This window comes from Zalophus californianus, chromosome X (assembly GCF_009762305.2).
Source record: "Zalophus californianus isolate mZalCal1 chromosome X, mZalCal1.pri.v2, whole genome shotgun sequence".
NCBI classification, from domain to species: Eukaryota; Metazoa; Chordata; class Mammalia; order Carnivora; family Otariidae; genus Zalophus; species Zalophus californianus.
The window spans coordinates 103,146,951-103,203,330 of record NC_045612.1 but is presented as its reverse complement, the minus strand read 5'-3'; the positions used below and the strand labels follow the sequence as shown (position 1 = coordinate 103,203,330).

The following is a 56,380-nucleotide window of genomic DNA, read 5'->3' as shown; positions in this document are numbered from 1 at the left end:
GAGAGGGAGAAGCAGTCTCCGCACTGAGCAGGGAGCCCGACATGGGGCTCGATCCCAGGACCCGGGGATCATGACCTGAGCTAAAGGCAAGATGCTTAATCGACTGAGCCACCCAGGCGCCCCATTGGGAGAAGTCTTTTGCATTGTGATAATGGGGTAATCTACTAGCTTCATGAACTTGGATGTCCAGTTCTCGCCCTAGGTCTGGAAAGTTCTCAGCTACTATTTCTTTAAGCTTTCTACCCTCTTTTCTCCCTCTCTACTCCTAGAACTCTGACTAGTCTCACATATTCTTTTGGTGCAATCCTGCAGATTACATAGGCTTCCCCCCCCCCCTTTTTAAATTGTTTTCTCAGGGCGCGTGTGTGGCTCAGTCAGTTAAGCGTCTGCCTTAGGCTCAGGTTATGATCCCGGGGTCCTGGGATTGAGCCCCGCATCAGGCTCCCTGCTCAGCGGGGAGTCTGCTTCTCCCTCTGCCTGCCGCTCCCCCTGCTTGTGTTCCCTCTCTCTCTCTCTCTCTAGCTCAAATAATCTTTAAAAGAATAAAAAAATTGTTTCATTTCAAAATTCCTATTTTCTCAATTACTCTGGCTTGATTTTGCTATACTCTACTGCAGATGCTTTACGTTGTATCTCATTTCATTGAGTTTTTCAGCTCCAGAATTTTTGTTTGGTTTTTCCTTATGATTTCTCTCTGGTAAATACTTCATTGTGAACATGTTTATCTTTGTGATTTCATTGTCTTTCTGAGTTTTGTAGCATGAGTTTCTTCAAAAACAGCCAGTGCGTTCCTGATCATCTAGATCATTAAAATCCCTTGCCTTGGCTATTGAATTACCTTGTGGAGATGACTTATTTCCTTACTTTGTTCATGTTCCTTGTAGTTTTATATCCCTGCTGTCACATTTGCAGTAGCAAACACCTTACATCCTTGCTAGTTGCCTTTGGGTGAGTTATTCTGTTGGATGGTCCTGTTACCCGGCATTTTTCTGCTTTTATATGAATATGCCTGATCTATTCTTGCTCCTCCTTATAGCAGAATTGTTAAGTTTTCCTGTCTTGTGTTCTTAGAACTCACTAGGCTGGCTGTTGGTAATCTCCCTGGTTTCCCAGAAGGTGGCACTGTAGTTCAGGTTTGTGGTTTCTCCCTTACACATTGACCTGGACCTGTTCTCGGAGCACACTACCACTACTGCACTCAAGACTGCACACAAAGCCAGTTGCAGAGTGGGGGAAGGTGTGTGTTTGGCTCTCAGGACATTGGGGGTATCCTGACCTGGTAGGGAAACCCCCAGGTGTGATAATCACACAGGCTCAGGTGTGGACTTCTGATGAATGTAGTCCATAGAAACTGTCTCTTTCATGCTTTCAGATATTCTTACCTGCCTTTTTTTTTTTTAAGATTTTATTTGACAGATGGGGGGGAGAGCGGGAGGGGGCGCAGCAGGCAGAGGGAGAAGCAGACTCCCCGCAGAGCAGGGAACCCCACATGGGGCTCAATCCCAGGACCCTGGGACCATGACCTGAACCAAAGGCAGACGCTTAACCGGCTGAGCCACCCAGGCGCCCCTCTTACTTGCTTCTTTGCTATATTTACCTTGCTCTCAGTCAGGGAGCTTCTGCTTGCGGACCCTCAGTACTGCTGGAGAGCCCCCGATTTTCCATCTGCCTCCCGTGCCACTGGAACACCTGGGCCCTGCATCACCACTCTCCTCCCCCATGAGAGGTGGGGAGAGGAAGGTTTGCCTGATAGTTAAGCCTTGTGGAGTGTTGCCTGGGAGCAGTGGGAGGGCTAGGGGGAGGGAGGGCACTGGTGAAGCTCTTACTGGTTCCCCTGATCCAAACTGGTCTTGTTTGGTTTTTTTCCTCTCCAGTGGCATGCTGGAATCTCCACAAGTTCTCTCTTGTCTGTAGGAATCTGCCTGGGTCAGCATTCTGAACAGTTTTCTGGAACTGCAATGAGAGGAATTGTGGCAACTTGGCTGTTCCCCGTGTTCGACAGCCAGTACTAAGGTGTGTCTTCCTAGTCCCGGATGTGCAGGTGGGGGAGAGCTGTCCTCGGCTCCTTGGGGTGTGGTGCTGGATCGCGCAACTCGCACAACGGCACAGTGTGTTCATGGATGCACGTCGACTTCTTGGAAAAGGGCAACATCTTAGCTAGTCGTCAGGCTTTGAAATCTCTTATAAAAATTAGCCTTACTGGGGAGAACATAGAAATGCATTTGTCGGGGCGTCCAGGTGGCTCAGTCGTTAAGCATCTGCCTTCGGTTCAGGTCGTGATCCCAGGGTCCTGGGATCGAGCCCCACATTGGGCTCCCTGCTCCGCGGGAAGCCTGCTTCTCCCTCTCCCACTCCCCCTGCTTGTGTTCCCTCTCTCGCTGTGTCTCACTCTGTCTAATAAATAAATAAAATCTTTAAAAAATAAATAAAATCTAGAAATGCATTTGTCAGTCACCTGGCTGCCTCAGTCGGTAGAGCATGCGACTCTTGATCCAGAGGTTGTGAGTTCGAGCCCCACTCTGGGTGTAGAGATTGCTTAAAAATAAAATCTGAAGGGAAAAAAAAGGCATTTGTCTTCAGTTTGGAGATAGACACGTCTAGGTTAGGTTGCTATTTAGAAGACGATAATTCAAGTATAGGCTGTAAAGTCAGATAAGGCTGAAGGTGACCTATGCTACTATCAAATTCTGCAACACTGGGCCTTGTACTTAAGTACCTTACAGTTAGCCTATAGCTAGTTAACAGAAGGCCCAAAACAGTAGAGACTCAATACATTGAGCTACTGTTGTAATTAGGGCATTCATAAAGGAAGTTTTGGTCTTTGAAATTAAGTAACAAAGAAACCTCCTAGTCTACAAGAATATAGGTTAAGGTATTTCAGAGAAAAAGGTAGCTGCATTTCTCTGTGATTTATTTCCTTTGGAGTGAAATGACCGTGTATACCTCAGTAACGGACCCGCCTGAACCTAGGATAGCCGGTAAGGCGACACTTGGACTCAGTGTGAAAGCTTTCTGTTGTAAGCAACAGAAACTGGCTATGGCCCAAAGGAAAAAAATGTATTTATTGAGTGAACCTTAAGTTCTATCTTGGACCCCAAGGACTGGAAGGTATTTCAGCCTTAGGGTTATGTTGTTGCCAAAACTGGATCACCCTCAGCAGCTGGTGGCTCTTTCATACCTCTGTAGTCAAAGAACACTTGGTATCATGGCTTCGAATTCAGGGGTTATAAATGAGGACTACCAGCAATGCCCAGGTTTTATGTTACAGTGTCTACCACCAGCCATTAAATGAATCCCTCTTTTGCCCCTGCTGTAGTGTCTGTAGAACTAAGCGTCCTGAGGAAGCATCGCTCAGCCTCAGTAGAGGCTGGAAGTAAACTTGTGTTATGTTTAGCTGCTACCATGTGGGGCTTGTCAGCACATCATAACCTAAGCCATCCTGGCTAATAATACCTTTGCAAGTCACAGCCTTTGTAGATCCTCTCCTTAGCCTTTGATGATAGAAGCGCATGAGCAAGTTTGGAAAAGAGAACTTAGGTCAAAAAAAAATTAATGTCCTTTATATCAAAGCTTACTTTCTTATGATCTTGATCCTGTGAATAGCTAACTCAGAAGTAGAATTAGCTGAAAAGTGGTAAAAGGAAAAACGATCTCTTTTCAAAAATGAGTTTTCTTGTTGGTTATAGAACATTATTTCTAGAGCATTTTCTTGCCTATTTAAAAAACAGTGCAGGCAGGGGCGCCTAGGTGGCTCAGTTGTTAGGCGTCTGCCTTCGGCTCAGGTCATGGTCCCGGGGTCCTGGAATCAAACCCCACATTGGGCTCCCTGCTCAGCGGGAAGCCTTCCTCTCCCTCTCCCACTACCCCTGCTCGTGTTCCCTCTCTCGCTGTGTCTCTCTGTCAAATAAATAAATAAAATCTTAAAAAAAAAAGTTATTCTAATTTAAAAATAAGTTGATACTGTGTTCTAGTTAATACATGTAAAAGTACAAAGAAGGGGCGCCTGGGCAGCTCAGTCATTAGGCGTCCGCCTTCGGCTCGGGTCATGACCCCAGGGTCCTGGGATCGAGCCCCACATCGGGCTCCCTGCTCGGCGGGAAGCCTGCTTCTCCCTCTCCCACTCCCCCTGCTTGTGTTCCCTCTCTCGCTGTGTCTCTCTGTCAAATAAATAAATAAAATATTTTTTAAAAAAAACAGTAAAGGCAAACTTCAGATACTGTGGGTTTGTTTCCAAGACCTCTGCAATAAAGCAAATAATGGAAAAATGCTAGTTTGTTTTTTTTGGCTTCCCAGTGCATATGAAAGTTAAATTTATACTATATGGTCATCTGTTAAGTGTGTAATGGCATTAGGTCTAAAAAAAACCATGTGCATACTTAATTATTGCTAAACAATGCTGAACATTATCTGAACTTTGTAATCATTCAACATAGACTACCATTGAAAATGTGATAGTGGAAGTTAAAAATATTGCTACAAATACCAAACGTAATAGACACAAAGAGAAAAATGCTATTGGAAAAATCGCACTGATAAGCTTGATTGATGGAGGGTTGCCAAAAAAGTGCAAGTTGTAAAAGAAACAAAAACAAAATGCAATTTCTGCTAAACAAAATAAAGTGAAGCACAATAAAACAAGGTGTACCTGGGGTGCCTGGGTGGCTCAGTAGGTGGAGCATGAGACTCTTAATCTTGGAGTTGGGAGTTTGAGCCCTATGCTGGGCATAGAGGTTACTTAAAAAAAAAAAAAAAAAAGTGTGCCTGTATCTGAAAGTTCACACAAAAAGAAAAAAGTTTGATTTCATACATTTAAGATTTGAATAACTTAATTCAGGTGTTGCTTTAAATGGACTATAAATAACAAATTACCTGTATTTCAGTGGTTTCAGTTTACTTAAAAGGACTAAATGGATGGAAATGACCAGGTTTAGAAGCCACTCCAGGTCATGTATTTGACTAAACTCAAAGCAATACTCCACTCTAGCTCTAGTTTAGCAACTTGCTTCTCTGGATCTCCTTTCTCTTGAATTGAGATAAAATAGAAGGCTCCTCAAAAAATGGCAGGGAGAATGGGATTATAAGCAAGAATCATTAGAATATGAAAACCAAGCTCATAAATCTGTGGTCATATACCATGACCATAGATAAGAATAAGAAAATATCTTTTTACCACACATTTACCAAGGAGTCTTCTTTATTTCCTTTAGTAACTTATTCTTGATTTTGCTATTGTGTGTTAAAAAGAAAAAAAAATTTTTAAGATGTTATTTCTTGATTTAGAGAGATGGTGTGCTTGAGTGGCGGGGAGGGCGGGCATGAGGCAGACGGAGAGGGAGAGAGAGAATCCCAAGCTGACTGTGCACTGAGCGTGGAGCCCGACAAACTACCTTACTGTGGGGGGGGCGGGGGAGAGGTGGAGCAGAAATTCATCTCCTGTAACCAAGCAACAGTGGAGCTAGATTCACGGACACATAGACCTGAGTGAGGTGGGCCTTCCCACCCGCACACACGCATGTGCACATGCACCCTTATGTTGCTGCTCTCTTCCTGCTATGAGAACGAGTTCTTCACAAAAGGAACTACTGGACAGAGAAGTCCTAGCGACCCATCTGTACAGTGTTTTGACTAGCAGGGAGGGAAACTTCCTCTTCAATTGCCATCCAAAAAGTATGGAGAGGAACTTTACCCCAGCTGGGGCCGTTTGCCTCTCCGTCAGACTCCCAGGTGTGGACAAGGGGAAGGAGAGACTACAGTTAGCAGGTTTAGAAACACCTGGATTTACTGAGGGAGGAGCACCTCCCCAAAATGATCCTTGTTCTAGCAATATAGATTTGATCTGGAATACATTTATTATCTATGGTGTAGTTGTGAGCCAAGAGATCTAAACTCACAGAACAGAGTACAATGCAAAAAAACCCAAAAAACAAAACAAAAACACCTTTCCAAAGATTTAAGTGGGCTCCATGCCCTGTGTGGAGCTTGAACTCCTGACCTTGAAATTAAGAGTCACATGTTCTACCAACAGAGCCAGCCAGCTGTCCCCCAAAGGTTTTTTTTAAAATGATCTTTATAAGTTTTGGTATGCTAAGGAGTCATCACTATAATTTATATGCATTTATTAATAGAATCCAAATACATAAACCAAAAATTGACAGAAATAAGAGGCTCATAGCCAAATCCAAATGCATAGTGGGAGATATTATTCTAGTTTAATATATCAAGATAAAAATCACTAAGGATACAGACAATTTGGGGGCGCCTGGGTGGCTCAGTCGTTAAGCGTCTGCCTTCGGCTCAGGTCATGATCCCAGGATCCTGAGATTGAGCCCCACATCGGGCTCCCTGCTCCTCGGGAAGCCTGCTTCTCCCTCTCCCACTCCCCCTGCTTGTGTTCCCTCTCTAGCTGTCTCTCTGTCAAATAAATAAATAAAATCTTTAAGAAAAAAAAGGATACAGACAATTTGAACCATGCAATCACATTTGATCTAATAGAAATAGTACACTCAGTAGGGGTAAAGTACATATTCTTTTCAAATACAAAATTTGTAAAAATGGGTCCAAAAAACTGGTCCATAAAACAAATACCAACATAACCCAAAAATCGGAATCATGGAGGTCCTGGTTTTTGAGCAAGTATAGTTGAGCAGGAGTTCACATACCCTGTTGCTAAGTAGGCTCATCATAAAGTGATCCTTCAAAAGAGAACCAAAAACGCATGACAAAATAGGAGGGGGAAAACCTACCAAAAAGCTCCAGAGAATGAAACAAATCAGGTATATTTTGGATGGAATTAAAACTTGGAGGAAGGAAATAGCATATGGGTTTTCACTTCAAACTGGTTTTTAAAAACAACAATGCACAAAAGCTTTGGGGAATGTTCCTCGCTTCTTCACAGATCCCTTGATGGGGGAAATTGATTAACTTAAAGTCAAGATTTGGTGAGTATTTGGCAAATGTCTTTGTGTTATGGAAGTTTATGCCTAACTTTGCCCCATCCAAATAATACATATGGTGGCCACCCCCCACCCCAATTTTTTCTCCATGCTTTCTAAAATCAATCTGACTTACGATCCTACACGTTAGCCTGTCTGAACTCCTTGGACTCATTCTGTGATGATTATTACACTGAAATTGAGTAGTCTTCACTCACTGGCTTACTTTTGAGAATTGATAGCAAAAAGATGCTTATTGACATAGACGATATAGAGAGATGACCTGGAATCTCACAATACAAAGGTTAGAATTCACTTACTAGTCCTTCCTCCTCTTCTTTCATTAAATCTTCCCTTCCCGTAAGTAACAAATGTAATGCCTCTGCTATTGTCTTGTTAGATAAGTAGTGGGTCACTACCTCAATGATGGATTTGTAATTAAAGTTCTTTTTGCCCATAACACTTTTTTTTAACCATGTGGAAAGTTTCTGTAATGAAGTAGAAATCTGGTAAATTGAGACCATTTGAATTGGATTTGTGTGGCTCATGTGTATTTGTAGCAATTTTAAATGCAAAAGACCCCAAGGACAGACCGATGCACTTGGTAACAGTTCACTAAGAAAGTGCATTGGAAAGTGATCAGGACAACCAAGAGCTGAAATAGGTGCACTTGAAAAAACTAAAATTGCTGAAAGAATAGAATATAGCCTGTTGTTTTCTTTTTAATCTCTTATGAAAAGTGAAGCTGCTTTTCTCTCTTGAATGCAAGAGGTACTCTTGGCTAAAGGCCCTTGTAATGAGTCAAGTAAAGGAAATGTTTTTGATTATATGAGGAATTTTTTTTAAAGAAAGAAAATAGGGCATACTTATTTATAACTTGTCAGTAACTATGAGTTTTATGGCTATGACTTCTTGTTAGCTGCCAACCAAGTATGTTTTTTCTGTCTCCTGGTGATCTCTGTCACCATTCCTGGAGCCCTATTAACAAAAATTAAATGGTATGTCAGTAAGTTTGTTTTTATTTCAACACACAAATGTTTTTAATAAGTTTTTAAAGTGGGGAATAGTTAAATCCATTTGCTCTTGTTAGAAGACATTTTAACTTAAAAGCTGTTAACAAGATTGAAATCTATAGGAAAATATTCACAGAAAACAAGGTTGAACTGGAGTCTGAGATGTTGAGTGCTTCTTTCACAAATGGGATTTCAGCTAATTTTACTTTGCTCTTTATACTTACATTTTTCTACCATGAAGGTAAATTTCAAAATTAGAAGAAAAAGATGGTAAAATGGAAAATATCTTTGATAAAGGCCATATTTAAACCAGTCCATATCTCAGAGCAATCATTTCATTTATAAAAATAGATACTTAGGGGCGCCTGAGTGTGCTCAGTCAGTTAAGTGTCTGCCTTCGGCTCAGGTCATGATCCTGGGGTCCTGGGATCGAGCCCTGCATCGGGCTCCTGTTTAGTGGGAAGCCTGCTTCTCCCTCTCCCGCTCCCCCACTTCTGCTCTCTGTCTCTTTCTGACAAATAAATAAAATCTTTAAAGAAAAAACATATTTATTGACACCCTTTGTTTATATCCACCATAGGTCCTAATAAAGTAGCCTAAGAAAGTGTTTAAGTGTAAGGCACAGGAATAAAGCACTTCTAGAGAAAGAATTAATATGTAAATCCTGGTAAAGAATTGAACTATTCATATTTACAAGGACTTGGATATAGTTAATTTTTAAATTTTATTGGGGCACCTGGCTCACTCAGTTGAAAGGGCATGCAACTCTTGATCTCGGGGTTGTGAGTTCAAGACCCACATTGGGTGTAGAGATTACTTAAAAAAATTTTTTTAAGTTTATTTATTTTTTAACTTTTTTAAAAGTAAGCTCTACACCCAGCATGGGGCTGGACCTTTACCACCCCAAGTTCAAGAGTCACATGCTCCACCGACTGCGCCAGCCAGGCGTCCCCTGATAGAAATAGTACATGTATTTTAGTGATTAAAGAAACTCAGGTTCAGTGGGGTAAATGACTTGACTAATGTCACATAACCAGTTAAGTGGCTGGGCTAGATTGTTGGAGTATTGGCACCAAAAGAACATTATCTCCTTTGATCCACATTGACTCTAGGCCTTGTGAGTTGCTGGGCCCTATGGGACATAAGCAGAGAAACAATCAGAGGCTCGAAAGGCTTATCCTCTGCTGCTCTTTGGAACCATGAGTCTACCGTGGGAAGAAGCTTGGGCTAGCCTAGTGGTAGAGAAGCCAACATGGAGAGCAGGGCTGGGATTGCCCCGCTGATGCCTGTTACCCAAGCTACTCTGACAACAGCCAGACACGTACAGCCATCCTAGGCCCTCCCGTTGAACAGAACTTCTGGCTGATTGCAGACATCCAGTTGAGCCAGCCCCACCACAGCTATCCAGCAGCTCCACAGAATTGTGAGAAAAAATAGAAGCTCATCTTTTAAAAAACGATGAAGATTTGAGGATTGTTGGTTACACAACAAAAGCTGATAGAATGACTTGGGGTGCCAGGCTCAATCGGTAGAGCATGCGACTCTTGATCTCAGGGTTGTGAGTTCAAGCCCCACACCGGTGTGGATCTATACTTAAAAAAAAAAAAAAAAAAAAAGATACAGTGACCAAACATGGATTTGATACTTCTCCCTATGAAATGGTGATCTTTCCTATTATATATGACTGCCTATCAATATTCCTGCCAGTTTTCACACAGATGAAAGGAATATATATTATGTGCAATGGGGCCATAGGTAATTAATATTCAACTAAATCCACGTGGCAAAAAAGTGGGAAAATCCCTGGTGTGGACGATTGCTGTATACAGCTCAACATGTTCCCTCTGAAAAGAAAGACTGCTTTTTGGTCAGAGTCCACAGGAAGCTTGACCATGGGTTGGGGGTCAGAAGAGAAAGGGGGAGCAGGTTGCTTTGGAGCTAGCCTTTAGGTATGAGTAGAATGTTGACAGAGGAAGGTGGAGTAAAGAGATCAGATCATGAGGTGTGTTCACAGGGAAGGTGGTAGACGATGGTTGAGTTTAAGTCAGTCCACCTGGGGCTAAATCCTGTATTACCTGCATTACACTTGACAACACCGTAGATCCAGGTAGTGGGAACCGGAAGTGCGAAGGCCCTATGGGCAGCAGAGGATGGGCTTGGAGAGGTAGCCACGGCCTTGCCGATCATGACTGAATAGCTTTGATCAACAAACGTAACAAAATAAGAATGAGATTTTATGTAAAAAAAAAAAATTCTAAGCAAAAGTACAGTAAGACGGCTCAAGAAGCAATCAGAGGAAGGAAGAAAAAATAAGGGGTAATTGTAGCCATTTAGAGAAGAAGCAAGGCAGTGGCCACACTGATGGAAAAGATGCATCCGATTCAAAGCCTGCTGCAGAATCTGAATTGTCAGGACTTAATGACCGGGTAGATGAGGAGGGTGAAATCCAGGGAAGAAACATAGATGACTAATGCTTTGAAAGTGTATGGAAGAAGTAATTTTTTAAAGTAATCTCTATGCCCAACGTGGGGCTCAAACTCACGACCCTGAGATCAAGAGTTGCCTGCTCTACTGACTGAGCCAGCCAGGCGCCCAGGAGAAGTAATCTTTGATACCAGCTGTATGCCAAGCACTTTATACTCCATGTCTCCTTTAATTTTTTACTAATCCTAAATGGCATAAATATATCCTTCCCATGGTATAGAAGAGGAAACTGAAGCTACAGATAGTTCAAAAATGTGCCCAGTTTCAAGGGGTGGTAAAGTCAGAATGTGAGCTGAAGCTTGTGTAACCTCTGGTTGGCTGGGGGGATAATGATGTCATAAACACGGGGCAGAGTGGAGGGAGGGATGGATGGAGTGGCGGCCGAAACCTGCATCTCGGGCACTGGCAAGCATTTGTGGATGGATATTCAAGCATCAGGAGGAATGGGGACTTGCAAGGGTCTTGGAAGAGATCAGGAAGCAAATTGGGATCAGCTGCATTTGACTTCCCTCAGTTTACTTGCTTCACACAATCATACATGAGTAAATCTTTTTTTTTCCCCCTCGGCAAAGGACTTTATTAACCTTGTTTCAAACTTTATTCCCAGGCTTCTTCAGCTTAATTAGCTGCAACGAATGAATTGTGTATAAGCAAAAACTGAAAAGAGCTGCAGTGTCCAAAGGGCTTGGGCTTAAAAGTATTAGAGATCTAGATTTTATCAGATCCATGAACAAAATTTTAAAAAGCAGTCATAATATAAAATAGCAGCTCCCAGTAACTTCTTCAAGTTTTATCTTCTTCAGAAGTTGATTCAATTCAGTTTGCTTCATTCTTGGAAGCTTCATCAAAATTCTCCACAAGATCTGGAACTTCATCATCCTCCTCCTCTCCGGTGGCAAGTGGTGCTTTTCCAGCCACAGATTGGGCAGAGCTTCAGCCAGTCTTCTTAAACTAGTCAGACTGTCTGCACCAAGTTGGTTTTACTGGGTGGCATTTCTGTCAGCTGCTTTGTCTCAGCATGGCCTGGAATGGTGAAAGTGTTCGCTGCCAGCGATGCCTGAACTTTGGGTTGTTAAAGTGGATCACTGGTCCTTGGTTTGTGAACATATTCACTTCTTCAATACCAGAGATATTGTTTACCCCTAACTTCTTTCAGGAGAACTGAAGTTTTTTTATCATCTGCTGTAGCCATTCTCTGAACCACCACCTTCTTTTGGCGAGCAGTTCCTTTCCCACCAATGCGCACTTGTGCTTGCACTTTGGCGAGTTTCTCCTGGTTTGTGATAGTTTCTTTCATCTTGTTGGAGCGGAAATGGGACTGCACGGGGAAATAGGGTTGGCGCCCAGGGGGTCTCGGGCGGACCAGCTGAGATTAGGTGCACACACTCGGGGATGCAAGATGGCAGCTAGAGCGAGTAAATCCTTTTTTTAATAGGCTTGGCTTTTGCTTTTATTCTTTTGAAGATTTTATTAGAGCAAGGGAGCACACGAGTAGGGGGATGGGCTGGGGGAGAGGCCGACGCCCCACCAAGCAGGGAGCTCCACGTGGGGCTTGATCCCAGGACCCTGAGATCATGATCTGAGCGAAAGGCAAATGCCCAACCGACTGAGCCACCCAGGTGCCCCAAATCCTTTTTTTTTAATTTTAAAAGTTTATTTATTTTAGAGGGAGAGAGAGGTAGGAAGCGAGCATGAGCAGGAGGGGCAGAGGGAGATGCAGAAAGAACCCCAAGCTGACTCCGAGCTGAGCTTCATCTCAGACCCCCGAGATCACAACCCCAGGTGAAATGAAGAGTCAGATGCCCAACCGACTGAGCCACCCAAGTAGCCCATATGTGAGTAAATTCTATTGAAACAAATTAAAGTTTAATTCTAAATAAAACCTTGTGTGTCAGTTTGGATTCTCATCTATGTATGGAAGATCATCCCATGAATTTCATCTAAGCCAAGCAAGTCCAACCTTGATCACCTTGAACAGAATGAGTTAGTTATCTCTGAACCAAAAATAAACATCTGTTAGTTGAAGTATTCTTTTAATGTTTTCAAGGCAACAGTAACACAAGGGATCAAGGTCTTGAATTACTGATGTTGATTTACTGTCCACTGAATTTGTAGGAAGCCAAGAACCAGAGAGTCAAATGCAGGTAAAATATTTGGAGAACTTGATATAAATACCTGGTATTTAATATTTTATGTCCGTATTTTTTCTCCCTAGTATATGTGCCACCGAAGAGAACACAGTATTCATTCTCCTTGGATAACGGGTTGGGAAACGGTCCAGTAGTGAATATGCTAGACTTCGTAGGCTTAGACAGTTTCCATCGCAACTATTTAATTCTGTTACAACTACTCTGTCACTGTAATGGGAAAGCAGTCATAGAAGATATGTAAACAAAAGGGTATGGGTGTGTTCCAATAAAACTTCATTTGTCTCCAAACAGGGGGCTGGGTTTGGCCCACAGGCTGCTCTTTGCTAACCTCTGCCTTAGATAATTATATAAGCCAGTAGTGCTTTTTCTGATATACATGTATTTTGCAAACTTTAGCTTGGAATGGGGTACTGTAGTCCTTTTGTTTAGAAAATTATTTTGTGATTATGTTATCTGAGAATCTGGAATATTGGAGATCATTCAGATTTTGAAGGGAGTAACCATTTCTTGTTTATCTTTGTATATCCTGCACAGTGCTCAGTGCATGCAATATATATATTGCAGTTCCTGGCCATTGATACGTTGCTGAATTAATTGCATGTTATTAACTGCCTTGTCTAAGGCAAGGATATGGTACCTTTGAAGAAGCAGTGTGGCTAGTGGGGGATGCTCAGAACTGCACAATAAGAAGGTAAAGTTTCCAGATTCTGGCCATAACAGTGAAGTGGTACAAGTCAACATCCCTTCTCTAGACCCATTTTCATCATCTGTAGAACCAGGGAGTTGGATTTTGGCAGACTTCTGGCTGCCTAGCTGACTGCCATTCCCAACCTCCCCCTTCCTTGCCTATCCCCTTATAGAGGCTGAAAATGCCAAATCCTCACTTAATCCAGCTTCCTTTGCAGTCAGAATTGACCAGAATTGACCATATGACCCATTCTGGCCAATTGGGTAGAAGGGAAATGATAGGAGCCCTCTAGGAAAGATTGGCTTCCCCCACCCCAGCAACCCATGAAAGAAGCAGGCCATGTAAGGAGAGCTCCTTTTCCTTGTTCACTGTGGACACCCTGTCATGTGAGGACTTAATGCCAGAGCTGTGGCAGACATAGCCTATCATAAGGCCATAGGCCTTTAGGAAGCTTTGGTACAATTATTTTGCAGCCAAATGCATTTTAACCAATACGATGAACTTTAGGGTACCTTTTATCTTTTTTTTTTTTTTTAAGATTTTATTTATTTGACAGTGCGCGCGTGAACAAGCAGGGGGAGCAGCAAAGGGAGAGGGAGAAGCAGGCTCCCGGCTGAACAGGGAGCCCAGCACAGGGCTCAATCCCAGGAGCCTGGGATGATGACCTGGGCTGAAGGCAGATGCTTAACTGACTGAGCCACCCAGGCGCCCCTAGGGTACCTTCTAGATCTGTGACTAAAGGGCACCTGGATGGCTCAGATGGTTAAATGTCTGCCTTCGGCTCAGGTCATGATCCCAGAGTCTTGGGATCGAGCCCCGTGTTGGGCTCCCTGCTCAATGGGGAGCCTGCTTCTCCCTCTCCCTCTGCCTGTCCCCACTGCTTGTGTTCTCTCTCTCTCTCAAATAAATTTTTAAAAATCTGTGACTAAAGTACATGTGCAGCTAATCAAAGATCTCAGACTTGAACTTACTGATCTTAATTGGCTTTTACTGAAACTAGTGTACAAGGTAGTCATTCTCCTAAGGAGACATTGATACCCACATTTACATGGATGATCTCAAAAAGGACATGCACTCAACTGAGATATGCTTCAACAGAGGTTGAGGGCTGGGTGTTTTTTTTTTCCAGGTAAGTGATCAAATACAAAATAAAAAATTATTTTTAAGAAGTTGGAAAATGTTGAACAGTATCATTTGATGCTTGATCAAAACCAAATGGTTCATCAAAGTTCTAATTAAGCCAAACAGAATACTTGTAGTTGAGCTGAAACAAAGTTGCTGTGATGTCAAAAGGAAATACATAGTCTTAGATTGTACCAGAGGCACTTAGAAGCTATATGCTAATCAAAATTTATAGAGTTGCCTTCAATTCAGAATAACTGTTTTTCATTAGATGTTTAAAAAAAAAAAGATTTGAGAGAGAAGGAGTGCACGAGTGGGGAGAGGGGCAGAGGGAGAGCGAGAACCCCAAGCACACTCCCCACTAAGTATGGAGTCCTACGTGGGGCTCGACCTCATGACCCTGAGATGATGACCCGAGCTGAAACCAAGAGTTGGATGCCCAACCAACTGAACCACACAGGTGCCCCCTTTAGGTATTTTCTTTATTTTTTTTTCATAATGAGATAACTACCTTTGTGTAACAGTGAAACATTTGAGAACAAATATTTGGGGAAGATGGATTTTTCTGCATCTAATGTACTAGAGAGGATTTTAGAAAACTAGGCATAAATCTGAGAGTTGGAGGGAAATTAATAAAAATCTGATAATCTAGGCCATTAATGGCACAGATGGGAATATCAGGAAACCAGAATATAAAAATACTATTAAGATACTGATAACAGGGGTGCCTGGGTGTCTCAGTCAGTTAAGCATCTGCCTTTGGCTCAGGTCATGATCTCAGGGTCCTGGGATCAAGGCCCGAGTCAGGCACGTTGCTCAAGGAGGGAACCTGCTTCTCCCTCTCCATCTGTCCTTCCCCCTTCCTTGTGCTCTCTCTCTCATGCTCTCTGTCTCTCTCAAATAAAATCTTAAAAAAAAAAGATACTGATAACAATTGAGTTAATGACAAAATGGTATCACAGAATACACAATTATAAGTTTATGAAATAGAGACTAAAAGTGAGGAAAAAGGAAGATAAGTTCATGACATATGTAGGAATAACAAGTTAAATAATACTTGTTCTTTCTAAAGAACAGAACTTTTAGGCAAAAAATTTTTTTAGTAGAGAATGACTTTTTGGTGACAAAAATATCCTAGCCAGTCTTTCAGAAATGAGTCATTTTTATAATTATAAAAAATTGTTAAATATTTTTAATATTCTAATTTTAAATTTACGGTCTGCCAAGGTATGATTTTGGGCCTTCATCTCCCACATCATTTGTATTGTAGAATGTCTCACTTTTGGGATGCCTGGGTGGCTCAGTCAGTTAAGCGTCTGCCTTCAGCTCAGGTCATGATCTCAGGGTCCTGGGATCGAGCCCCACATCAGGCTCCTTGCTCAGCGGGGAGCCTGCTTCTCCCTCTGCTCCTCCCCCCACCACTCATTCTCTCTCTCTCTCTCTCTGACAAATAAATAAAATCTTAAAAAAAAAAATAGAATGTCTCACTAACCCAAGGTTGCATGATGGACTAAAAATTTTGTTGACCTTGGGTATTGAGTTTTACACCTATTGGTCTCTGGATTTTCATAGGAGGTTTCTACTTCAAAATTTAGCATATGACTTTTTTCTTGTAATTTAAACTTTGATTACCTCCACATAGTTCTCACAATGTAATGGTAACTTTTTGTTACTGGCGTATATACTTTAATTTTTCATAAAGATTTTATTGTTTAAGTAATGTCTACCCCCAACATGAGGCTTGAACTCACAACCGCGAGATCAAGAGTCACATACACTAACGATGGAGCCAACCAGGTGCCCTGTGGCTTATTTACTAGAACAATACTAAATGAAGACCTGTTTTGTCTAGATAAATTCAGATGATGCTGTTACACAAGTAAAGCTCCATATTGCTACAGATTTGTTTTTATTCTGCTGTACAGCTGTGGTAGATTGCAAAAATGTCCACAATACTCTGTAACTCTGCCCACCCAGCAGTGAAGTCTACTTCCCCCTTGCGTCTGGACTGGCCAAATGACCTGCATGGAGAAATAGAATGTAGTGTAAGGATACACAAAATTCTGGGCATAGAATGAACGAGGTCTTACAGCTTTGTTTTTTTCTGGCTCTTGGAACCCTTTCACCACCATGTGATCTAGCCAGGACTAGTCTGCTGGAGGAGACAAAAGAGTAGAGACAAGTTGTCCTAGCGGAGGCTCCCAAGACCAAGGAACCCCCAGCCAACCCGGTGGCCACCATGAATGAACCCAGCCAAGACTGCCTCAGAAGTTCCCTCTTGGGGCGCCTGGGTGGCTCAGTCGTTAAGCATCTGCCTTCGGCTCAGGTCATGATCCCAGAGTCCTGGGATCTAGCCCCGCATCGGGCTCTCTGCTCAGCGGGAAGCCTGCTTCTCCCTCTCCCACTCCCCCTGCTTGTGTTCCCTCTCTTGCTGTGTCTCTCTCTGTCAAATAAATAAATAAAATCTTTAAAGAAAAAAAAAATTTCCCTCTTGAGCCCAGCCCAAACTGCTGACCTATAGAATACTGAGCTAAATGTAGATTGTTCTTTTTCTTTTTAAAAAAAGATTAAGTCGTCTCTACATCCAATGTAGGGCTCGAATTCATGACCCTGAGATCAAGAGTTGCATGTTCTACCGACTAAGCCAGCCAGGTGACCCTGTAGATTGTTCTTTTAAGACAATCAGTTTGGGACTAGTTAGTTACACAAGCAATAGTTAACAGATACAATCTGCCTCTAACATGTTAGTGCATTTTTCCTCTTTTATGTGTGTTTCTCACATGTTTATTCTTTTATAAGTTGGTAAGCCTTAAAGATGATGTAGGTGATAGAATTTAAAACTTTATAGTCTTGAGTATGACAAAAAGAGGTGTGTTAGTTTGAGAGGGATTGATCATAACCTCCTTCTCTTCCATCTCCCACTCAAGTTTAAAACTGATTAAGTGACAGACCCAGGAGTAAGGCAGAGGAGAATGAAGTATCATTGTAATGACTGGTTAGGCCTGGCTTGGAGGAAATGGCTTAGATTATGAGCTTTATGTTACTGAGTGGACGGAATGAGAAGTATACCCCCACTCCGAGGCCCTGGCTGAACTGAATGACTTCAGGCCCCTCTGGGAGTTGCGGTGGGGGCAGGGAGAAGCCAAGCGGACTGTATGCCCTCTGTAGGCAGGAAGTGCCTGAAGACTGAGAGGAAACATTGGGTCAAGAGGGACAGTCCCTTCTCCCACTTTACCAACAGATCAGTCACTGCCCTTGGCAGAGGAGCAGAGAGAGGCCAGGCGTCCTGTTTTAATGGACCATTTCTCCAAATGTAAAGCTACACCAGGAGCAGCGGACAAGGGCGCCTGGGTGGCTCAGTTGGTTAAGCGACTGCCTTCGGCTCAGGTCATGATCCTGGAGTCCAGGGATGGAGTCCTGCATCGGGCTCCCTGCTCAGCGGGGAGTCTGCTTCTCCCTCTGACTCTCTTCCCTCTCGTGCTCCTATCTCTCATTCTCTCTCTCTCAAATAAATAAAATCTTAAAAAAAAAAAAAGCGGACAAGTATTCCTGCTTACCACCGTCACAAACTGGAAATGCTATGGGCAACCTGTACATGACTCAAAAGTTAGTAGATTTACGGTAAGAAATGCAGTGAAAAGGCAACACACTTTTCCATAGATAAGAGTAGTGATAATAGCTCATGGTTTTTGAGCATTTATTATGGCCGGGCAGTGCCCTAAGGAAAGTATGTCATCATAGAAGCCTGTGATACAGGTACCTTTGTTATCCCTTTTTATAGATAATGCAGTTAATGAGATACAGACAGCCTGATACCAGCCCCAAAGGAGACAACATGGAATGGACTAGGGATCTTTTCTGGATTGTTTCCACCCACGAGTAACAAGTGTATTTTGAAGGTCAGATAATAAATGTTGGTGGGTATGTGGAGAAATCGGAAGCTTTGTGCATTTTTAAAAAGATTTTAAGTAACCTCTACACCAGCGTGGGGCTTGAGCTGACAACCCCAAGATGAAGAGTTGTGCGCTCCACTGACTGAGCCAGCCGGGCGCCCTGCCTCATAGGGGTCTGATGAGAATACAAATGTTGTGATTTCATTTCTTCTTCATCGACAGCTGTACGTGGGGGTGCTGGATCACGGGGCCGTTCACCTTGTAAGCTTTTGAGGATCCTCCATGCTGCTTTTCACAATGGCTGTTCCAGTGTACGTTTCCACCCAGTTTTCTTCACATCCTCACCAACACTCCTCTCTTCTCTTTGCTAGTAGACATCCTAACAGCTGAAAGGTGATAATTGACTGTGTTTTTGTTTTTTTTTTTTTAAGAGAAGAAAAACAACTTATTCTTGAAGCTGTGGAGAGCTTCCACCCTATGTAAAACGCTGGGTAGCTGTGAGCTCTGCTGGGTCCAGAGAAAGTCCTCTGGGTTTATACTCCCTGGGCCTGGGCAGGGGGACTTTGCCCTTCTAGCTCTCTCCAGGCTCCCCCCATGGGGAGGCCCCACTGAGTATGCTAGTGGGGGGATATAACTCTGCAACCCAGAGGGGGCAGTCCTCAGAACCTATTGCTCTGGCCCACTCTGGCTTTGTGCTTTCTGTCCAGCTTGGGGAGGGTGCTAGGGCAATTTGCAATGAGGGCAGGGCGAGGTGAGGCTGCACGAAGAAGCAGGTGGGAATGGACCATGTTGCTCCCTCTCAGGTCAGGGGCTGCAAGCATTCCATCTTCTCTCAGCTCTGTCTCCTTTCTTCATGGTCAGTCCAGTCCCTACCGTGGCCTCCCACCCCTGAACCTTTGGAGGAGGAAGTGGGGCCTACGGGCCTATCACGGCCCCTCACCTAGCCCTCTGCGGATTGAAACCTCCCACACTGGGCTTCCTTACCTCGCTGAGGCCTAGAACACAGGAGCTGAGAAGATCCTTATCCAACTGGCTCACTGCATGGATGGGCTACGGGGAGGCGAGGACTGGGTGGGCGACTTGTCCAAGGTTACCCAGAAGGTCATTGGCAGGGCTAGGACTCAGGCCTCCTTGGCCTCACAGGAGCCCTATTCCCAGCTTCTGAGTCCCCAGGCCCCCAGCCCATAAGGGAGGGTGGGGCACTGCGGCAGAGAAGTGCTTAGGGGCCTCAGGGAGGTGGCTCCCGGGAGGCTGGCAGAGCACTGGGGGTGACTCCGTGGGCTGGCGGTAGTGGCTGTGGGGGGTTACTGCTGCTGTTGGTCCTGCTGCTTGTTCACGTCACGCTCCTTTGCCCCGGGGTTTTGGAGCCTGACCTTCGGCTGCACTTCGGTGAGCCCCAGATGAGCGGCCAGCCCTGACTTCTGCCAGATGGTGACGCTGAGGCTCTAGGGGCCGCTCCTTTTCCAGCTCCACGCACCGGTCGTCGGTGTAGACTACTCAGTACTTACCCTGGGTTCCAGTCTACGTCGCTCCACCAGCTTTAACTCAGCGGTTTCCAGACGCATCTGCACAGCACACACTCTGGGAGTTTGTGAAAATGCAGCTTCCAGGGCATCCCTGATGCCAGGAATTGTCTGTGTGGTTTTGATTTGCGTTTCCCTGGTGATGAGTGATGTTGAGCACCTTTTCCTAGACTTGTTGGCCATTTTTAGCTCTTTGGGAAAATGTCCAGGTCCTTGGCCCATTTTTTAATTGGGTTATTCTTTTTTTTTTTTTTTTTTTTTGCTATTGAGTTGTGGGAGTTCCTTGTATATTGTGGATATCAACCCCCCATTGGGGGTCCATCCTTCAAGCAGCAGCTTTAAAAGTTGGAGCATTGGATGTGTGGTCCAAACCTCTCCCTCCTCAGGGAGAAGCTGCAAGTTGGGGATTCCCTCCCAATAGCATGACGTTGTGCTGGGGTAGGATTTATGCTGAGAGCATGTCTCAGCCTTTCCCGATTACTTATTTCCATGTCGGCATTTCTTCAGTTGCCAACTATGTAGGAATCACTCAACTAGTTTCTGAATTTTGGAGGGAATTGGTCTGTGTGAGCTGTGTACTCAGTGCATCTGTGGGAGGAGAGAAATACAAGAACCTCTTTCATTGCTGTCTTTCTCTAGAGTCTCCTTTGTGCTCTAAGCAATACCATCAAGTTCATGATTTTGAGGTATCCAGTTGATCAATTTTTCCTTTGATGTAGACCAAATAGCATGTTTTGGTGTCCTATCTGGAAACAGTGGTCTACTCCAAAGGTGGAAGGTTTACTCCTATGTTTTCTTCTAAGAAGAAAGTTGCAGTTCTTACATTTAGGTCTTAGATCCATTTTGAGTTAGTTTTTGTATATGTCATAAGGAGGGGGTTGAAGTTTATTCCTTGTCAGATAAATATCCAATTGTCCTAAAACCACTTAATGAAAAGACCATTTCTCCGCCATTCAGTCGTCTTGGCACCATTGTTGAAAATCAGTTGGCCATAAATGTAAGAGTTTATTTCTTGACTCTCACTTGTATTCCATGGATCTACATGTCTATCTTTATGGCAGTACCATGCTATAGCTTCATAGTAAGTTTCAAAATTGGGAACTGTTGTCCTCCAACGTTGTTTTCTTTTCAAGGTTGTGTTGGCTTCTGGTAACTTGCCTTTCCATAAGAATTTTAGGATCAGCTTGTCATTTTCTACAAAGAAATCAGCTGTGATTCTGATAGGCATTGCATGGAATCTGTAGGTCATTTGGGGGAGTATTGTTTTAACAATATTAAGTCTTCCAATCCATACACAATGGGATGTCTTTGCACTTACTTAGATTTATGATTTCTTTCAACCATGCCTTTTAGTTTTCAATGTACAAGTCTTTCATTTCTCTTTTAGTCCTAAGAGTTTTCTTATTTTTGATGCTGTTATAGATTGTTTTTTTTATTTTGATTTTTCATGTGGTACATTGCTAGTATATAGAATGTAATTGATTTTCCATATTGATCTTACACCTTGCAGCCTTGCTGAACTTACTACTTGGAATAGCTTTTTTCTTGGATTCCTTAGGATTTTCTGTATACAAGATCATGTCATCTACAAATACAGATAGTTTTATTTTTTCCTTTGTGATAGGGATGTCTTTTATTTCTTTTCCTTTCCTTAGTACCATGTGTAGAACCTCAAGTACAATGTTGAGTAGAAGTGGTGAGTGAGAATCCTTGTCTTGTTCCTGGTCTTAGGTGGAAAGCATCCAGCCTTTCACTACTGAGTATGTTAGCTGTGGGTTTTTCACAAATGTCCTTTATCAGGTTGAGGAAGTCCCCTTATATTCCTATTTTGTTGAATGTTTTAACCACAAAGGTGTGTTGGATTTTTGTGAGCTGCTTTTTCTGCATCAATAGACACGATCACTTGGTTTTTGTCATTGGTTCTATTAATGTGGTGTATTAGACTGATTTTCAGATGTTAAATCAATCTTACATTCCTGGGATAAATCCCACTTGGTTGTAGTGTATAATCATTTTTATATATTGCTAGATTCAATTTGCTAGTGTTTTGTTGAGGGTTTTGGCATCAATATTCGTAAAAGATATTGATCTGTAGTTTTCTTGAGATGTTTTTGTCTAGCTTTGATATCTAGGTAATACTGGTTTCATGGAATGAGTTGAAAGTGTTCTTTTCTATTCTGTTTTTAGAAAAGGTTGCAAAGGATTGGTAATATTTCTTTATATATTGAGTAGAATTCTCCGGTGAAGCCATCTGGGCCTGGGATTTTCTTTGTAGGATGTTTTTAATTAATCTAATTTCTTCCTTACACCTCTATTAAGCTTTTCTATTTCTTTTTGAGTCAGTTTCAGTAGTTTGTGTTTCTCTGGGAATTTGTTTCATCTAAGTTATCTAATTTGTTGGCTTACAGTTGTTGAATAATATTCCTTTATTTTTTGAAAGCTTTTATTTATATATTGAGAGAGAGTGTGCATGTGTGCACTCACAAATGGGGGGGAGGGGCAGAGGGAGAAGAAGAAGCAGACTGAGCAGGGAGTCTGACACGGGGCTCGATCCCGGGACCCTGGGATCATGACCTGAGCAGAAGGCAGACGCTTAACTGACAGAGCCACCCAGGCACCCTGATAATAATCCTTTATAACCATTTTTATTTCTGTAATTTCAGTAGTGATGGCCCCTCTTTCATTCCTGACTAATTTGAATTCTCTTTCCTTCTCTTTTTATTTTTCATTTTTTTTAAAGATTTTATTTATTTATTTGACAGAGACATGGTGAGAGAGGGAACACAAGCAGGAGGAGTGGGAGAGGGAGAAGCAGACTCCGCACTGAGCAGGGAGCCCAATGCAGGCCTTGATCCCAGGATCCTGGGATCATGACCCGAGCCAAAGGCAGACGCTCAATGACTGAGCCACCCAGGAGCCCCTCTTCCCCTCTCTTTTGAAAAAATATTTATTTATTTGAAAGAGAAAGAGTGGGAGGTGGGAGGAGCAGAGGGTGTGGAGAGAGAGAATCTCAAGCAGACTCCCTGCTGAGCATGAGCTCAGCGACGGCTGAATCCTGGGACCCTTAGATCACGACCTGAGCTGAAATGAGAGTGGATGCTTAACTGAGGGAACCACCCATGCGTGCCTCTCTTTCTCTCTTTTTATTTTGGTCAGTGTAGTAAAGGTTTATCAATTTTGCTGATCTTTTCAAATAATCAACATTTCAGTGGTTTTTCTTTATTTGTTCTATTCTCTTTCATTTAATTCTATTCCAATCTTAATTATTTCCTTCCCTCTGTTTGCTTTAGGTTGAGTTTGCTTTTCTTTTTTCATTGTCTTTAGGTGGAAGATTAGGTTATTGACACCTTTTTTTTTTTTAATATAGGTGTTTACAGCTATAAATTTCCCTCTTGGGACCCCTGGGTGGCTCAGTTAAGTAAGTGTCAGACTTCAGCTCAGGTCATGATCTCAGGGTCCTGGGATTGAGCCCTGCATCAGGCTCCATACCTAGCCAGGAGTCTGCTTGTCCTTCTCCCTCTGCCTCTTCCCATCTTGTGCTCTCTCTCTCTCTCTCAAATAAAATATTTTTTAGTCATTTGTGCAAGCAAGAGTGAGAACGCGTGCACGCACAGGGGGAGGAACAGAGAGAGAGGGACCAGCAGACACTGTGCTGAGCGGGGAGCCCAATGCAGGGCTCATTCTCATGACCCTGCGATCAAGAGTGACCACTTACCCGACAGAGCCACCCAGGCTCCCCTCAAAGAAATAAATATAATCTTAAAAAAAAATTTCCCTCTAGGCCCATAAGTTTTGGTATCTTTTGTCTTTGAACGTGTTGAGTGTGATATGTTAATGGAATGTTTAGATGAAGCAGTTTTAATAGGACATTGAGAACCATCCTGGCATTTAAGAGAAAGTTCAAGAATAGAGGTAAAGGGAGAAAAGAGTCATCAGTGTCCAAATGATGATTGAGAGGAGTGAGTGGTTTTCTCCAAGGGGAGGATATGGAGCAAAAAAGAAAACAGGGCCGATGGTGAAACACTGTGTCAACAGCATGAATAGGGTGGGCAGGGGAGGAGGCATCTAAGAAGGAGACTTACAAAGTTCTCAATAGTAGAAAGAAACCAGGAAGGTCCTGAGATATTAGAGGCCAGCACAAGAGAGGACAAGAAGTAGTTAACACCACAAGGTCAAGTGAGATATAAGGCCTGAGACCACATCATTCTTAATTTAAAAGTCAATTTCAGGGGCGCCTGGGTGGCTCAGTCGTTAAGTGTCTGCCTTCGGCTCAGGTCATGATCTCAGGGTCCTGGGATCGAGCCCAGGATCGGGCTCCCTGCTCGGCGGGAAGCCTGCTTCTCCCTCTCCCACTCCCTCTGCTTGTGTTCCCTCTCTCGCTGTGTCTCTCTCTCTGTCAAATAAATAAATAAAATCTTTAAAAAAATCAATTTCAGGGGCGCCTGGGTGGCTGAGTTCGTTAAGCGCCCAGCTCTTGATTTTGGCTGAGGTCCTGGGATCAAGCCCCAAGTTGGGCTCAGTGCTGGGCATGGAGCCTGCTTAGGGTTCTCTCTCTCCCTCTCCCTCTGCCTCGCCCCTGCTCACATGTACTCTCTCTTCCAAAAAAAACCCCCAAAAAACAAAAAAACATTTTCAGCAGGCAGTTTGGCACCGAGTCCGGTCTATGGCAGAGGAATGCGTAGTTGAGAAAGAGTAGAAAGCTAGTATAAAGTTATAAGTGTCCCTGTAAAAGGAACAGGGGAGAGAGAGGAGGAATTAGTTTTTGGGAAATCAAAAAAGTACAGTTAAAAAATTAAAGTCACGGATGCACATAGTTCAGATGATATAGAAGGACTAGTACTGAAAAGCAACCATCTTCTACCCTGAGCTAACACTCTCTGCCCAGTGTCATGTTGGTAAATCATATGTTTATATAAATTCTTAACTTACCAACTTTCAATAATAACTAGTGACTTTCTGCTTCCACAGATGAGGATTTAACTCATTCACACCCACACCCCTTCTCCCCTTTCCTCCTGATACAGTCCTATTACGACTGTAGTTACCTTCCTAGTTGCCTTTGAGACTTATAGAAATAGGCTTAGAGCTCTGCTTCTTAGCTCATCAACTATGGCCAGTGTCCTTTGTCTCTGCGCTTGATAAGACTGGGACATCAAGGCTAATGCCCTCTTTTTGTCACTACTCCAGCCTCCAGGCTGACGTCCTGCGTCCTTTCACACTGACCACATTGATAGCATTTATACTCTTTTCCCTAACCACAGTGCACCCCTGATTTGGTCTCCAGGTTGATTCTAAAAGCTAACAACCAGTAGCGTTCATATTGCTCGGACTTTGTTAACTGTAGAACCAAAGTGGATATTGATGTGTTACCTCCTGGGGTTTCTAAGAAATTAGAACACTTACCCTCTGGAGCTTTCTGTTCACCTATGGCGGTCTGAGCTGATGGCCCCTGCACAGCTGTTTTCCAGGGGTTTCTTTCATGGCTTTGCTAAGACGCACCATCGGTTTCCTACTTAATGTTCCTCCCCTCGCTTACCCCCTCATTTTGCCAGAACATATTCTCCAGAAATTTCTCTGAAAGCATATGGAAAAGGTAAACTGCTGAGTCCTGGCTTTGACTAAAAACGTCTTTATTCTGTTTTGAGACTATATAATTTTAGTCTGAAAATCACCTTGACTCAAAATTGAGGATGAAAACACATGTGGTATTAATATTGAGAATTCTCAAACCAGGCTGATCATTATTTCTCTTTGAGTGATGTGTTTATTCTTCCTGGAAGATTTTGGGTCCTCCCATTATTATTTTTAGGTAAGCTCTACACCCAGCATGGGGTTTGAACTCAAAATGCCGAGATCAAGAGTTGCACGTACCTCTTACTGAGGCAGCCAGGCACCATTGTGTCTTGCCATTATTCAGGAAGTTCACGGTGACAGTGCAAGTCTTTCGCTACTGATCTTCCATATCACTGAGTAAACCTTGTATTTTCCTGAAATCCTAGGAATGTTCTCTTGTTTCTTCTGTGGCAAGTTTCTCCCTCTGTATCTCTGTTTTCTCTCTGGAACTCAGTATTTGGAGATTGAACGTCCTGAATTGGGTCTCTATAGGTCTTCATTTTTCTCCTATTTTCCCTGTCCTTGTGTTGAGCGGCACATTTGGGAAATTTCTTCAACTTCAACTTTTCATTAGATGGTTACCATGTTAGTAATTGTATTTTTTAATTTCAAAAGTTTATTTGGTATTCCAGTTATTCCATGATGTTACAGCATCATGTTCTAGCTTAAAGAATACAATTTCTTTTCCATTTCTCTTAAATGTGATTTGTTTTTGTAAGCTTGCTTCTTATCCCTGAATTTTCTTTGTGGTTGGTTGTTGTGTTATTTTTGTTTTGTTTTGGGTTTGTGTGTGTGTGGTTTTTGTTGTCGTTTTGCTGGAGTTATTTCTATTTCTTGGTTTTTTTTTTTTTAAAGATTTTATTTATTTATTTGAGAGAGAGAGAGAGAGAATGAGAGAGAGCATGAGAGGGAAGAGGGTCAGAGGTTAGAAGCAGACTCCCTGCTGAGCAGGGAAGCCCGATGCGGGACTCGATCCAGGGACTCCAGGATCATGACCTGAGCCGAAGGCAGTCGCTTAACCAACTGAGCCACCCAGGCGCCCTATTTCTATTTCTTGTAAGTTGCAGGCTTACTCAGCTGTCTGGTGATCTTGATTGTTGGTGACAGTAGAGGGCTCACTGGGCACAGGGCTTGTTTACTATCTGGCAATGTGAATGGGCAGGAAGCTGCCATTAGCTCCGAATTGTTCTCCTTAGAGAAAAATCCTCCAGTTTTGTTGCTGTTCCTTGCTGGACAATTAACCACGTGGTCACAAGCAGTGTTCTGAGTTGGAGTTTGGGAGTAGATGGTAGGTATTTGATGGTTATCCATTCGGCTTCTCCCTCCTGTCCTCTCCAGAACCTATAGACTCTGAACCCAAGACATTCTGTGCACTTGGCAGTCATGTCAGCTGCTTCTCACATACCCTTGGCTGCAGGTTATTCCCATCTGCCGTCATCAGTCCACTCTTAACTGCCCACCAGATATTTGTTGTCCTCTCTTGTCCCTCAATAACCCCCATTCTGTTTATTCAGTGTTGTGCTTTTGTACCTTTTTAATTCCTTTATTATCATTCTAATGGAGTCTTGATGGGGAGAAGGTAAAGAAGTGTACTCATCCCACAACTCAGAACTCCAATTCTGGAAGATTTGGGGAGGATCACTTCTTATTTTTTTTATTAAATATTTTATTTATTTATCAGAGAGAGAGAGACAGAGGCAGGCAGAGGGAGAAGCGGGCTCCTTGCTGAGCAAGGAGCCCGATGCGGGACTCGATCCCAGGACCCTGGGATCATGACCTGAGCCAAAGGCAGATGCTTAACCGACTGAGCCACCCAGGTGTCCCGAGGATCACTTCTTATATAGGTGTAATTTCAAACTTCCAAAATTATTTTGCTTCATTTGCATATCCTTCCCCTCTGTGTGTATATGTATACATATAGATCACATAGCTATACACACACGTCCATCAGTTTGTTGTGAAAAATTGGAAAGTCTGTTAATGATACCATCCTTTTTACCCCTAAATACTTAACATATGTACTTCCTAAGAATTGGACCCTTTCGGGGCGCCTGGGTGGCTCAGTCGTTAAGCGTCTGCCTTCGGCTCAGGTCATGATTCCGGGGTCCTGGAATAGAGCCCCATGTTGGGCTCCCTGCTCAGCAGCAGGTCTGCTTCTCCCTCTCCCTCTGTGATCTCTCTGCCTCTCATTCTCTCTCAAATAAATAAAAATCTTAAAAAAAAAAAGAATTGGACATTTTCTTACAAAAGACAATGTAATTTCAAAATCGGGGAAATTATTTGATGTACTATTACCTAACCCATGGCCCTTAGTCAAGTATTGTCAATTTTCATCATCATGTTTTTATAGCAAGTTTTCCTGGTCTAGGAGCAAATTCAAGATCTTACACATTACATTACAGTGAGTCACTGTGTCTCATTAATATAGAACAGTTCTGCCTTCTTTGTCTTTCATAATATCGATGTTTTCTGACCATTATTTTGTAGAATGTCATGTAATATTGGGTTGCTGTGATACTAAGGATTAGATAGAGTTGTGCTGTTGGGGCAGGAATACCATGTGGAGGATGTTTTCTTATCAGGAGCCACATGCTGTCCATTGGACATATTACTGGTAATGGTAATTCTGATCACTTGTTTAAGTTAGTGTCTGATGGGTTTCTCCACTATCAAGGTATTTTTTTCCTCTTTAAGTTATAAGCTGTTTGTTTTTAAAGATTTTATTTTTAAGTAATTTCCACACCCATCACTGGGCTCAAACTCAAGCCCTGACATCAAGAGTCACATGCTCCACCAACTGAGCCAGCCAGGTGCCCCCCACCCCTGCAGTTATAAGCTATTTGTAAGGAGATGAGGGTATTTAAGGGTGAGAAGCCCTGAGCATATTTGAGAAGGAAGGAGCCCTTGGAGAAGCAGAGTTAGGGAAGACTACTGAAAGCATGGGAGCCTGGAGATAGGGAAGAAGTGATGCCATTGTGTAAATGAAAACTCCTACCTAAAGTACCATACGAGGCAGTAGGAGTCCAAGAATAGGCATGTCATTAATTCATTCATCTAAAACTATAGACCTGATTAATAGAAGATTCATGTTATTTTATTTCAGTGCTTCTAACATCTAAAGCTCCTCCCAAAACTGGTATCAGGTTATCACTGGTGAGAACTACACCGGTGAGGAACAGGGGTGGAGAAGACAATTTTCTATTCTATGCTTTTGTGTAATATTTGGATGATGAGCTTTTTGGTTAATTACCTATCGTAAACTATAAATTAAATAGAAATTTTCTGGGTACCTGGCTGGCTCAGTCTGTTAAGTGTCTGCCTTCGGCTCAGGTCATGATCCCAGGATGCTGGGATCGGCTCCTGCATCAGGCTCCCTGCTCAGTGGGGAGTCTGCTTCTCCCTCTCCTTCTGCCCCTCCCCTTGCTCATGTTCTCTCTCTCTCTCAAATAAATAAAATCTTTAAAAAAATAAATAGAAAATTTCTGACCATTGTGAAAAGTAGTTGACAATTTCTCTTTACAAGTTTAACTTGGCCAAGGAAATCAATATTAATGTGGCTCATAATTATCAAATCGTATATCTGTAGCATTATTAATATATTCTTTGAGCACAACTATTTTTCCCTTTCTTTACCATTTTTTTGTCTTTAGGTATTTGTAATTAAACTTCTTTTTAAAAAGATTTCATTTTCAGGGTGCCTGGGTGGCTCACTTGTTAGGCGTCTGCTTGGGCTTGGGTCATAATCCCGGGGTCCTGGGATCGAGCCCCGCATTGGGCTCCCTGCTCAGCGGGAAGCTGGCTTCTCCCTCTCCCACTCCCCCTGCTTGTGTTCCATCTCTCTCTGTGTCTTTCTCTGTCAAATAAATAAATAAAATCTTTAAAAATTTTTTTCATTTTTAAGTAATCTTTACACCCAACATGGGGCTTGAACTCACAACCTTGAGATCAAGGGTCACATGCACTACCAACTGAGCCAGCCAGGTGCCCCCGTTTTTAAAAAAATTTTTCTTGTTCTTGTCTTCATTTTTTTATTACATATACGTATATATCATTGAAGTAAAATTAATAGGCAGTATTGTATTAGTTTAGGTGTACAACATAATGATTCAACAATTCTTTACATTACTCAGTGCTCACCACGGTAAGCGTAGATTCCATCTCTCACCAAACAACATTATTACAATCTTACTGACTATATTCCATATACTGTACTTTTCATCTCCATGATTTATTTCTTTTACAACTAGAAGTTTGTACCTCTTAATCCCCTTCACCCGTTTTCCCCAACTCATGTCCACCTCCCCTCTGGCAACCACCAGTTCTCTGTAGTTAAGAGTCTGGTTTTTTGGTTTGTTTCTTAGTTTCTTTTTTTTTTTTCTTTTTTAAAGAAAGATGTATTTATTTTAGAGAGTAGAGTGTGTGCAAGCAAGGGGAGGGGAAGAGTGAGAGAGAGAATCTCAAGCAGACTCCACACTGAGCACAGAGCCCAATGCAGGGCTCATTCTCAAGACCCTGAGATCATGACCTGAGCTGAAACCAAGAGTTGGTTGCCTAACCAACTGAGCTACCCAGGCACCCCTCTTTGTCCGTTTTGTTTCTTAGATTCCACATATGAGTGAAATCATGCAGAATTTGTCTTTCTCTGTAGAACTCATTTCACTTAACGTAGTACCCTCTAAGTGCATTCATGTTGTCACAAATGGCAAGATCTCATTCATTTTTATGGCTGAGTAGTAGTCCACTGTTATGTATATACCACTTCTTCATTCATCTGTGGATGGACACACGGGTTGCTTCCAAATCTTGGCTATTGTAAATAATGCTATAATAAACATAGGAGTTTGTATGTCTTTTCAAATTAGTGTTTTCATTTTCTTTGGAGAAATCCCTGGTGGTGGAATTATGGCATCATATGGGAGTTCAGTTTTTAATTGTTTTGAGGATCATGCATAGTCTTGTCCACGGTGGCTGTACCAATTTATAATCCCACCAACAGTGCATGAGGGTTCCTTTTTCTCCACATCATTGCCAATGTTTGTCTTTCTTGTCTTTTTGATTTTAGCCATTCTGACAGGTATAAGGTGCTATCTCAGTGTGGTTTTGATTTGCATTTCCCTGATGATTAGTTATGTTGAGCATTCTTTCATCTGCCCATTGGCCATCTGTGTGTTGTCTTTGGAAAAACATCTCTTGAGGTCCTCTGCTTCTTTTTAAGCAGATTATTGGTTTTTTTGGTGTTAGATTGTATAAGTTCTCTATATATTTTATTTTATTTTATTTTAAAGATTTTATTTATTTGACACAGAGAGACAAAACTAGAGAGAGAACATAAGCAGGGGGAGCAGGAGAGGGAGAAGCAGGCTTCCCACAGAGCAGGGAGCCCGATGCGGGGCTCGATCCCAGGATCCTGGGATCATGACCTGAGCTGAAGGCAGACGCTTAACGACTGAGCCACCCAGGCACTCCTCTCTATATATTTTAGACTTTAATCCCTTATCAGACCTATCAGTTGCAAATATCTGCTCCCATTCAGTAGGTTGTCTTTTTTGTTTTATTGATGGTTTCCTGTACTGTGCAAAAGCTTTTCTTTTTGATGTAGTCCCAATACTTTATTTTTGCTTTTGTTCACCTTTCCTGAGGAGACCTATCTAGAAAAATGTTTCTACGACCGATGTCAAAGAAATTACCGCCTATGTTTCTTCTAAGAGTTTTATAGTTTCAGGTCTCATATTTAGGTCTTTAATCGATTTTGAGTTGATTTTTATGTACAGTGCAAGAAAGGAGTCCAGTTTCCTTCTTCTGCATGTAGCTTTTGTGTTTATTTTTTTTTAAGCAGTCATTGAAGAGACTATCTTTTCCCCATTGTATATTCTTGCCTCCCCTGTCATAGATTAATAGAGAAGATAAGTGTGGGTTTATTTCTGGGCTCTGTGCTGTTGCACAGACCCATGTCCATTTTAGTGCCAGTCCTATATTCTTTTGATTATTTTAGCTTTGTAGTATATCATGAAATCAGGAATTGTGATGCCTCCACCTTTGCTCCTCTTTTTCAAGGTTGCTTTGGCTATTCGGGGTCTTTTGTGATTCCATACAAATTTGGGGATTATTTGTTCTGGTTCTGTGAAAAATGCTGTTGGTATTTTGATAGGCATTGCATTGAATGTGTAAATTGCTCTAAGTAGTATGGACAGTTCAATGATACTAATTCTACCAGTATATGAGCAGGGGATATCTTTACATTTGTTTGCATCATCTTTAATTTCTTTCATCAATTTTTTTTATAGTTTTCAGAGTAAGGGTCTTTCACCTCCTTGGTTAAGTTTATTCCTAGGTATTACACTCTTTTTAATGCACCTGTAAATGGGATTTTTTTTCTTATTTTCTCTTTCTGATACTTTATTTGTGTATGGAAATGCAACAGATTTCTGTATATTTTGTATCTTGTGACTTGACTAAAGTCATGTATCAGTACTAGTAGTTTTTTGATGGAGTCATTAGGGTTTTCTCTGTATCACGTCATCTGTACACAGTGACAGTTTTACTTCTGTCTTTCCAATTTGGATGCCTTTTATTTCTTTTTCTCATCTGATTGTTACGACTAGGACTTCCAGTACCATGTTGAAGAGTAGGGGTGAGAGCGGACATAAGGATGTTATTATTTGTTTCTGATTTTAGGCAGAAAGTTCTCAGTTTTTCACCACTGAGATGATGTTAGCTATGGGTTTGACATATATGGCCTTTACTTTGTTGAGGTATATTCCCTCAGACCTGCTTACTTAAGAGTTTTTATCATGAATAGATGTGTACTGTCAAATGATTTTTCTGTTCCTTTTGAGACGATCATAGGCTTTTATCCTTTCTCATTTTTTTAAAGATTTTTTTTTTTTTATTAGGGAGAGGTAGAGCTATCATGGAGGCTGGGGGAGAGGGAGAAGCAGACTTGCTGCTGAGCAGGGAGCCCGAGGTGGGGCTCGATCCCAGAACCCTGGCATCATGACCTGAGCCTAAGGCAGGCACTTAACTGACTGAGCCACCCAGGCGCCCCATATCCTTTCTGTATTACTATCAATGTCTCCCTTTATGTCTGTTAATAGTTGCTTTATGTATTTAGGTACTCCCATCCCTGGTGCATTAAATATTGACAATTGGTACATCTTCTTGTTGGATTTTCCCTTTATCATTATGTAGTGCCTTTCTTTGTTGCTATAGACTTTGTTTCAAAGTCTCTTTTGTCTGATAGAAGCATTGCTTCCCCAGTTCTTTTGTTTTTGTTTTTGTTTTTTGGGGGACTTTTTGCTTCCATTTACATGGTAGATGTTTTCCTATCTTTTCGCTTTCAGTCTGCACGTGTCTTTAGGTTTGAAGTGAGTCTCTTAAAGGCAGCATATAGATGGGTCTGGCTTTTTATCCATTCAATCACCCTATGTCTTTCAATTTAAGCATTTAGTCCATTTACATTTAAAGTACTTATTGAGGGGCACCTGGGTGGCTCAGTCGTTATAAGCGTCTGCCTTCGGCTCAGGTCATGATCCCAGGGTCCTGGGATCGAGCCCCACATCGGGCTCCCTGCTCCATGGGGGACCTGCTTCTCCCTCTCCCACTCACTCTGCTTGTATTCCTGCTCTCGCTGTGTCTCTCTCTTTCAAATAAATAAAATCTTTAAAAAAAATACTTATTGATTACTTATTGCCTTTTTTATTACTTCTCAGGGTTTTTTTGGCGGGGGGTAGTTCTCTGTTCCTTTCTTTGGCTCTCTTCCCTGTGGTTTGATGACTTTTTTTTTTTTTTAAGTGTTATGGATGGATTCCTTTCTGGTTTTCTGTATGTATCTATATAGGATTTTGATTTGTAGTTGCCATTAGGTTCATATATATGATCTATGCGTTGTATATAGCAGTTTATATTAAACTAATGTTTGCTTAAGTTTGAACCCATTCTAAAAGTTATAAATTTTTACTTCCCCCTGCATTTTATGTACATGACGTCATATATATATGACATCATATATATATTGCCTTGTATGTGTTTGGTTCCCTCTTGCTGCTTTTAAAATTCTCTATCACTCCTTTTTGCCATTTTAATTATTGCATGTTTTGGTGTGGACCTCCTTGGTTTTCATGTTGTTAGGGGTTCTCTACACTTCCTGGATGTCGATGTCTGTTTTCTTCCCCTGATTAGGGAAATTTTCAACTATTGTTTCTTCACATAGGTTTGCCATCCCTCCCCCTTTCTCCCCTGGGATCCCCATAATGCAGCTGTTACTATGCTTGATGATGTTGCTGAGTTGCCTTAACCTGTTTGCGTTTTAAAAGTTTTCTTCCTCTTGCTGTTTTGCTTAGTTGCTTTCCATTACTTTGTCTTCCAGATCCCTCATCCTTTCTTCCACATCCTCTAATCTGGTGATTCCCTCTAGTGTTTTTTTTTTTACTTCAGCCCCTGAGTTCTCCATCTCTGATTGTTTTTTTATATTTTCCTGCTCTTTGTTGAAGGTCTCACCGAGATCCTCCACTTGTTTCTCCAGTCTAGTATCTTCATGACCATTGCTTTGAATTCTTGATCAGGCATATTGTTTATCTCGATTTCATTTAGCTTTTTTTGTTGTGATTTTGTCCTGTTCTTTTATTGGAAGAATACTCCTCTGACTCCTCATTTTGTCTAACTCAGTGTGTTTGTTTCAATGTGTTCAGAAGGTCAAATGTGTCTTCTGGTCTTGAAAGTAGTGGCTTTATGAAGAGGAGGTCCAATGCTGCTCTGTAGCGCAGTGCCCCCTGGTCACCAGAAGCAGGCGCTCTCCAAGTGTCTCCTCTGTGGGCTGCGTGCACCCTGCTGTGGCTGAGCCACGTTTCTCTTCAGTCCAGGCAGCCACAATGACCCACTTGACCTGTACCCTGAATGGCAGGGCACTATCCCTGCTTGACCTCCTTCGAGGCTGTCATTGGTGGGCCGGGGCTGGCAGTGTGCTAGCTGTCTGTAATGAGCCTTCCTGCCACAGCAGCAGGTGCACCAAAGGGCAGGGCCTGCTCCCTGTGCAGCCTGCTGGGAGGCGAAGCTGCTGGAACTGAGTGCAGCAGTGTGTGTGGTTATTCCTACCTCGCCCCAGGACAGGAGTCACTTCGGAGTGACACTGGTCCCTGCCCGTGCCACCTGCAGGGTGTGGCTGGGCAGGAGCTACTTTGGAGGGACACCTGCCCATGTGGGTGGTTGGGATGGGGGATCTCCACAGGGGAACGTGGGGGTGGTCACATGGTGCTAGCAAGATAGGTGGGAAGTGTTAGCGCTGGCTCCTGCCAGTACCCAGCTATTCGGGCTGGGAGAGGGGAAGAAAAACGGCATCTGCCAGCACTTCGTTCCCAGAGATGTCTTCTGAAAAATCCCTGCCCCTCCAGTGCATGTTCTAAGTAAATACCTGTCCTCTACGTGTACCCCGGGTGCTTTTTAAACTGCTGCCTCTACGCTGTGTCTCTGCCGGCTTATTTATTATCCGGGCTCTTGGGTGGAGGGAGGGGGGGCATTTCCTGTTGCCCTCTGGCTCTCCTGGAGTTAAGCCTCCTGATTTTTCAAGTCCCTGGAGTTAAGCCCCTCTGATTTTAAAAGGTCTCCAAGTTAAGCCCCACTGGTTTTCAAAGTCAAATGCTATGGGGACTTGTGTTCCCAGTGCATGTCCCCCATCTCTGGGTTGTCTGGTGTGGAAGTTGACCCTCTTACTTCTTGGTGCTTGTGGCGTCCCTCCCATTGGTGGTGAGTCTCCTTGGGGTTTTGGTTCCCATCATTATCTCTGCTTCTGCTGTCTTTTTTGATGTGGCCTCCTTTCTATGATTAAGTGTGGAAGGTGTGTTTTGCTAGTCCTCAGGTCATTTTTTGAGGTAGTTACACAGATGTAACTCTTACCTTGTGTCTGTGGGACAAGCTGAGCTCAGGATCCTTCTTTTCTGCCATTTTCCTCCCTTTGATCAAGAAGTGTTTTAAGCCCTTGGGACTCAGCAGTGCACACTGGACATCCTGCTCATAAAAGGTCCCGGTCTCTACTCACAAATCATAGCAACTGTTGTAATTATTCTAGCTTTTAGCAGTCGTATTTGTTTCTGCAGATATATCCACATCACACTGAAATACTAAGCATTCACTTTCTGCCACTGAGACTGTAGTCATCACTAAATCCCTCTTTTCAAATAGGCAGAGTGTTTTCTTTCCTGCTCTGAGAAGGGTTTTCTATTTCACCCAGGCTTTTTTGTTAGGATGAGAATACCTCCAGAGTACATACGACTGGAAAAGAGACATTCCTGATATTCTACATTGGTTTGTTGACTGAATCCCACCATCACATGTCCTCTGGGCTACAGCATTCTTAGTTAAAAACTAAGACTATGACAAAACACATAACAAAACACACAGTCTGTATCATTTCTTTATATAAAGTTCAAAACAGGCAAAACTGATCTATGATAATAAATTAAAATAATGGTTATCCTTTGGGGAAAACCAACATAAAGAAGCCGCAAAGGAGCCTTTGAGGTGCTGGAAATATTCCATATCTTGATGTGGTTGGTAATTTATATGTATGTCTATATATGTAGAATTTTTCAGCTTGTACATTTAAGATTTATGTACTTTTATATATCCTCATTTACATAAATCAGCAAACGGACGCTTGTTATCCTCTCATTAAAATCTTGTCTTACTATTTGTGTTACTATGATTTATAATGAGAAATACATATTTGTTCTTTGTCCCTTTCCTGGTACGGAGCTCCTAAAGCGTTAGCATTTCCTGTGATGAGAGTGGTAAAGGTGTCTTTGTTACATTAATAAGTGATTTTGGGAAAGCACCTAAGGATGGGGGCTGATTGCCAGGGGCACCGACCACATGCTTAAGACAGTTGAACTGTTGCCTCCTGCTGCCTGACCTCTGGGGAGAGGAGAAGGGCTGGAGGTGAAGTTCAATGCCTAGGGGCCAATGAATGAATCATTCATGCCTATGTAATGAAGCTTCCATAAAGACCCAAAATGGGGTGGGGTTCAAAGAGATTCTGAATTGGTGACTGCCTGGAGATTCAGGGAAAGTCATGTGCTGGAGAGAGCCCAGCAGCTCTGCTCCTTTCCTCTTCCCTTGCTCTGTGCATCTCTTCCATCTGGCTATTCCTGACTTCTATCCTGATATAATACACCAGAAATCTAGGAAGGCAAATGTTTCTCTGAGTTCTGTGAGCTGTTCTAGCAAATTAATTGAACCTAAGAAGCGGGTAGTGGGAACCTCTGATGTATAGCCAGTCAGACAGAAGCATAGGTGACCAATTGGACTTGTGATTGGTGCCTGAAGGGACAGGCATTCTTTTAGGACTGAGTTCTTAACCTCTGGGATCTGATACTATCTTTGGGTAGATAGTGTCAGAATTGAGTTGAATTGTAAGACACCTGGTTACTGTCTGCTGAGGATTGGATCTCACACACACACACACACACACACACACACACACACACACACACACACACAGGTCTATCTCTATAGAGTAGTCCTGGAGTCCCGGGATCGAGTCCCGCGTCGGGCTCCCTGCTCAGCAGGGAGTCTGCTTCTCCCTCTAACCCTCTTCCCTCTCGTGCTCTCTATCTCTCATTCTCTCTCTCTATAATAAATAAATAAAATCTTAAAAAAAAAACTGTTTAGGGGCACCTGGGTGGCTCAGTTTGTCAAGCCTCCAACTCTTAGTTTCAGCTCAGGTCATGATCTCAGGGTCCTGGGATCAAGCCCCACATAGGGCTCTGCGCTTGGTGCTGAATCTGCTGGAGACTCTCCCTCTCCCTTGCCCCCTCACATTGCTTGTGCAATCTCTCTCTCTCTCTCTCTTTCAAATAAATTAATTTTAAAAAACCCTCTTCCTTTAGCTTTGCATTCTAGAATATTAGTAAAATCCCTGGTATGGTACAATGGTAGGGATTCTGGAGTAGGTTGGAATTGTGTGGAGAATAGAAATTCTCTGTTAAATCACAGAAACCCTCAAATATACCACAAACAGAAGCCATAGACTTTTTTTTTTAAAGATTTTATTTATTTGACAGACAGAGCAGGAACACAAGCAGGGGGAGTGGGAGAGAGAGAAGCAGGTTTCCCGCAGAGCAGGGAGCACGATGCGGGGCTCGATCCCAGGACTCTGGGGTCATGACCTGAGCCGAAGGCAAACGCTTAACGACTGAGCCACCCAGGCACACCAGCCATAGACCTTTTTGCCATAAACTTGAACTCAAGGGGTTGTAGAACTACCGAAGAGGTAGAAAATGAGTCCTGTGGGATGCTTAGGAGGCTCTACCAGACCACATGTTTTTGGGAACCCTCCCTACCCTTCACAAGTGTCCACTTGTGACAGAGGAGGCTGTCAGGGCGAGGGAAGCAGAGAGCCCACTGCTGAACGGCCACTGGAGCTCAAGTTCTCAGCTGTGTCTTCATGTCCATTTCTGATAACTTAAAAATTTCTCCCGCCATTTATGCTCCAGAAAGAAAACAAAGAGGCACAGGACACTCTTTCCCTCGGTGTTTTTCTCAGTGAAGAAGTGATCCTCTACAAGGGTGCTGGCAGCTGATAAACACTGCGGGTGGTTCCGTTCATGCAGACGGCCTGGGTTCCAAGGGCGCCGCCCACCTCCTTGGTGGCTTAGGCCAGGCGTGCTGTCCAGCTGTGTCATCACAGCCATGGAACTCCCATCGGGGGTCAAAACCATCACTTCCTTTCAACCCTCACTTGGAGCTGGCTTGGTATACCAAGCTTCTGTTTCCCTTAGGACAAAATCTCTCTCCGTGGTCTTTTTTTTTTTTTTTTTTTTTTTTTTTTGATGTCTGATATTATTTGTCACTCTTAGAAAATCTCATTTTTGACTGGACTCAGACTTGGAGGTAGAAGCTCTCAGAGAGGACAGCCTCTGTCTCTTGGCAGTCTGTTCCTGGCGTTTCTCTTTGGCCTCCTTCATTCTCTTCGCCAAAAGTTTAGTATATTCTGCAGCGTCTTCCTTATTTTTCTGAGTGCGCTGCTTCTTCAAAGCAATACGCCGACATTCGTGCTGGAGGACACGTAGAGTGACAAGATGCTGAATTGTAGGTGCTTTGGTTCTAGGTTTCTTACCTTCTTTGTTTAGGGGCTTTCTCACAACATACTGGCGGACATGATCTTCTTTAGAGAGATGAAAAGTTTGCGGATTCTGCTGGCTCTTTTGGGCCCCAGATGACGAAGCACAGTGAGTCCAGGAATATCCCTCTCCCTTTTTTTTGCAATGACAAAGTTGAGAACACTGAGATTGGCATCCACAGTGCAACCCCGAAGAGATTTGCACTTTCTCTCTCCCGTCCTCCTTGGTCTATAGCAGGAATGTCCCTTAATCAGCAGCAGGTGGACACGGCCATGGGTCAAGACACCCTGCTTCATGGGGAAGGCTTCTTTGTCATTGCCACCACTGATTCGGACCACATAACCCTTTCCTTCTTCACCCAGAGCATCAGCAGCAACTTCCGTAGCCATACGCTTCTCATAAAAGGTACAAAGTTTGTGTTCATGGTCCACTTCAATGAGTTTCTGGCAGCCAGTAGCCACCTGCAGCTGGCTTGGTATACCAAGCTTCTGTTTCCCTTAGGACAAAACCTCTCTCAGTGGTCTTAATGTGCATTCACAAAATATTTTTGTCAGCACCCTGCCGCCACTCCCATTAACACTTGTTAACCCACTACACTCGTTAACTCAAGTATAGTAGACATTGATTCAACCAGGTCTTCATTAAACATCTCTCATTTGCCAGGCAATGTGCACCGTGTATATGTGTATATAAAACACCTCTGGGGACACGAGTTGAGTTTTTCTTTAGTCCGAAGTTGCTCCCTCTGTGGTATATACTTCAGGGGATGAAATTAGGGAGTAAAGAGATGTTGCATAGGGGCGCCTGGGTGGCACAGTCCATGAGGCGTCCGACTCTTGGTTCTGGCTCAGGCCCTGATCTCAGGGTCATGACATCAAGCCCCACACTGGGCTCCATGCTCAGCATGGAGTGTGCTTAAGACTCTCTCTGCCCCTCTCCCCTGCTCTCACGTGTGCTCCCTCTCAAGTAAATAAATCTTCAAAAAAAAAAAAAGTTGCTTAAATCTACCTACCAGAAGACTGAAGTCCCAGCCCCAAGTTAGCCAAAACACTCAGTTATGTTTTCTTATAAGAGAGGGAAAACCTAAACTCTTCCACATGGAAAGCTTGTTCATTGCCCAAAGATAGTGTGTGTATAGCAGCCCCAATAACTGGTAAGCAAAAAGTCAGTCAGAATTCTGAGGCTAAAATTAAAAAGCATGCGTGTGTGTGTGTGCGTGTATACATAAGGCGAAGGGGAGAAAGAGGGAATACTCTTCATTGGAATTTTTCTTGTGCCAAAAACACAAAATTTGTCTGAGTTGGAAAAGAGTTAATAATGTAAGGGTACTTCAGACCAAATACATTTTGATGAGCATGGGATTCAACCACATCTATGACTCAGTTCCAATGAAGATACACTTAAAAGTCTCACGAGGAATAAGCCCCACTCCCACACAGTTGGCACAGCCACATTATTGAGGCAGTTGCTTTATGCACACAGGATCGCCGGCACTTCACTAGATGGCAGGTCTTTAACTGAAAGAGGTGATGTGTCAGGAGGACCAAATCCTCGTGCTCGGACATTTTAAAGTGAACGGGCTAGCCTAGTCTAGTGGTTCTAACCGTTGGCTGGAAATCAGAACTACCTATGGGGCTTTGTTAAAATGCTGACTGCTTTGTTCCCCCAGCCATAAATTCTGACTCATGCAGCCTGGGGCGATCCTGTAGAACAGCACTGTGCCTTCGAAGACTGGGGAATAAATCTCTGTTGTCCACATTGGTCTCAAAAGCCAATAAAAAGAATAAAACAATCCATCCAACAACTGAAATTCCGTAAGCGCAGCAATCTTAGGAGACCCAGTCATTAGGTATCATGCTCCAGGCCAACATCCTTACAGACCACACCAAGGACAAAGGTCATCTGCTCAAAGCAGATGGGGCAAAAACTGACTCTCATCAAGTTTCTAGAGCACAGACGAGCCAGTCCCATCCCATTGCTGGGGGTGAGATATGGGGCTCCCTCAGAGGAGATTTAGAGATCAGAAATGAAATCATCAGATGCTTTTGTCAAAATACCCATATGTGAGAGTTAGCTTGAACTTAGGAACATGAAAAAGCAGTCCATTGGATAGTCTTAACTTCACACAATTGTGAAGTCATCTGCTGCCAGAGTTTCCCCAATCCTCCTTCTGTAAACAATTAGAATCATTTTTAGACTGTTTTTGAAAACCATAGACTTCAGCCATGGTTTAGAATTCTAAACTTTTTGGGGGGTGAAACAGTTCAAAAGACCCTAAGAATTAGACACGTTTTCAATGAGGCTAGCATTTGAGATCCACACAAGCACATGCTTGGCACCTGCCATACACATTGCTTTGTTCATTTGATTTCACTGCCCTGAGAGGGAGTGTATGCAACCATATGGAAGAAATACTTTCTGATTGGGGAAGTAAGGCATGGTCTATAAGAATTTTTATCAGGGCACACACAATGATTCTGGGAAAAAGGCAGATATCTAAGCAGACAGAGATCAAGCCTATATTTCTCTACGAACAAACAAATATTTGTGTCTCCAACAGCACAAATACATGTGATGTTTTTCTTGAGGTGTAACTGACATACATTATATTTCAGGTATATAACATAATGATTCGATATTTGTATACCTTGTGAAATAATCACTATAGTAAGCCTAGTGAACATTCGTCAGCATATGTAATTACAGAGTTGTTTTTTTCTTGTGAGGACTGTTACTAAGATCTACTTTTAGCAACATTCAAACATGCAACACAGTGTTAACTGTACTCACCATTCTGTACATGACATCCTCGTGACTTACTTTATAAGTGGGAATTTGTACCCTTTCCCTGCCCTCACCCATTTGCTCCCCTCCCCTGGGACAACCACCAATAGGATCTCTGTATGTGAGCTTTTTTTTTTTTTTATGATTCCACATACAAATGAGATCATATAGTATTTGTCTTTCTCTGACGCGTTCAAGGTTCATATATGCTGTTACAAATGGGAAGATTTCCTCCTTTTTTATGGCCGAATAATATTTCATTGTACATATACATCACATTTTCCTTATCCATCTGTTGATGGATGCTAAGATTATTTCCATGTCTTGGCTCTTGTAAATAATGCTGCAATGAACATGCAGATGTAGATAGCTCTTAGAATTAGTGTTTTCATTTTCTGGGTATAAGTGCCCAGAAGAGGAGTTGCTGAAACATATATGGTAGTTCTATCTTAGTAACTTTTGAGCAAGCTCCATACTGTTGTCCACAGTGCTTATACCCATTTACATTCCCACCAACAGCACACAAGGGCTCCCTTTTCTCCACATCCTTGCCAACACTTGCTATTTCTTGTCTTTTTGAGTCTAACCATTCCGACACGTGTAAGGTGATGTCTCCTTGTCGTTTTGATTTGCATTTGCCTGATAATAAGTGATGGTGAGCATCTTTTCATGTACTGAGGTCATTTGTATGTACTTTTTGGTAAAACACCTCTTCAGATCTTCTGCCCATTTTTAAGTTGGATTGTTTATTTGCTGTTGAGTTGTAGGAATTCTTTATATATTTTGGTTATTAACCACTTATCAAATATATGATTTACAAATGTCTTCTTCCATTCAGTAAGTTGCCTTTTCATTTTGTTGATGGTTCCCCCCTTTTTTTGAGATGGGGGAGGGGCGTGGAAGGGAGACGGAGAGAATTTTAAGCAGGCTCCACACCCACTGTGGGGCCCCAACATGGGGCTTGATCTCAGGACCCTGAGATTATGACCTGAGCCAAAATCAAGAGTCAGATGCTTAGCTGACTGAGCCACCCAGGTGGCTCAATGGTTCCCTTTTCTAATGTAATCCCACGTGTTTTATTTTTTGTTGTTGTTACCTCTGCTTTTGGTGTCAGATCCAAAAAATCCTCACCAAGACAAATGTTAAGGAGTTTACCCCTATTTTCATCTAGTAGTTTTATGGTTAAAGATCTTACATTCATGTCTTTGATTCATTGTCAGTTAATTTTTGTGTATGGTGTAAGATGGTGGTCCAGTTTCATTCTTTTGCATGTAGCTGTCCAGTTTTCCCAATACCATTTATTAAAGAGATTGTCCTTTTCCCATTGTTGATTATTGGCTCACTTGTCATGTGTTAATTGACCACATCTGCATGGGTTAATTTCTGGGTGCTCTGTTCAGTTACGTTGATCTGTGTGTCTGTATTTATGCCAGTACCATCCTGTTGTGATTACTACAGGCTTTAGTTTGAAATGAGGCTGTGACAGAGATTCACATCCCCACCAGCACAAATACATGCAGATTTTAATGCCATAATTTTTTAAAGAAGTAAACTGTTTTTGGGGCACCTGAGTGGCTCAGTCGGTTAAGCATCTGCCTTCAGCTCAGGTCTTGATCTCAGGGTCCTGGGATGGAGCCCCGCATCAGGCTCCCTGTTCTGTGGGAAGCCGGCTTCTCCCTCTCCCACTCCCCCTGCTTGTGTTCCCTCTCTCGCTGTCTCTCTCTCTCTCTGTCAAATAAATAAATAAAATCTTTAAAAACAAAAACAAAAACATGAAGTTCACTTGGGTCTAATTCAGATTTTCGAAAGTCAGCATTACAGAGCATTCTTTTCAAAATGAGGGTTTGTAGCCACATTGTGAAAACTTGAAGATCCAGTCTGTAGCATTCAGTGAATCACTTTGGAGAGCAGGGTTACGGTCTGGGTACCTAAGATAAACTGATGTACTTTGCAAACCATTGGGACCATTTTTTATTTTTTTATTTTTTATTTTTTTAAAGATTTTATTTCTTTATTTGACAGAGAGACACAGCAAGAGAGGGAACACAAGCAGGGGGAGTGGGAGAGGGGGAAGCAGGCTTCCCCCCAAGCAGGGAGCCCGATGCGGGGTTCGATCCCAGGACCCCGGGATCGCGACCTGAGCCAAAGGCAAACGCTTAACGACTAAGCCACCCAGGCGCCCCTGGGGCCATTTTTTAAATGCTCTTATTTTGGATAACTGTAGAGTCACAGGAAGTAGCAAAATAGTACATAGAGTCCCGTGAAATCCTGTAGGGTCCCCTCACCCAACTTCTCCCCACAATGGGCCTGTCCTATGTAACTGTAGTTTAATGCCACAATAACATTTTATATTGATAATGGTATTAAGTTCAGTCACGATTTGTAGTAAAGCAAACCAGCTGTTCAAATAATTGTGTCTTTGGGATAATGACTTCTGATTCTACTGAAGAAGATTGTGTAGAACAAGAGTCCTGGCCTGCTCTTTTAAGACAGATAACCTTTAATCATATACAAGGTGGTAATTCTTTTGTGCAGGGGAATCCTTCTGTAGTTAGAACATGTTTTGCTAAAGCTTCATCTGTTTTAAATTTAACAAAGTGTATAATTATTAGTCGAGCAACCTTTGATTCTTTCTAAGTTCATATATCCTCAAAATTTTAGTTGAATGTCTTCTATATTCAGTTGCCTATAATTAATGTGACAATCCTTAAGTCACATCATAAGACATTCAATTCTGTAGAATAAATTGTGCTATTCTAAGAAATGATGTGGCAGTTGAAAACCTAATGATACTCCTACAGATTAGTATTTTGATATAAATAATCATTATATTCACTACTTGATATCTGCTTAATTGAAGTATATATAAATATTTTGGCAAAGCAGCCCATCCACATGGATGGATGAAAAGAGCTAAGGTTTCCAGTGTCTTACTTTAAGTTCATAATTTATCCTGGAGACATCTTAAATTTGCCTTGTAGGCATGCTGAGACCTTAGTGATAGAGACCAGCAAAGTCAAAGAGAAGTTGAGAACCATCAAGGCCAAGACTGACATCACTAATTTGATTGTACACCTGATCCTAGGGAAGCATATTTTCATTTTTAAATAGAATGTTTTCTATGATGGAAGCTTTTTTTTTTTTCCCCCAAGATTTCACTTCTTTATTTGAGAGAGAGTGCATAAGCAGGGGGAGCAGCGGAGGGGGAGGGAGACGCAGGCTCCCCGCTGAGCAGGGAGCCTGATGTGGGACATATTTATTGAACGATAGATACTTTAGGAGGACAATCGTCAATCTCTTTAGTATTAGCATGTGTTACTATATCTTCTTCAGAAGGATGTGGGAACTTCAACATACTCCAAATTGATTGGATCACTGTTAATCCTAGGGGATTCTTTCTATCTCTAAGAAAGCCCAGGCAAATGTCAGGTTAATTTTTTAATTAGTGGTTTTTCTACTTACTTATTTCCATGAGGCTAACAGTTCGCCCTGAATCAGAAACATGGTCTACTTTAGATGCACGTGGACTCGATCCCAGGATCCTGGGATCATGACCTGAGCCGAAGGTCTGAACCACCCCGGCACCCCTATGACAGAAGCTTTAAACATGTTGGTATTATCTGTGCGTTTATTTTTCAAGGGGAGGAAGAAAAACCTAATAATTCGCAGAAAAAAGCTTGCCAATTTAGAACCCATCATTTGCTTTACCTTTTGATGTAACAGACAAGGTTAGATGTAATTCCAACCATATTTTCTTATTTTTTTAAGTAGGCTCCATGCCCAACATAGGGTTTGAACTCTGGACCCTGAGCTTGAGAGTCACACGTCCTACCCGCTGAGCCAGCCAGGTGCCCCCCAACCATATTTTAAAGAACTATGCTTTACAGTGGGGATTTTCACTGAGCTGATTTCAGCATTTTATGGGTGGTGGTATGCCAACTTATCTGGCTGGGACTTGGGACATCATCTGGATCAGGACAAAAATAGTTTTAAAGGACAGAGGAAATATTTTCATGATGTAAAGAAATCACGATATCAACTGATTTTGGACTATACCAAAGCTTGATTATAGATATATTTTGCTTTTCTTAGCAATTTGAAAAGTATCACCTGAAATATTTATTGCTAGACATAATAACTTGAATTTGCCAGGAAAGACAGAAATACTAGATAATAAAAGTTGAAATCATCTGAAATGGGTATTTGACAAATTGTACCAGTGCTGCTGGAAATGGCAACCACTGGAGTTAGGCCAACAAAGTTATTTTGTATAGGGAATGAGATGCTCACACCATCATTGGAAGGGCCGGAGGAGTAGAAGTCTGGGGTGTCTGCCATAATCTTCCAGATTAACTGAGATCCAGAAATTAGGAAAGGCCAGCACACTTTGAAATAAGCATCTGGATTTCATACCTTCTCCCCATACAGCTGGTATATAAATGGTGATGGGTAGAACATGGCCACTGCAAGAATTCGCAAATGTTAGAAACTATCAGCCACCACCCTGCAAGATTTTTCTCTTCTCAGCCATCCAAATCTTACATGAATTGACTAAAGTTGAATTGCATCCAGTGCCTTAATGGAAAGCTATCTGTGAAATAAAATTTTCAAGTTATTGTAATAGAAGGAACAGAGAAGGGATTGAAAAGATGCCAAGTGCTATTTGACAAGATCTGGGACAGAAGTAATCTCTATGTAGTTGGAAATTCCATATGTGTGTATGTTACGTGGTTCAGCGTGGCCCGGAGAGTAATTCATGGAACATTGATTCTGCAGATACTTATCAGGGAGAAATAGGACTCATGCTCCCAAGTGTTTAGAGATCCCTGCATCCCCACCTTTTGCAAAGTCCTGGTGCAAATTAGCACATTAAAGACTCGGAGAAGCCGCCTTTTCTCTTCTGGAGAGTGCACATCATAGGGTCACAGTGGTGATCTCTGGGAAGTGGAAAAGGGCCTCAAAAGACCGTTCCTTGCCACTCTCTACTGTTTTGAACAAACGGAACTTGATAGAGTGTTAAGAAATTATTATCTTTTATAAAAATAAAAAAGTTTGTTTTCCTTCTAAGATTCAAATAAGAAGTTGAGATGTAGGAGCTGAAGGCATGAATCCCCTGGAGGAAGAGGCCCACGTGTTATTTACAACCGAGGAACAATACTAGTGGTTTTCAGTGTGAGATCTTAGGGCTCCCTGTATCAGAATCACTTGGGACGAAGAGTGACTTACTTACTAAAATGAATATTCTGGGCCCCTCTTGAGATCTACTCTGTCAGAATTCCTGAGGTTGGGACGTGATTATTTGCATTTTTTAAACAGATGTCCCATAAGTTTAATTTTTTTCACTTTCTTAGCGTGATAAAATAGATATAACAAAATGTGCCTTAACCATTTTTAAGTGTACAATTAAGTGGCATTAATCACGTTGACAGTGCTGTGCACCAGTCACCACTGTTTCCAAAACTTTTCATCACTTGAAACAAAGACTCTGGGGGGCGCCTGCCTGGCTCAGTCGGTAGAGCATGTGACTCTTGATCTCAGGGTCGTGAATTCAAGCCCCATGTTGGGCATGGAGCCTACTTAAAATAATAATAATAATAATAGTAATAATAATAATAAACAACAGAGACTGTGCAATTATTAAGCAATAGTTCCCATTTCCCCCTTTCTCCTAGGCCCCTGTAACCTGTAATCTACCTTCTGTCTCTATTAATTGGCCTATTCTAGATATTTTATGTAAGTGGGACCATACAATATTTGTCCTTTTGTTGGGCTTCTTTCAATTAGCATAATGTTTTCAAGATTCATCAGTGTTGCAGCAGGTATCAGAACTTGATTCCTTTTTTTTTTTTTAATGGCAGAAGTGTCCATTGTATGTATAGACCACATTTTATTTATCTCTTCCTCTGCCACTGAACACTTGGGTTGTTGCCATCTTTTGGCCTCTGTGAATAATGCTGCAGTGAACATTGGTGTGCAGGTAACTGTTTGAGTCTCTTTTCAATTCTTTGGGTAGCGTTTTCCCAAGAATATCCGAACATTTTAATGATACTGATGCTTGCAGCCCATGAGTGTTGAGTATCTTTTCATTTGTTTGTGTCATCTTTGAGTTCTTCTTTTAGGTACTTTTATCTCTTTTTTTTCCCTTTGTCATTATACCTAAAGGTTCTTTTCTTTCCAAAGAGCCAAATTTTGGTTTCATGGGTTCTCTTATTTTCTCTCTATTTTATTTCTCCCTGCTCTAGTCTTTACTATTTCCTTCCCTCTTCTAGCTCTTAGTTTAGTCTGCTCTTCTTTTTCTAGTTCCTCAAAGTATAAATTTAGGTTACTGATTTGAGATCTTTGTGGGTTTTTTTATTTTTAACACAGGCATTTATACTTAGAACTTTGCCTCTAAGTACTGCCCTCACTACATCCCAAAAGCTTTGGTAGTTGTATTTTTTTTTTAACTCTAAGTATTTTCTATTTTCCTTCGCAATTTCTTCTTTGATGCACTGGTTGTTTAAGAGTGTGTTGTTTCAATTCCACATACCTGTGAATTTCCCAGTTTTCCATTTTTTAAGGTGATTTCTAATTTTATTCCCTAATGGTTGGAGAAGATGTTTTGTAGGATTTCAATCTTTTAAAATTTATTGAGACCTGTTTGGCCTAACATCTCTCCGGGAGAAGGTTCTGTGTGCACTTGTGAAGACTGTGTTTTCCAGCGTGGTTGGATGGAGTGTTCTTTGTGTCTGTTAAGTATAGATGATTTATAGTGTTGTTCCAGTTCTCTGTTTCTTTATTGATTTTCTGTCCAGATGTTTTATCCATAACTTAAAGTGTTATATTGAAGTCTTCAACCGTTTACAGAACTATTTCTCCCTTCAGTTACGAAAGTTTGCTTCCTATGTTTTGCAATGTTAGTAATTTTTATTTTTTTAAAGATTTTATTTATTTATTTGACAGAGACACAGCGAGAGAGGGAACACAAGCAGGGGGAGTGGGAGAGGGAGAAGCAGACTCTCCGCTGAGCAGAGAGCCCAATGCGGGGCTCGATCCCAGGACTGTGGGATCATGACCTGAGCCGAAGGCAGACACTTAATGACTGAGCCATCCAGGCACCCCAGTGTTAATAATTTTTAAAAGTAAAAATAACATAATATTAATAATAGCTAACAGCTTTTGAGCATTTAGATTATACTAGGAACTCTTCTATGTGCCTCAAATAGAGTAATTCATTTAATCTTCACAACAACCCCACAAGGTCGAGTGCTGTTAACATCCACATTTCATAGAGGAGGTGATTGAGTTTGAATGAAATAAAGCAATTTGTAGAAGATCACACAGCAAGTAGGTAGTTTACCTCCACAAACAGAATCCTTAACCATTAATGCTCCAGGCACTTCTCTCTGCTAAAACAAATACAAAACACTGTCATAAGAATTTGTGTGGCACTACACACACACACACACACACACACACACACACACACAGCGTGTGTGCTTATAATTAGAGGAATATGGTTATTTTAGAGAATGAATACAAATGGAGGACTGAATATAGTGCTTCATCCATTGTGGCTCTTGGAAGTTAAACTGGTGTTCTTTGTACCAAAACATTGATCCTAAGACTAATTCATATTTGCTCTTGGAAACTAGCATATTGATGGGATAGGAAGACAGATTTATTTATTAAATTTTTAGTCCTTAAAGAATTTTTTTTACTCCTTGGTGCAAATTCTCCTTCTAAAATTAAAATGTTTTAGATACAACATCAGAGATTCTAAGTTTTTGGTCTCCAAATAACTTCTTCATCATGTTTTAAAAAATAAATAAAATCGACAAGACTTGGCAGGTTAGGAAAAGTACAATTTTCTTGATTCTCTGTGTAGAGCATGTAATTGTGTCTCACAGATTTTATATCAAGATATTCCCATCTTGCATCACTTCTTTATTCTTCCTTAGACTTCTTGACGTTGTGATTATGAAATTATTACATGCCCATTATAAACAACAATTCCAATATGGACTTTATCATATTAAGGCATGTTCTCTCTAAACCCATTTTCTTGAGAGTTTTTGTCATGAAAACATGTTGTATTTTGTCAAACGCTTTTTCTGCATCTGTTGAGATTGGTTATATGCCATTTATCTTTCCTCTTGTTAATGTGATGTATCACATTCATTGATGTATAGATTTTGAACCACCTTCGTATCCCTGGAATCAATCCTACCCAATCTTGGTGAATGATTTTTTAATGTATTGTTGAATCAAGTTTGCTAATACCTCATTGAGGATTTTTGCATCTGCATTTACCTGAGATACTGGTCTGTAGTTTTCGTTTTTGTAATGTCTCTGGTTTCAGTATCAGAGTAATGATGGCCTTGTAGAGTGAATATGGAAGTTTTCCTTCCTCTTTTATTTTTTGGAATAGTTTGAAAAGAACAGGTATTCTTTTTTACGTGTTTGCTAGAATTCACCTGTGAGGCCATCTGGTCCTGAGCTTTCATTTGTTGGGAGTGTTTGGATTGCTGATTGAATTTCATTACTAGTAACTGGTCTGTTCAAATTGTCTATTTCTCCCCGATTCACTTTTGAAAGATAGTGTGTATCTAGGAATTTATCCATTTCTTCTAGGTTGTCCCATTTGATGGCATAAAATTTTTCATAACATTCTCTTACAGTCCTTTGTATTTCTTGGTGTCCATTATTTCTTCACCTTTACTTCTGATTTCAGTCCTCTTTTTTCCTTGATGAGCCTAGCTAAAGGTTTATCCGTTGTTGATCCATTCAAAGACACAGCTCTTGGCTTCATTGATCTTTTCTTTTGTTTTTGAGTCTGTACTCCATTTACTTCCACTCAATTTTTATTATTACCTTCCTTATACTAGCTCTGGGTTTTATTAGTTCTTCTTTTTCCAGGTCCTTTAGGTGTAAGGTTAGGTTGTTTGAGATTCTTCTTGTTCCTTAAGGTAGACCTGTATTGCTATAAAACTTCCTCTTAGAACAGCTTTTGCTGAATCCCACAGATTTTGGACCGTTGTGTTTTCATTATCATTTGTCTTCGTGTATTTTTTAAATTTCCTTTTTGATTTCATGTTTGGCCCATTTGTTGTTGAGCAGCATGTTGTTCAGCTTGCATGATTTGTGTTTTTCTCCAGAGTTGATTTCCAGTTTCATACTGTAGAAATTGATTGTCACTGTAATTGATTTCTAGTTTAAGACTGTTGTGGTTGCAAAAGATGCTTGATATAATTGCAGGCTTATTAAATTTATTGAGTCTTGTTTTGTGTCCTAACATCCACCCTGGAGAATGTTCTATGTGCCCTTGAAAAAAAAATGTGTATTCTGTTATTTTAGGATGGAATATCTGTATATTTCTGTTAGACCCATCTGGTCTAATGTGTCATTCAAAGCCACTGTTTCCTTGATGTTCTGTTGGGATGATCTATCCATTGATGTAAGTGGGGTACTAAAGAACCCTACTGTTACTCTATTAATTTCACTTTGTCCTTTTATGTCTGTTAAAAGTTGCTTTATGTTTATAAGTGCTCCTGTGTTGGGTATATGGATTAATATTTCTGTCATTACATAATGCCCTTCTTTTTTCTGTTATTAGTCTTTGTTTTATTTTTTTAAAAGATTATTTATTTTAGGGGTGCCTGGGTGGCTCAGTTGGTTAAGCATCTGCCTTCAGCTCAAGTCATGATCCTGGGGTCCTGGGATTGAGCCCTGCATCGGGCTCCCTGCTCAGCAGGGAGTCTGCTTCTCCCTCTCCCTCTGCTGCTCCCCCTGCTTGTACTCTCTCTCTCTCTTTCTCTGTCAAATAAATAAATAAAATCTTTTCTTAAAAAAAAAAAGTATTAGAGGGCAAGCGGGGGGAGGGGTAGATGGAGAGAGAGAATCCTGAAGCTGACTCCCCACTAAGCGTGGAGCCCAGTGTGGGGCTCGATCTCACAACCCTGAGATCATGGCCTGAGCTGAAAGCAAGAGTCCACTGCTCATCCAACTGAGCCACCCAGCCACCCCTAGTCTTTGTTTTAAAGCCTTTTTTTAATCTGAAGTAAGTATTGTTACCCCTACTTTTTTTTCGCTTCCATTTGTATGGTACATGGTTTTCCAACTTGGCATTTGCAGTCTATGTGTCTTTAGGTATGTAGTGAGTCTCTTGTAGACAGCATGTACATGGGTTTTGTTTTTTTATCTATTCAGTTTTTTTATTGGAGCATTTAGTCCCTTTACATTTAAAGAAATTATTGGGGTGCGTGGGTGGCTCAGTCAGTTAAGCACCCAGCTCTTGATTTCAGCTCAGGTCATGATCTCAGGGTCATGAGGTGGAGCCCTGTGTCAGGAGTGGTGCCTGCCTAAGATTCTTTCTCTCCCTCTTCCCCCCCCCCCATTCACTTGCTCTCTTTGTGTCTCAAAAAAATAAATAATAAAATGTACACTTAAATAATTATTGATAGGTTTTACTGATTGCCATTTTGTTAATTTTTTCTGGTGTGTGTGTGTGTGTGTGAGAGAGAGAGAGAGAGAGCAAGCTCCACGCCCAATGTGGGGCTTGAACTCAGGACCCCAAGATCCAGAGTCATATGCTCTACTGACTGAGCCAGCCAGGTGCCCCTTTCTGGTTGTTTTTGTAGTTCTTCTTTTAGTTTTTTTCTTCTCTTGCTCTCTTCCCTTGTAGTTTGATAGCTTTCTTTATTGTTATGTTTGGATTCCTTTCTCTTTTTTTGTATGTATTACAGGTTTTTGATTGTTCACATATATCTTATATGCATAGCACCCTATACTAAGTTGGTGGTCGCTTAAGTTTGAACATGTTCTATAAACACTACATTTTTATTCCTCCCTCCTCATTTTATATAGATGATGTCATATTTTATATCTTTTTCTTTTGTGTATTCCTTGACTATATTTTGTAGATATCATTGATTTTGCTATTTTGGTGTTTTATCCTCCACATTAGCTTTATAAGTGATTAATCTACTACTTTTACTGCATCTTTGCTTTTAGCTGTGAAATTCTTCCCTTTCACAATTTTCTTCTTGTTACTGACTTTTCTTTCCACTTAAAGAATTTCCTTTAATATTTCTTGTAAGGCTGGATTAGTGGAGATAAATTCCTTCGACTTTTGTTTGTCTGGGAAACTTCTTATCTCTCCTTCAATTGGGGATGATAACCTTGTTGGGAAAAGTATTCTTAGTTGTTCCAGCACTTTGAATACATCCTGTGACTCTCTTCTGGCCTGCAAAGTTTTTGCTGAAAAAGCTTATAGCCTTATGGGATTTCCTTTGTATGTAACTGAGTTTTCCTTTTCTCTTACTACTTGTAAAGTTCTCTTTTTATCATTACTTTTTGCCATTTTAATTATTATGTGTCTTGGTGTGGTCCTCCTTGGACTGATGTTGTTGAGGGCTCTCCCTGCTTCTTTGATCTGGTTGTGCTTTTCCTTCCCCAGTGATCAGTAAAGTTTTCAGCTATTTTTTCTTCAAATAACTTTTCTGCCCTCTTCACTCTCCTCTTTCTGGGACCTTTATAATGCAAATGTAATACACTTGATGATGTTGCCAAGTTCACTCAACCTATTGCCATTTTTTATTCCTCTTTTCCCATTTACTCTTTAGCTTGGTTGATTTCCATGACTGTCTTCTAGATTGCTGATCTGTTTTTCTGCATCCTCTAAGTCACTATTAATTGCTTTCAATGTATTTTTTTATTTCATTTATTGAATTTTTCATCTCTGATTCTTTTTTACACTTTTTCTCCTGGTTGAAGTTCTCACTGATGGCTCCCACCCTTTTCTCAAGTCCACTGAGTATCTTGATGACCATTACTCTGAATTTTATCGAGCATATGGTTTATCTCCATTTCATTTAGCTCTTCTCCTGATTTTGTCTTGTTCTTTAATTTTGCAGAGATTCCTCTCTCTATTTTGTTTTAGTTTCAGTGTTGGTTTCTTAAAAGTAGTGGCCTCATGTAGTGGAGGTCCTGTGGCACCCTCTAGCACAGTCCCCACCCACCCACCCCACCTCCCGGTCACCAGAATTAGGTGCTCCAAGAGGTATTCACTCTGTGGGCTACATAAACACTACCATTGGAGCTGAGCCATGGGTTATCTTTAGCTGAGCCAGCTACAATGAGCTCCTTTGCCTGCTTTGGGTCCACGGGGCAGGGTTTGGTCTCTGCATTGAGAGGTTTGGGGCCACTGTGAGCTCTTTGGTGGGCAGGGCTGACAGTCAGCCGAGATGTCTGTAATTAGCCTCTGGACCATTGCTGCAGGTGCACCCAAGGTCAGGGTTTGCTTCCTGTGCAGCCAGCTAAGAGGCAACATTGCTGAAACTTGTGTGTGGGGTTATCCCCACCTCTCCCCAGAGCAGGAGTCACTTTGGAGTGGCACTGGTCCCTGCTGGGGCTGCCTGTGGGGTGTGGCAGGGCAGGAGCTGCTTTGGGGGGACATTTGCTCTGGCAGGTGGGTTGGATGGGTGGGTCTGCAGGGGAATCCTGGGGCAGGGCATGTGCTGCTAGCAAGATAGATGGGAGAGCTATCTAGGCTGGGGGAGTGGAGGAGAAATTGTGCCCACCAGCTTTTTTCTTCCCGAAGACATCTGAAGATCCCTGCCCCTCTAGCACATGTTCTAAGATTAGTCAATAAATCTTCACAAGTACTGGGGTGCCTGGGTGGCTCAGTCATTACGCGTCTGCCTTCGGCTCAGGTCATAATCCCAGGGTCCTGGGATCGAGCCCCGTGTCGGGCTCCATGCTCGGCGGGAAGCCTGCTTCTCCCTCTCCCACTCCCCCTGCTTATGTTCCCTCTTTCGCTGTGTCTCTCTCTGTCAAATAAAATCTAAAAAAAAAAAAAAAAATCTTCACAAGTACCCCAGGCAGTTTCAAACCGCTGTATGTGCTGTGTCTTGGATGGAGTTATTTATTCTGACTCTTGAAGGGCAGGGACTCCATTTCTTTTTGCCTTTCTGCTCTCCTAGAGGTGAGCCCACTGGTGTTCAAAGCTCCCAAAATTAAACCCAACAGGTTTTCAAAGCGAGGGATTCATCTTCCCCGTGTGGGTCCCCAGTGCCAGGGGTGCCTGGTGTGAGGTCTCATCGTCCTGTTTCTGTGGGATTGCAGTGTTTCTCCTGTCTGTGGTTAGTCTTACCTGGGATTTGGTTCCCAGCTGCATCTCTGCCTTCCTGTTTTGCTGATGTGGCCTCTTCTCTGCAGTTAAACTGGAAGATCTGTTCTACCAGTCTTCGGGTCATTTTCAGAGTTAGTGGCATAGATGTATCTGTTTGCCTCACGGTGTCCGTGGGATGAGATGAGCTTAGGATCCTCCTACTCTGCCATCATCCCCCTCAGTCTAGCCTTTCTTATTGATGAGATCGGCAGTTTCTGTTGAGCTGAAGTTCTTCTACAGATAACCACCTATTTATGGTTTTCTCCTGTATGTTTCCTTACGTGTGTGTGTGACAGGAAAACAAGAGACAGCAAATGCCTGTTCATGGATATGACATATGTAGGACTTTCCTCCAGTATTCCTATGACCTGGATTGATCATTATGCTGGCTTCTTTCTGCTATGTGTCCCTGCATGAATTTTGAGATTACAAGAAGTTGTAAATTGTAAATCACATACATCATATTGATACTGGTTTTCTCACCAGAATGCTTGTGATTATGGATGAATAACCAGCATTTTTGTGCAGACTTTATCACATAATTCACTTTGGTATGGCTTCTCACCTGTATGACTCATTACATGAGTTTTCAGCTGGTTACATGGCTATCTTTCCACACATATGGCAGCCATAGAGTTTGACTCCTTTATATATTCTCACATACCTTCTCAAGCTCTTGGCTTGTATAAACACTTTGCCATATATGTTACTCATCAGCCTGGCCTTGGAATATGGGTATCTCTGGCTTTTCAAAAATTTGTGATACACCACTTCGCTTTTACAAAAGACCTATATTCATACATGTTTTTGCTAACCAAAAGAAATTGGAAGAGGACTAATTTTTACCAAAAAAGGCAGAAAATGAAAGGTCTTCAGCAGCATGTGACCCGAGCGGTGAGAGCGGCCCCACCAAGCACCCTCGCTGAGAACTGCACTGAGCATCTCAGCATCAAGCTGCCATCACTTTAAACTCTGTGAGCATCTGTGCTTGATCCTGATTTGTGTGTGTGTGTGTGTGTGTGTGTGTGTGTGTGTGTGTGTGTGTGTGTGTATTAGCAAGATGTGTCCTAAGGTATCAGAAGAACCTTAAATTTAAAGAGGTTATTTTTGGGGTCTGGGAGTGCTCAAAAAATGTCTCAAATTAATGGTGACTGCTTCTTTCCTTTATGCCATTTCAGCTTACAGAAGCTTTTATTGGAATGTTCTGCTTCTGGTTAGCTGGGAAACCTCGATCTCTGATCCATTTTTTCCCTGGAGCTCTCCACCTCATCAGGATTCTTGACACTGGCTGTATTAGATACAGCGTGTTCTTTCAGAGTATAGTTGAGCTGTGATTTTCCACATTTCTCTTTCACTGTTTGAGTTGGCACAAAGACTTCTTGTGCTGGAAATTATTTCATAGAGTTCTGAATTATCATTTCTTTGTGCAACTTGTTCTCTCACAGGTGTAGACAATGTATTTGCATGTAGAAATTTTTCAACAGATTCATTCTCTAAAACACAGAGATACTGTACTGTTTTATTCTGCCCCGTTTTCTGGGAGTTGAAAGCCTTCTTTTTAGTGTCAGATAACATCTTTGCTAATGCCCCTTGTTAAGGATTTGCCTGAACTAAATCTGATTTTATTCTTAATTCGTTTTTAATCAAGTTTTTTAGAAGAGTTTTTTAGTTTTCTTTCTGGTGGCTTGATTTGTTTTTGGATTTAATGTCTCACAGTCAGAAAAAATGTGGCCTATATAATTGCTTTAAACATTGCAGTTTCCTGGATTCTTTTTTTTTTTTTGTAAATGTTTGGTAAATATTTGAAAGAACATTTAGTCCATGTGAGATATATAATTTTATTACATGGAGGTTTCACTAAGCTGATTCTAATACTATGTCTGTTTTGCATTTCACACTCAGAGTTCTGTTCAAGT

General features: G+C 41.9%; 1 pseudogene; it reads right to left on the bottom strand.

Annotated features, from left to right (window-relative positions):
• Positions 1-38,272: 38,272 nt before the first annotated feature.
• Positions 38,273-54,549, bottom strand: LOC113930343 (annotated as a pseudogene).
• Positions 54,550-56,380: the final 1,831 nt, after the last annotated feature.